Source organism: Hyaena hyaena, unplaced genomic scaffold, assembly GCF_003009895.1.
Source record: "Hyaena hyaena isolate Hyena2069 unplaced genomic scaffold, ASM300989v1 scaffold_1095, whole genome shotgun sequence".
Classification (NCBI taxonomy): domain Eukaryota; kingdom Metazoa; phylum Chordata; class Mammalia; order Carnivora; family Hyaenidae; genus Hyaena; species Hyaena hyaena.
The window spans coordinates 503,640-575,728 of NW_024081729.1; positions in this window are offsets into that span (position 1 = coordinate 503,640).

Sequence of the window (72,089 nt, forward strand, 5' to 3'; positions counted from 1 at the left end):
GGGTTTTATGTTCTCATTATTATCCTTGCAGGAAACAAGTAAGCAGGAAACAAGTATGTTGAAGTTACTCTTTCATGTGCCAACAAAACTACTTCTGTTGAAGGCGATTTCAATTACAAGAGTTTGGACTTTTCCATCTTAGATACCTTTTATCATGAGGCATTAACACAGTTTTGGTAGCAATGAATCTAAATGCAATGTAATGTGGGCTGCAAAATCTTGATTTGTGTTATGGGTTGAATTGTGACTCCCCAAATTCTTATGTTGAGGTCCCACTCTCTAGTACCTCAGAATACGACCTTACTGGTTGAAATAAGGTTGTGGCAGATATAATTAGGTAAGGTGAATTCGTACTGGAATAGAGTGAGCCTTGAATCCAGTGTGACTGGTGTCCTTAGAGAATGAATGCCATGTGAAGAGACAGGGACATGCATAGAGGAAACCTGATGTGAAGGCACAGGTAGAAAACTATTTACAAGCCAGGGAACACTAGAGATGAGCAGAAACTGAAGACAGGCATGGGGCAAATTCTCACTCACAGCCCTCAGAGGAAACCAACGAAACATGGCTGACGGCCTTATCTTAGATTGCCAGCCTCCAGCACTGTGAGACAATTGTCCTGTGCTGTTTAACTTACCTAGTTTGTGGGATTTTGTTATGTCAGTCCTAGTGAACAAATACAGTCGAGAAGCCCAGTGGAAAAGAGATACATGCTTTAAAAACTGGGAGTGGGCAAGAGAGAATAGTTGTGGCCAAATGATGCCAGATAGACCTCAAAATCTTGAAATAAAAAAGATGAATTTTCACGGAGCCTGGGTGGCTCATTGGTTAAGCGCCCAGCTCATGATTTTGGCTCAGATCATGATCTCACAGTTTCATGAGTTAGAGCCCCTCCCCACCCCTACTATTAGCACAGAGCATGCTTGAGATTCTCTCTCTTTCTCTGCCCCTCCCCTGCTTGCACGCTCTCTGTCAAGAGAGAGATAAATTTTTATTAAGGATTTAGTCAGAGACCTGCTTGAATCTCCAGGTCTTTTTCCCCTTCATTTCTTCCTAGTGTTCTTCCTAGCCTCCTTCCTTCCTCTTTTTCTGGGAGGCCCACTACACTGCATTCAGTAAAGCACACAGAGTTTCTGCCATGCGAGGCCTGGAGCTGGGCAGTGAGGCAGGTGCAGCCCAGCCCTCATGGAGGGTGCAGTGCAGAGGGGGTAGCAGTCATGTGACCCAGCTCTCAGGCACAGTCTGCTAAGTGCTATGGTGGAATAACTACTTAGGGAACTTTGGCTGCTCTGAGGAAGGACACCTAATCTGAGTGTTGTTAATCATGGAGAGTTTCCTGGAGGAATTGGCTCCTAGGGTTATTGAGGCCTAAAGAAGGAAGGCAAAAATGGGTGGGGAAAAGTGTTCCAAATAGGGGGAACAGCGTGTGAAGAAGTCTGGAGGTGAAGTTCATGGCTGTGTCTCAGAGTGTGAATCAGGAAACATTGAGAGATGTGCCTGAAGAGGTTGGCAGCAGTCGGTCTGGAAAATTTTTGAAGCCATAGTAAGTATTTTGATTTATCCAGAAGAAATGTGTGGGAGGGGACTTATGTTGAAGAGTGAAGTTGTATTTGTGCTTTAACTCATGTCTCCCATCTGCTTGGGGATGGCAACTTGAACACAGGCAGAAACACTCCCTTTGACTCTGAACATAGACAAATGATACCAACATATTAAAACTGTATTATTAAATGGACTTTCACATTTGAAAATGAGAAAGGGAAATCTCCATAAGTCAGAAAATCAGAAGTTTGCCAAAAAAAAATTAGGGAAGAGGCAAAGACAGAAACCCACAGTAGTTAGAAGGGGCTGAAGCCCTCAGGCTTTTAGGGGACCAAGACTGTGGGCCCTGAGCCTCCCAGCATCTAGGAGCAGGGCTAATTTAGCCCCTCTGCCCATGGACACCTGCAAAGTATTTGAGGAAGAGCCAAACCACGAAAGAGACAAAAAGCAGAATAATTGGGATAACTGGTATACTTGAGCAGCTAGAGATAACACAGGAACAAAGAAAGGATTTCAAAATAAATATTTATATTGTTATCCAAGAACCAAAGTAAGAAATACCAAATATAAAATAGGCTGAAGTACAAATTAGTAAACAAAGACTAACCTAAAGAAATCTCTTTAGAAAAATGTACCATGAAAAATATACAGAAGAGAAACATCAAGGAAAAGAATAGATTCAGAAGCTGTGATATACAGTAATTAAAATACATAGGGCAGAATTTTGAATAGTAGTATATGAACATACATTTTCCAGGGGAAAAGGCAGATAAGAATCCTTGGGTTGGAAAATCTCAAGAAGTACTAACAAGACTAAAAAATATCTGTATGTAGATGCTGTGTTTAAAACTTGGGAAAATTAGGTATGATGAGAATACTATAAGATCAGCCAGATATATAATACAAGCTAAAAAATGAACATTATAACAATATTAGACTTCTCATCAATATTAGATGACATAAATCTAAAAAAACTCTGATAAACTTTTTAGAACAGTACTATTTCTTATTCCAAAGTATGCATCAGGAATTTGGGTTAAAGATATTTTCATGCTGGAATTTGTCTTTTGGTGAGAGAACTGAAGTACATATACTCCTGTAAGAAGGAATGGTTTCCATGGAGGGCAAAGAAAGCTGGTAAAATACACTGGTGAATTAAAATGTGTACTGACTTTAAAAACATGAGGGAAGACATGAGTTTTGAAACAAGCTGGGACTAAGATTCCATTGAACTATTACATGGTCAATATGAAAAGGAAATACTGAGGGGATCAGAATCATGCCAGTTTTCTTGTTCAGGAAGAGGATAGAGACAGTGAATAAATGTAAACTTTATTAGAAAATTATTATTTTAGAAAATGTAAAAATGAAAGGTGATTAGTAAAAGATAGAAATTGAATATATAACTGTCCTAAGACATTCAAGGAAAATAATATAAGAAAATAAAATAGGTTAATAGATTGCAGGAAAGGAGAAAGAACAACAAAAAAGTGAAGGCATAGTAAGGAGAAAATACAAAACAATGTGTTGGAAACATGCATACATACAACAGTAACCACGATAATGTGGACACGTTAACTGGCCCTGGGAATACAAGATCCTTGTCTTTCCTGTTTATCCCTAAATCCTTGCCATCAAGTCTTGCACGTGCAGGCAGGCATTTGTTTTATGAATAGAAGACAGGTCTCTCAGATTGGATTTTTAAAAATCAAGCTGTTTGCTGGTAAAAAAGACTCCTTTAAAAAAATTCCTGAAAGTTTGGAAATTGAGGGATGAAAAAAGATTGGCCTTTTGTTCAATTTTGCTGTGAAACTAAAAGTGCTCTAAAAAAAATAAAGCTTATTAAAGTGATATTTAAAAAGAAGGTAGGTCTCATGTTAAGTGTTTCCTCTTCCCCCCACTTCCCCAAAATCCCATGAAGAGTCAAGAGGAAACTACCAGAGAAGATAGATATGGTGGTAGTTTCATGTGTGTATGTATCTATTCAAACTCATCAGATTGTATACATTAAATATGTGCTGTGTTTCATATGTCATTTATACCTCAGTGATGCTGTTACAAGAATATACCAGGATCAGCAATAGTAAAAATCTAGTACAGGAATGTTAGAATTCAAGATAATAAAATTCAGGGCAAAATATCTTAAAGAAGACCAGTTGGCATCTCATATTGCTAAAAGGAACAATCCACTAAAAAGATAGGGCAGTCTTCAATGTTGTGTACCTTAAACATGGTCTTAAATTATAAATAAATAGAATCTGATAGAACTATAGTTGGAAATTTAAAATTATAGTGGGAGATAAAAATGAGACTATATTTCAACAACAACAAAAACAAGCGTCTCAATTAGAATAATGGGTATTAAATAGACATTTCTCTAAAAAAGATATGCAAACTTCCAATAAACACATGAAAAGATGCTCAATATCACTAATCACTAGAGAAACGCAAATAAAAATCTTGGTGAGATCCCACTCTTTAGGATGGCTACTATCAAAACCCCAGAAAATTACAAGTGTTGGTGAGACCATGGAGAAATTGGAATACCTGTGCACTGTTAATGGGAATATAAAATAGTGCAGTAGCTATGGAAACAGTATGGCAATGCCTCAAAAAATGAAAATTGATCTACCATATGATCCAGCTGTTCCACTTTTGGGAACATATCAAAAGAATTGAAAGCAGGGACTTGAGAGAGTTGTACACTCATATTATTCACGTAGTCAAATGGTGGAAGCAACTCAAATGTCTATCTACAGGTAAATAAATAAAGTGTAATATATACACACAATGGAATATTACTTAGCCCTGAAAAAGAAAAAATTCTCAATCTACTACAACATGGATAAAACTTGAATGCATTACGTGAAGTAAACCAGTTACAAAAAGGCAAATACTAGATGACTGCACTTATTTCGGATACCTAGAGTAGTCAAACTCTTAGAGACAGGAAATGGAATGATGGCTGCCTAGTGCTAGGGGAGGAGGGAATAGGGAATTATGTTTAATAGGTAAGGATTTCAGTTTTGCAAGTTGAAAATGGTTCTGTGGATGGTTGGTAGTAATGAAGGAGAACAATGTGAACATATTTAATATCACTGAACACTTAAAATGGTTAAAATGATATATTTTTGTGTATTTGGCCACAATTAAAATTTAAAAAATGAGACTACCTTTGATGTCCTTGGAGTATGGTTTAATGGGGCCAAACGTAGGATAAAAAAAGACTAGTTGGAAAAATTTTTCTGCAAATCAGGGAAGAGATAATGGTGACTTTAATTCAGGTAGTTATAAGTGAGGTTGAAGTCAAAAGGAGATATTGAAAAAGAATTAGAAGATAGGAACCAAAAATTCCGTGATTGAATAGATATTATTGGAAAGGGTTAGACAAACCATTTTTGATCACTGGTTTCAGGCTTTCACAAGTGGGTTGATTTTGGAGACATTTACTGATATCAGACACCCAGGAAGAAGGACAAGACTAGGGGCCAAGGTGGTGAGATTAATTTTGACTAAGATGAGTTTGAGATCTCTGTGAGACACCTCAGGGAGCAACATTTTCTTCAATTGCTTCACACTCTGCTTACTTCTACAATTGGCACACATACTTGGCTTCCTGTCTATGTACACTTGACAGAAAGAAACACAGTTCTGTTCACTTCAGGAGTGCTGCCCTATCACTGCAGCAGAGACTTTAGAGGTAGATCCTGGGATAACTCAAATATGTGCTTCTGTCAAATAGGTTGTTTTTCTAAGGTCAAAGAATGCTTAAAGCAATCAAACATATTGTGTTCCCAATGGACATTGCATCCCAGAGGCAGCACACTCACCCGAAGTTTGCATGGGCACAAGGCCCGTTCATTTCATTCTCACTCACTGTAATGCAAACCTAGAATTTCACTGATGGTATAGATAAGAGGATTCACAGTTGTCACCGGGACCTGCCAACAATTCTCTTTTGCTCTGTGTTCCTTCCTGCACAGAAAATGTTTTTGCTAAAGTAACATAATGGTTGTCTAAATTTGGGCTGTTTATATTTAGTGATGAATTGTGATCCTAACAGCCTTTTCAGGACACAGTACTTAAAGTAGAATGCTAGCAAATCAATCATGTTTTGATGTTATCCATTTGGTAGCAGGTAGCTGTGGAAGATCTTTTTCTTACACAAATACAAATCTAATGGTAAAAGCAAGGGCCCTGCGTTCAGGTGATTTGGGTGCAATGCTGGCCAGCTATGTGATTGTGGATGGGCAATTTAGTAGCCTGTGAACCTCAATTTCTTACCCTTTAATTAAAAGGTGGCTAAAAACACCTGAGTTGAGGAGTTGTAAAGACTAAACAAGCTATATACGAATGTACTTATTAAAGTACTTAACATATAGTAGGCATTTAACAAATACTGGTGAATTGTTTTATGTTTAAATACCACATTTCCCCAGGCCATCCCAGCCTGAAGGCAAATAGAGGGGACTACAGCATTAGCATAAAGGTTCCTACTATCGTAGGTGGAGCCTTACAAACTCCCTTCAAAAAAATCTCCCCAAATTTGTAGGGCCCTCAAGACTGTCTTATGCATGTAATGACCAGAGTTCTCAGCTCAAGCCCAGTTTGCTGTGTTCTTCTCTGCTTTGGCTGTGGATGATCATTTGCTCCTGGGACTGATGATTCTTAAGAAGTAAATGCAAAAGGTGCCAAGAACCTTCTGGTGACTTTGGGAAGATGTTGGGAAAACCCCTCCTATCACTGACAGCTTCCAGCTCTGGCCATTGAGGCTCCCCAGTGTAGAGTGCCAATGCCACTCACAGGGCCCGCATTACCATGACTGCTTCCTCAGCACACCAAAACATCTTCATTTTCTTCCCTGATGTGGTGGGTGAGAATCTCTTTTCTGTCTTTATATTGAGCTTAGTTCTTTTCTTTGTGTGTTTAACCCCTTTTTCCTTGGAGACGCCATCATGAGTCTGTGAGGCTGTGCCAGAGGAAAATTTGGCTAATTGAGATCATACTGAAAAACCACCCTCTTGTCTAACACTGCAGCTTTATTATCCAGCCAAGCTTTTATGTGAGGGCTTCTGTGAAGATAAGTTATGTTACAAGAATTATTTTTAATCTTTCATGCAAGTCAACCACTATTTTCCCACACCCCTTTGGACCACCTCAGCAGTCTTTCAGATATTCTAAAGTGAGAATGTTCTAGTGAGAATCTTGCTATGTTTTTACATGCAGGTAGGAGGATTTTCAGAGAATCTTGAAAAGGAGAAGGGAGACTAGAAGGAAGAAGGAAGAGCATTATGAAATGATAGTGTTAAGTTAGGATGCGATGGGAGGTGCTGAATTTGGGTGGTGGTCATGGAAAGGAAGGTCTGGTGGAAGAGGCTTGATGAAAGACAGATACAACTAGTGGCTGGACTGGAGAAAGATGCCTTGATGGTTGTCATGAATAATTCTGAGTTTTCTGGAAATTTCTGGGAAATTTGATTTGCTTACATAGTAAAAATTAAGATTCTAGATCATTAACAGAAGTTTTCATAATCCTGTACTCCCAGCCCCTTATCCTGCCCTAAAACCACGGACTCCCTTAAATTCCTCAGTGTCTACATTGGAGCCCTCCTTCCTTTGCTGTTCTCTAAGCACTAGGCTAGTGAGTCAGTTGCTATAACGTGCCTGCTTGCCGCATCTGTGATGGTGACATGGACATGGTAGTCCTCATGAACCCATTGGTGAGTTGGACTCCCAGGGCAATCTGTCTGTCAGTTTTGGCAGTATTGCCTGTTCCCAGCAAGAGATAGAAGGAAGATTCCTGGGATTCCTGTGGGACTGAAGATAGATATTGTTCTTAGCATTCAAATTTGCTTTGAATGAGCATTCTTCACTCGCCTTGGTCAGGAACAGTTATTTAAGGAGTACTGAGAACCACAAAGTTGGTTGGATTTTCCTCTAATCTGTTATTAGGCTCCAGCATATTAAAAATATTTTAAGGGGAGTATTTGGCACGTTTCTGAAATAATACTCTGAACTTTTAAGCAAATGAACAAGAGCAGGGATAGCTTTGAGCAGTTTTCTGAGTGGGTCTTCAACTCCCCTGTAGTTGGCCTCCTCTTCTTTTTTTTTAATATTCATTTTTAGGTGATTACAAGTGGGGGAGGGGAGGCAGAAAGAGGAGGACAGAGGATCTGAAGTGGGCTCTGGGCTGACAGGCTGAAAGTAGTGAGCTCCATGTGGGGCTGAAACTCATGAACTGCGAGATCATGATCTGGCCCTAAGTTGGGTGCTAAACCAACTGAGCCATTCAGGTGCCCCCTCTTCCTCTTCATCAGTGCTGACATGCTGGCCCCTGACTGCTTGGAGCTCTTTATAGGAGATTTCACTGGACTGGACTGGCCTTCAAAGCCCATGTGGCTAAGCTTTCGTTCCTTAGATCCAGTATTAGAGTGTAATGTTCCTAGAGGTCTGAAGATAATATGTGGTTTACTAAGTAATAATGATATATAGATAGGTATGGTTTATTAAGTGCCTGGCATTGTGCTTTTCACATGTTATATCATTTAATCCTTATACCAATCTTAGGAGACCAATGTTATTATCCCTATTTACAAATGAGGAGAGATTCATAATATACATGCAAAGTAACAATGCATTCAAGCTCTTAATTCCCACGAGTGATTTCTCATGGGGATTTTGAGAATTGAGGTAAGCTCTTAGAGGTTCTATCCCTGATAAGATCTTTATTCCAGTGGGGCTCTGTTCTCTTAAACTTGATTTTAAATGAAGTAGGCTGTTTACAAAGGTCTCTTTAGCAGAGAAAAACCACGTCCTAGTTAAAATTGTTCTTCGAAATCTCATAATCCGTATTTTTTTTTCAGAATATGGGGGTATGTGAGCTCTTTATCTTAAAAAAGTTTGAAACTTTTTTTTCAAACCCAAATCCTTACCACCTCTCAGTAAGTTATTTAATCACATGGGTTAAGAACGAAGCAGAAGTGTGGTCTGTAAAAATATTTGCCATCTTTGTCTTTCTGGTTTCCTGATTCTGAGTAACTCTGAGTGGTTGTTTGTCAGACTTCTCTGTACCTGCATGTGTACAAAGCCCCTCATACTGCCTGGGCCCCAGCAAAATGGTGAAGTGGCTGAAGTTTGAAAACAAGCACATTTGCAGTGCTGCCTGCTGCTTTTTCTCTGCCTTTTAAAAACAATACAATAAAGTGCAAATAACATGAACTTTCACTTTCCCCTCAATCAAGAAGGGATCTTCAGACACATTTTTGTATGATTTAAAGTAAATGTGATTTTTAATCTCCTCGTATTGACGTTTTCTATTATATCTTTAATCATAGAACAAAGACTTTGGGGAGGGGGTTTCTGGTTAATGCAATTTCAAGTTAAGGAGCCTTGAGGGCAAAGTGATGGGAGCACAGAAGGAAGAAATTTGGATATGATGAACACGATATTCCCCCTCTTCTCCCCAAAGCAGACAGGCCTTATGAGAAAAGACTTGAAGGTAGCCATTTCTTTACTTACTTTTTTTCTTTTGGTGGATTTTAGCAGCTCTGCTTTGTCAGATAATACTAAGCCCCTTGTGCCCCCCCCCCTTTTTTCCCCCACTCTGTGTGAAAGGCATAGAATGAGGTTTAAAGGAAACAGAGCTGTCCTCTGCTCCTGGCTTGTTGATCTGGGCAAGGTCCTTACCATTTAGTGCCCTTAAGGGATGGAGAGACTAGTTCTTGCCACAGGTCTGATGAGAGTTTGGAGAATGAATCAAAGTTTACAAAGTATATTGATTGAATAGTCAAGTCAGAAAGACGAAACATTATTAAACCTCAGTACAAAAAATAAGATAAAAAGAGAGAGAGAGACAAACCATAAGAGCTTCTGAAATACAGAGAACAAACTGAGGTTTTCTAGAGGCTTTTGGGTAGGGGAATGGGCTAAATGGGTGAGGGCATTAAGGAGGGCACTTGTTGGGATGAGCACTGGGTATTAAATGTAAGTGATGAATCATTCAATTCTACTCCTGAAATCATTATTACACTATACGTTAACTTGGATTTAAATAAAATTAAAAATAAAGAAAAACTCAGTGCAGGTTATGTGGACTAGCCTAGAAAAATTGAGTTTTTCCTTGTGATTATAAAAACACTTAGGTGCAATGCAGAACAAACTCTTCTCTCCATCTCACCCTACCTCCACTGCACAAAAGTAGCAAAGACTAGTACCAAAATGGCAATGATAAGCATGATGACTTGTTTGGGGGTACCCCAGGAAGGTTGCAGTATTATGCTGTCCACTCTATGATTACTCCATCAGGAAGCTCATTTTTATGTTGTTGGTTTTTTTTGTTTTTTTTGTTTTCCCACTCAGGCCTCCCTACCTCCCATCCTCTGGCTGGACTTTGAGTTTTATGCTAGCTTTAAGTTTTGCTTCTCTTTGGACCATGTGAAAAAGCAATCCAATGTAATTGCCATTGAGCCTTCTTCATGTTCATTAAATTTATTGAGACCTGAGGGCTCCCTCATACAGGGGACTATCACAGGCAAATCTATTATGATCTCACCCTTGTGTTAATGGTCACAGCTCACTGCTCATCACTCATTGCCTAATGTGCACCTTTCCCTTTACCCTATACAATAAATTGGCTTACCACCTGATCATCCTACAGCAAAGTCCATTGTCAAGTCTTTCATATTTTCAGAGTTTCTAATCAGCTTTTCAGTGTCTTAAATAAATCCCTCTTAAATGTGAGTGGACAGTCAGAGGTCCTCAGATATTTGAGGAAAAACTAACATGAAATGAACTGTGAGGAAGCAAGGACAATGTAGGAAATAAAAAAGAAAGGAAAGGCCAGATTCTTAGATAATACATCCATGACAAGAGCAATGTACAATAAAAGTGATTTTAAGAAAATAAGAGCTATAGAGGGGTGCCTGGGTGGCTTAGTCGGTTAAGCGTCTGACTTTCGCTTAGGTCATGATCTCGCGGTTCGTGGGTTCGAGCCCCGCGTCGGGCTCTGTGCTGACTGCCAGATCAGAGCCTGGAGCCTGTTTCAGAGTCTGTGACTCCCTCTCTCTGACCCTCTCCTGCTCACGCTCGCTCTCTCTCTCTCTCTCTCTCCCTCCCTCTCCTAGAAATAAATAAAAACATTAAAAAAAAAAAGAAAGAAAATAAGAGCTCTAGATATGAAAATTATGATAGCAAAAATTAAACTAAAGGTTTGGTAGAAAAGTTGAGTAAATGGCACAAACTGAATTGTATCTTCCCACCAAATTTATATGTTAAGCCCTAATCTGTAGTGCCTCAGAACATGACTATATTTGGAAATATGACTTCAAAGAGGTAATCAAGTTAAATGAGGCTCTTAGGATGTGCCCTAATTCAATATGATCCAGGTGCATATGACACAAGGAGATTAGAACACACAGACACCAGGTGTGTGTGTGTGTGTGTGTGTGTGTGTGTGTGTGTGTTTGTGTATAGAATGGCATCAGTGTGAAGAGACAGCAAGAGGGATGCTATCTGCAAGCCAAGGAGAGAGGTCCCAGAGGAAACCAACCCCACCAGCAACTAGACCTTGAACTTTGAGCTTCCAGAATTTTGAGGAAATAACTTTCCTTTGTTTAAACCACCCATTAGGTGGCATTTTGTTATGGTAATCCTAGCAAGCTAATCTAGTAAATTTCCCAGAAAAGAGAATTACAACAAGAAAATCCAAATGAACAAACCACAACAATAAGTTGGAAAGCATAGGACAACAGAATAAATTAGTCCAAGTGGTTCAAGATCTTTAATCTTTTTTTTTTAATGTTTATGTTTGAGACAGAGAGAGACAGAGCATGAGAGGGGGAGAGGCAGAGAAACAGGGAGATGCCAAACTGAAGCAGGCTCCAGGCTCTGATCTGTCAGCACAGACCACGGATGTGGGGCTCGAACCCAGGAACGTGAGATCATGACATGAGCTGAAGTCGGACGCTCAACCGACTGAGCCACCCAGGAGCCCCAAGTGGGACAAGATCTTAAAACAAGCAACAAACACATGGAAGGAAGAAAAATATGGAAGAAATAATATAAGAAAATAAGATGTAAAAGTTTTGCCAAGGGGTGTCTGGGTGGTTCAGTCAGTTGAGCCTCTGACTCTTGATTTTGGCTCAGGTCATGATCCCAGGATCATGGGATCGAGCTCTACATTGGGCTCCTTGCTGAGCATGGAGCCTGCTTAAGATTGTCTCTCTCCCTCTGCCCCTCTCCCCAACCTGTGCTCTCTCTTCTTAAAAAACAAACAAACAAAAATGGGGCATCTGGGTGGCTCAGTCAGTTAAGCATCCTACTTTAGCTCAGGACATGATATTACAGTTCATGAGTTTAAGCCCCACATTGGGCTCTGTGCTGACAGCTCAAAGCCCGGAGCCTGCTTCAGATTCTGTGTCTCCCTCTCCCCTGTTCACACTCTGTCTCTTTCTCTCTCTCAAAAATAAATAAACATTAAAAAAAAATTAAAACAAAAAACAAGTTTTGCCAAGTGCCTGAATTAACAATGAAAAGAAACTGCGTACCAAATCACGTCATTGTGAAATTTCAGAATCCTGGGAATAAAAAACAGATCTTAAATTCTTCCAGAGAATATGAGAAAACAGAGAAAGGTCAAAAGTTAATGACACACACAGTGAAACAGAAACCAGAATGATGTTGGATTTCTCAAGAAGAGAATGTGTACGTGAATAATTACAGGTATCTTAGGAAATTTTAAGAAACTTTTTTATAAATGTAAGAACAATTTATTTTGTGTCTCACTCAACTTATCAAACACCATTATACTTAGTAAGTTGTGGTGTGTTCTGTATCAATGCTCAATAAAAGTTAAAGGAAAATAAGAGGATGGACAAAATATGATGTGTGCCAGCAGGCTTTGCTGCCACCAAAGAATTATATCATTGTGTTGGTCAGAAGATATATGGATAACAGGACTGTGTTCTTTTTTTAAAAAACATTGAAGTGTAATTAACATACATATACATAACATAACATATAGTTAAGACTATGAAAACACAGGAGTACAGGCCAATATTTCTGATGAACATAGCACCAAAAATCCCCAATAAAATATTAACAAATTGAATCCAACAGTGCATTAAAGATATTCTCCATGATTATGTGGAATTTATTCTAGGGATTCAAGCATGGTTTAATATCCACAAGTCAATGTGATACATCATATCAATAGCAAAAGAATAAAAACCGTATGATCATTTCAACAGATGCAGAAAAAAATCATTTGACAAAGTACAACATCTATTCTTGATAAAAATTCTCAACAAAATAGGTTTGGAGGTAACAGACTTCCACATAACAAAGGCCATGTATGAAAAATCCACAGCTAACATCATACTCAATGGTGAAAATCTGAGAGTTTTCCCCTTAAAATCAGGAATAAGACAAGGATGTCCACTCTTACCACTTTTATTCAAAATGTTACCGGAAGTCCTAGCCAAAGCAGCCAGACAAGGAAAAGCATCCAAATTGTCAAGGAACAAGTAAAACTTGCACTATTTGCAGATGTCATAATCCTATATCTAGAAAACCCTAAAGACTCCACCAAAAACTGCCAGAAATGATAAATGAATTCAGTAAGGTCACAGGATACATAATCAATGTACAGAAATCTGTTACTTTTCTATACACTAACAATGAAACAGGAGAAAGAGAAATTATTAAAGCAATCCGATTGGGGCGTCTGGGTGGCTCAGTCAGTTAAACATCTGACTTCGGCTCAGGTCATGATCTTGCAGTCTGTGAGTTCAAATCCCATGTGGGGCTCTGTGCTGACAGATCAGAGCCTGGAGCCTGCTTTGGATTCTGTGTCTCTGTCTCTCTCTGCTCCTCCCCTACTCAAACTCTCTCTCAAAAAACAACAAACATTAAAACAAATTTAAAAAATAAAGCAATTCTATTTACAATTGCACCAAAAATAAGATACTTAGGAATAAACTTAAACAAGGATGTAAAAGACCTGTACCCTGAAAACTTTAAGATACTGATGAAAGAAATTGAAGATGACACAAAGAAATGGAAAGTTATTCCATGCTCATGGAGAGAAAAAATACTGTTAAAATGTCCATACTACCCAAAGCAACCTACACATTTAATGCAATTTGTATCAAAATACCAACAATGTTTTTTTTCACAGAACTGGAATAAAGAATCCTAAAATATGTGTGGAACCAAACAGCCAAGGCCATCTTGAAAAAGAAAGCTGGAGGCATCACAATTTTAAATTCCAAGTCTACTAAACTGCTGTAGCAATTAAAATGTATGGTACAAAAATGGACATATCAATAGGACAGAATAGAAAGCCCAGAAATAAACCCACAATTATATGGTCAATTAATCTTTGACAAAAGAGGCAAGAATATTCGACAGGAAAAAGATAGTCTCTTAAACAAATGGTGTTGGGAAAAGTGGTCAACTACACGCTGAAATGAAATTGGACCACTTTTTTTCACACCATACACAAAAATAAACCTGAAATGAATTAAAGACCTAAATGTGAGACCTGAATCCATAAAAATCCTAGAAAAGAGCACAGATAGTAATTTCTGTGACATTGTCCATAGCAACGTTTTTCTAGATATGTCTCCTGAGGCAAGGGCAATAAGGCAAAAGAAAAACCCAAACACATTAATTCAAAGGGTTACATCAATCCCTATTTTTACTGCAACATTGTTTATAATAGTCAGATTATGGAAGCAACTCAACTGTTCATTGATAAATGATGGATAAAGAAAATGTTATAAACATATACACACACATACATATACACATACATACATAATGGAATAATATTCAGCCATTATAAGGAATAAAATCTTGATATTTGCAATAACACAGGTGGATCTAGAGAGTATAATACAATAAGTCAGAGACAAATACCATATGATTTGACTTAAACATGGGAATTTAAGAAACAAAATGAAAAAAAAAAGATAAACCAACAGACTCTTAAGAACAAACTGATGGTTACTAGAGGGAAGGTGGGTGAGGGGGATGGGTGAGATATGTGAGGAGGGTTAAGAGTATTCTTATCATGGGTGTCTGGAAGGCTCAGTCGGTGAAATGTCCAACTTCGGCTGAGGTCATGATCTCATGGTTTGTGGGTTCGAGCTCCGCATTGGGCTCTGTGCTGACAGCTAGCTCAGAGCCTGGAGCTTGCTTTGGACTCTGTGTCTCCCTTTCTCTCTGACCCTCCCCTGCTCACTCTGTCTCTCTCTGTCAGAAATAAATAAAACATTAAAAAAATAAAAAATAAAAGAATATGCTTATCATGATGAGCACTGAGTAATGTATAGAATTGTTGAATCACTATATTGTACACCTGAAACTAACCTAACACTGTACTTTACCTATACTGGAATTAAAATAAAAATTTACAAATGAAATTTAAAAAATATATAAAGTGGTCTGTCATATTCTCCACGTCTAATCTTTAGTCTGATCATATTTTACTTCTTTGAATAGGCTATAGTACATTTGTATTTACTTTATAATAAATTATGGACTTTATGTGCCATTTCAATTTAATCTCATTTGTTAAATCAGCTGATTAAATTGGTTAAATTTAATCTCTTTGGTCCATTGTTCTGGTCAACAATATATTCATCAGGGTTTTTTGTTTGTTTGTTTGTTTGTTTTGAGATCCCATGAACAGAAGATTATTTTCATGATAACTTGTCAAGTGGGGATCTCTATTTGTTGAGATTCATTCTTGCATTGGGTAGAGAGTTTAGCTAAATGATGAGATAACCTGTTTAGCAAACCTCACTGAGCATTGCTAGGGTAAAGGACTTTGGAGAATAAAAAGAAGCAGCCTTTATTTTCAAAGAACATCTCTAATATTCTGTGTTAGTGTGTGTTGCCAATTTGATGGGTTGATCATGGATCCAAACTAATTTGTTATCAGTAATATACACAAGAAACTGTTCTTCACTGATGAAACCCAAAAGAACTGAATTTTTATTGGTTAGTTTGTTCCTATATTACTCAAACTGGGAAGTGATAGAAGGCAATTTTGTTCATTCTAGAGAATTTTGATTCTTCACTCAAATATTTCCTCTCTTATTATCTCTGAAACTCAAGAGATGCCCAAAGGATCAAGGTTACACAAAGTCATGAAGAGACTAGGCAGTCGTCAGTGTGGCATGTACTCAGATATGTTTCTCATATTGGCCTGATCCTAGTATTCGATATTCTCTTCTTTATGATTCATGCCTTTCTATTCAGCATTGCTGGTGCCCAGTAATCTCCTTTGGAATTCATCCCTCTCCCCACCCCCAGAAAATCTCTCAGTGTGAATTAGTTTTAATAAGGCAGATTTATGCTCTAAGTTTTAGAATTAAGCTTCATGAAATGATTAAGAAAAGTCTTCAAAACTCTCAAGGAGAGAGTTTAGATGGAGATTTCCTCCATCAACCTATTTCACATGCTCATCCTGTCTAGGATGGTTTGGACTCTGAACTCCCTGCCCCAAGAGGCATTTAAACTTGGCAGCTAGACATAATTGCTAAGTGAAGTTGTGATAGTCCAGGAATAGGAAATGAATTTGGCATTTTGAATACAAACAATATTTACACATAAAAAGTCTAAAAGTTAGTTGGCATTTGGGTGGGTTTTAAAACATACTCATACATAACATCTTGAAGAAATACATAATATATTGCAATTGAGTCACATCAGTAAAACAAGGTATTTTAGACATCTAATATTTACCTTTCTTCAATTTTCTGCTCAGTTTAGGTTAAATATGAGCACATCACCTACATTACTTAGATAATCCCACTTCTGTTATTTTGGCATTTTTTTAAGAGACAGAAATAACATCTGGTATATTTTAGAAATGATAATTTTATAAAGCTATTATGTTTTTAAATGTATCCAATTCACCAGACTCCACAAGAAACGTAATAAATACATATTAGAGGATTTTTTGGGTAGACTGTATATTTTTTATAGACTATATTTGGGGGGGTCCTAAAGTAGGGTCACATCCTGCATGGAAATCCATCATCTTGTTTGACCTCTTACCCTCCTCACATTAGTCTCCACCTCAACTTCCTGAATTTCCCTTGGAGTTCCCAGTTCTTTCCTTTCAGTTATACAGAGTGATTGCTCTCTTCCAAGTTTTGTCAGCACCCAGTGCCCAGGCCCATGAGCTTTAGCTCATGCTCCATATGGGTCTGTTAAACAATTTTCCCAGCAAAAGCAACTCTTCCTGTAAGAGGAATTCTTACACTAACTGCTATGGAAATTAGAAACAAACCAAAACCAAAATATACCTTATTGTTGATATGACAAAATTTTGGCATTAGCAAGAAATAACAAATAATATCACATTTATTTCCTGACCTTCTCCATTTACTAAAGAACTTTTTTTAGCTTTAAGTCAGTGAATTTATTATGTATATTTTTAAAAGTATGTATGTATATGTGCATGTATGTATGTATGTATGTATCTATGACAGAGAGCATAAGAGTGGGGGAGCAGCAGGGAGGGAGAGAGAGAATCCCAAATAGTGTAGAACCTGACGTGGGGCTTGATCTCATGAACTGTGAGATTATGACCTGAGCCGAAATCAAGAGTGGGAGGCTTAATCATCTTGAGCCACCCAGGTGCCCCATTATGCATATTTTAAAGTTGATTTTTAAAAGTTTTTATTTGAATTCCAATGAGTTAACATATAGAGTAATATGAGTTTCAGGTGTACAATTTAGTGATTCAACACTTCCATACAACACCTGGTGCTCTTCACAAGTGCACCCCTTAATTCCCATCATCGACTTAATGAACAACCCCCCCCCCCCCCCCGTCCCCCACCCCCCCCCCCCCCCTGGTAGCTGTCAGTTTGTTCTCTATATTTAAAAGTCTGNGCCACCCAGGTGCCCCATTATGCATATTTTAAAGTTGATTTTTAAAAGTTTTTATTTGAATTCCAATGAGTTAACATATAGAGTAATATGAGTTTCAGGTGTACAAATAGGTGATTCAACACTTCCATACCACATAACACTCAGTGCTCATCCCCACACCTTACTTCCCCTCATCGACTTAATGAACACCCCCCCCCCCCCCCGTCCCCCACCACTACCTCCCTTCTGGTAGCTGTCAGTTTGTTCTCTATATTTAAAAGTCTGTTTCTTGGTTTTCCTGTCTCTTTTTTTTCCCTTATGATCTTTTGTTTCTTAAATTACACATATGAGTGAAATCATATGGTATTTATCTTTCTCTGACTGACCTATTTTGCTTAGTATATTACTCCCTAGCTCCATCCTTGTCAGTGCAAATGGTAAGATTTCATTATTTTTGATGGCTGAGTAATATTCCATTGTATATATGAGCCACATCTTCTTATCCATTCATCAGTCAATGGACATCTGGGCTCTTTCCATAATTTGGCTATTGTTGATCTTTTAATCCAAGTTTTTATTCAATTCTATTACAAAGATTTGAGCAACATACCAATTTGAATATTTGTTTGCCAATGGCATTGAACAAGTGCCATGAGGAAAAGGCCACAGATTAAATTGTGAAAAATCCAATATATTCTTTTTTTTTATTGTGGTAAAAAAGCATACAATGTGAGATCTACCCTCTTAACAAATTTCCAAGTTTAAGTGCGGAACTGTTAACTCTAAGCACAGTGTTGTTATAGCAGATCTCAAGAACATTTCATATTGTATAACTGAAACCTTATATCTATTGCACAACCACCCCCTATTTCCCGTGTCCCCATACCCTGGCATATATTATTCTATTTTCCGCTGCTCTGAGTTTAACTACTTTAGATATATCATATAAATGGAATTATGCAGTATTGATCCTTTTGTGATTGGCATATTTCATCCCGCATAATGTCTTCAAGGTGCACCCATGTTGACTCATGTGACAGGATTTCCTTTTCTAATGGCTGAATAATATTTCATTGTATGTATACAACACATTTTCTTTATCCATTCATTTGTCAACAGACATATAGTTTTCTTCCATATCATCGTTATTGTGAATAATGCTGCAGTGAACATGGAAGTGCAGAAGTCTCTTTGAGATCCTTATTTCAATTCTTTTTTCAATTCTGGATATATACATATAAGAGGGAGCTGGATTATATTGTATTTCTGTTTTTAATTTTTTGAGAAATTGCCATGCCATTTTCCATAGTAGCTGTGCCACTTCATGGTCCTACAATAGTGAACAGAGTTCTAATTATTCCACATCCTCGTAACCCTTGCTTATGCTTTGTCCTGTTTTCTAATAATAGTCATCCTAACAGGTGTGAGGCGATATCTAATTATGGTGGTTTTCTATTCTTTTTTTTTAAATTGTGGTTTTTAATTTGAATTTCCTGATTATTAGTAATGCTGAGCATCTTTTCTTTTTTAATTTTTAATTTTTATTTAAATTCAAGTTAGTTAACATATAGTGTAATAATACTGATTTCAGGAGTAGAATTTAGTGATTTGTCACGTACATATAAAACCCAGTACTCATCCCAACAAATGCCCTCCTTAATGCCCATCAACCATTTAGCCCATACCCCCCACACTTCCCCTCCAGCAACCCTGTTTGTTTTGTGTATTTAAGAGATTCTTGTGGTTTGCCTCCCTCTCTGTTTTTATCTTATTTTCCTTCCCTTCCCCTATGTTCATCTGTTATGTGTCTAAAATTCCACATATGTGTGAAATCATATGCCATTTACCTTTCTCTGACCAACTTATTTCACTTCACATAATACACTGTATTTCAATCCACGTTGTTGCAAATGGCAAGATTTCATTCTTTTTGATCACCAAGTAATACTCCATTGCATATATATATATATATATATATATATATATATATACCACATCTTTTTTTTTAATGTTTATTTTTGAGAGAAGAGACAGTGTGCACACGGGGAAGGGGCAGAGAAAGAGAGAGAGAGGAAGACACAGAAAACTTAAGCAGGCTCCAGGCTCTGAGCTGTCAACACAGAGCCTGACACAGGGGCTTGAACTCATGAGCTGTGAGATCATAACCTGAGCTGAAGTTTGATGCTTAACGACTGAGCCACCCAGGTGCCCCTATACCACATCTTCTTTATCTGTTTGTCAATTGATGGACATTTTGGCTCTTTTCATAATTTGGCTATTTTTTTTTTAGAGAGTTATACTGTAAGCTTTTATTTTGTTTGAAGGTTAATACGAGGTCAACAAGATAAGTAAATCTCAGTTGCTAATGTATCACTGACAAAGCTCTTCTAATAAAGGCGGCCCCTTCTTTCTATCATTCATTGCATAGTTCTCTTTATTTAATATTATCTTAGTAAATACCCTTTCTTAATTTCTTTTTCTCTTTATTTAATATTATCTTAGTAAATACCCTTTCTTAATTATTTTTAAAATATAATTTATTGTTAAATTGGTTTCCGTACAACACCCAGTGCTCATCCCAAAAAATGCCCTCCTGAATACCTATTGCACACTTTCCCCTCTCCCCTACTCCCCATAAACCCTCAGCTTGTTCTTAGTATTTTGGAGTCTCTTATGGTTTGCCTCCCTCCCTCTCTGTAACTCCCCTACCCCCATGGTCTTCTGTTAATTTTCTCAAGATCCACGTATGAGTGAGTATATATGGTATCTGTCTTTCTCTGACTGACTTAACTTCACTTAGCATAATACCCTCCAGTTACATCCATGTTGCTGAAAATGGCTGGATTTCATTCTTTCTCATTGTCAAGTAGTATTCCATTAGATATATAAACCACATCTTTATCCATTCATCAGTTGATGGACATTTAGGCTATTTCCATAATTTTGCTATTGTTGAGAGTGCTGTTATTAACATTGGGGTACATGTGCCTCTGTGCATCAGCACTCCTGTATCCCTTGGGTAAATTCCTAGCAGTGCTGTTGCTGGGTCATAGGGTAATTCTATTTTTTAGTTTTTGAGGAACCTCCGCACTATTTTCCTGAGCTGCTGCACCAGTTTGCATTCCCACCAACAGTGTAGGAGGGTGCCTGTTTCTTTCTCCACATCCTCGCCAGCATCTATAGTCTCCCGATTTGTTTTTTTAGCCACTCTGACTGGCATGAGGTGGTATCTGAGTGTGGTTTTGATTTGTATTTCCCTGTTGATGAGTAACATTGAGCATCATTTCAAGTGTCTGTTGACCACCTGGGTTTCTTCTTTGGAAAAGTTTCTTCATGTCTTCTGCCAATTTCTTCACTGAATTATTTGTTTTTCGGGTGTGGGGTTTGGTGAGTTCTTTATAGATTTTGGATACTAGCCTTTATCCGATATATAATTTGCAACTATCTTTTCCCATTCCGTTGGTTGCCTATTGGTTTTGTTGATTGTTTCCTTTGCAGTGCAGAAGCTTTTTATCTTGATGAGGTCCCAATAGTTTATTTTTGCTCTTGATTCCCTTGCCTTTGGGGATGTGTCAAGTAAGAAATTGCTGCAGCTGAGGTAAAAGAGGTTGTTTCCTGCTTTCTTCTCTAGGGTTTTGATGGTTTCCTGTCTCACATTCAGGTTTTGAGTTTATTGTTGTTTATGGTGTAAGAAAGTGGTATAGTTTCATTCTTCTGCATGTTGCTGTCCAGTTCTCCCAGCACCATTTGTTAAAGAAGCTGTCTTTTTTCTATTGGATACTCTTTCCTGCCTTGTCAAAGATTAGTTGGTCATACATTTGTGACTCCAATTCTGGGTTCTCTATTCTATTCCATATGTGTCTGTTTTTGTGCCAATACAATACTGTCTTTGATGATTACAGCTTTGTAGTAGAGGCTAAGTCTGGGATTGTGATGCCTCCCGTTTTGGTTTTCTTCTTCAATATTACTTTGGCTATTCGGGGTCTTTTGTGGTTCCATACAAATTTTAGGATTGTTTGTTCTAGCTTTGAGAAGAATGTCAGTGCAATTTTGATTCGGATTGCATTGAATGTGTATATTGCTTTGGGTAGTATTTACATTTTAACAGTACTTAATTCTTCCAATCCATGAGCGTGGAATGATTTTCCATTTCTTTGTGTCTTCCTCAATTTCCTTCATAAGTTTCCTATACTTTTCATCATACAGATCTTTTACATCTTTGGTTAGGTTTATTCCTATGTATTTTATGATTCTTGATGCAGTTGTGAATGGGATCAGTTTCTTTATTTCTCTTTCTGTTGCTTCACTATTGGTGTATAAAAATGCAGCCGATTTCTGTACATTGATTTTGTACCCTGCTACTTTGCGGAATTCATGTATCAGTTCTAGCTGACTTTTGGTGGAGTCTGTCGGATTTTCCATGTAGAGTATCATGTCGTCTGCAAAAAGTGAAAGTTTGACTTCATCTTTGCCAATTCTGATGCCTTGTATTTGATTTTGTTGTCTGATTGCTGATATTAGGTCTCCAACACTATGGTAAACAACAATGGTAAGAGTGGACATACTGTCGTGTTCCTGATCTCAGGGGAAAAGCTCTCAGTTTTTCCCCATTGAGGATGATAGTAGCTGTGGGCTTTTTATAAATGGCTTTTATGATGTTTAAGTATATTCTTTCTATCCCAACTTTCTTGAGGGTTTTTATTAAGAAAGGATGCTGTATTTTGTCAAATGCTTTTTCTGTATCTACTGACAGGATCATATGGTTCTTTTCTTTTCATTTGTTAATGTGATGTATCACGTTGATGGATTTGTGAATGTAGAACCAGGCCTGCAACCCAAGAATGAATCTCACTTGATCATGGTGAATAATTCTTTTTATATGCTTTTGAATTCAATTTGCTAGTATCTTGTTAAGAATTTTTGCATCCATATTCATCAGGGATATTGGCTTGTAGTTCTCTTCTTCTGCTGGGTCTCTGGTTTGGGAATCAAAGTGATGCTGGCTTCATAAAATGAGTCCAGAAGTTTTCCTTCCATTTCTATTTTTTGGAACAGCTTGAGAAGGATAGGTATTGACTCTGTTTTAAATGTCTGTAGAATTCCCCAGGGATGCCATCTGTTCCAGCACTCTTATTTGTTGGGAGATTTTTGATAACTGATTAAATTTCTTCACTCGTTATAGGTCTATTCAAATTTTCCATTTCTTCCCGTTTGAACTTTGGTAGTCTGTGGGTGTTTAGGAATTTGTCCATTTCTTTCAGGTTGCCCAGTTTGTTGGCATATAATTTTTCATTGTATTTCCTGATAATTGCTTGTATTTCTGAAGGATGTAATAAATCCATTTTCATTCATGATTTTGTATATTTGGGTCCTCTCTTTTCTTCTTGGGAAGCCTGGCTAGAGGTGTATCAATTTTGTTTATTTATTTATTTTTATAAACGCTTCGTTTCATTGATCTGTTCTACTGTTTTTTTTTTTGTTGTTGTTGATTGTTTGTTTTTTGGATTCTATATTGTTTAATTCTGCCCTGTTCTTTATCATTTCTCTTATTCTGCTGGGTTTGGGGTGTCTTTGCTGATCTGCTTCTAGTTCCTTTAGGTGTGCTGTTAGATTTTGTATTTGGGATTTTTTTGTTACTTGAGATAGGCCTGGAGTGCAGTGTACTTTCCTCTGAGGACTGCCTTTGCTGCATCCCAAAGAGTTTGGATTGTTGTATTTTCATTTTCATTTGTTTCCATATATTTTTAAATTTCTTCTCTAATTGCCTGGTTGATCCATTCATTATTTAGTAGGATGTTCTTTAAACTCCATGTTTTTGGAGGTTTTCTAGACTTTTTCCTGTGATTGATTTCAAGTTTCAAAGTATTGTGATCTGAAAGTGTGCATGGTAGTTCTTTTATATTTATGGAGGGTTGCTTTATGACTCAGTATGTGATCTGTCTTGGAGAATGTACCATTTGCACTTGAGAAGAAAGTGTATTCCACTGCTTCGGGATATGGATTTCAAAATATTTCTGTCAAGTCCATCTGGTCCAATGTGTTGTTCAGGGCCATTGTTTCTTTAGTGATTCTCTGTTTAGCTGATCTATCCATTGCCGTAAGTGGACTATTAAAGTCCCCTGCAATTAGCACATTCTTATCAATAAGATTGCTTATGTTTGTGATTATTTTATATATTTGGGTGCTCTTGAATTTGGTACATAGAAATTTATAATAGCTCTTCTTGATGGATAGGCCCTGTAATTATTATATAATGCCCTTCTTCATCTCTTGTTACAGCCTTTAATTTAAAGTCTAGTTTGTCTGATATAAGTTTGGCTACTCCAGCTTTCTTTTGACTTCCAGTAGCATGATAAATATTTTTCCATCCCCTCACTTTCAATCTGAGGATGCCCTCAGGTCTAAAATGCATGTCTTGTAGACAGAAAATAAATGGATCTTGTTTTTTTATCCATTCTGATACCCTGTGTCTTTTGATTGGGGCATTTAGTCCATTCATATTCAATGTTATTGAAAAATATGAGTTTAGAGTCATTGTGTTGTCTGTAGGTTTCATGCTGATAGTGATGCCTCTGGTACTTTGTGTTCCTTGCAGTATTTCCCTCACAGAGTCCCCCTTAGGATCTCTTGTAGGGCTGGTTTAGTGGTGATGAATTCCTTCAGTTTTCATTTATTTGGGAAAACCTTCATCTCTCCTTCTATTCTGAATGACAGACTTGCTGGATAAAGGATTCTTGGCTGCATATTTTTACTGTTCATCACATTGAAGATTTCCTGCCATTCCTTTCTGTCCTGCTAAGTTCTTACATGTCTACCTTTGTATGTTAAGGCCTGTTTATACCTAGCTGCTTTCAGAATTCTCTCTTTATCCTTGTATTTCACCAGTTTCACTATGCTTTGTTGTGCAGAAGATAGATTCAAGTTACATCTGAGGGGAGTTTTCTGTGCCTCAGATTTCAGTGTCTGTTTCCTTCCCCAGGTTGGGTAAGTTCTCAGCTATGATTTGTTCAAGTACCCTTTCAACCCCTTTTTCTCTCTTTTCTTCTAGAATTCCTATGATACAGATATTGTTCTATTTGATTGCATCACTCAATTCTCGAATTCTCCTTTCATGTTCCTGGATCATTTAACTCTTTTTCTTGGCTTCCTCTTTTTTTCATAATTCTGTCTTCTAATTCACCTATTCTCCCCTCTGCCTCTTTGATCCACTCTGTAGCCACCTCCATTTTATTTTGCACCTCATTTATAGCATTTAAAAATTCATCATGACTATTTTACAGATCTTTGATGTCTGCAGCAGAGGAGTCTTCTATGCTTTTTTCAAGCCAAGCGATTAATTTTATGACTGTTATCCTAAATTCAGTTCAGTTCAGTTATGTTGCTTATATCTGTTTTGATCAATAATTTAGCTGTCACTTCTTCCTGGAATTTCTTCTGAGGAGAATTCTTCTGTTTCATCATTTTGGCTAGTTTGGCCTGTCCCTTGAAAGTTTTAAAAGCTTGTTATGTGCTCTGCACCTGCGAGTGCTGCTATATTAAAGGGGGCTCATACACTGTCCAGAGCCTGGCCATTCAGGAGGTGTTTTTTGGAGAGCACTACTTGCTCTCTGTTGTTATGACTTTGGTTATTTTATTTCCCTACTCATAGTGATGTTTTGGATCCTCCACCAGGTGTGCTTTGTTTTGTTCCTTGAAGTAGCCCTGGAAAGGAAAACAAAAAGACAAAGAAACAGGAAAAAGAAACCCCACCCAAACACACAAACAAATAAAACAAACAAGCAAACAGACAAAAACAAAAAAAACGAAAACCAAGAAGCAATCTAAAAGCAAAAAACCAGGAACACCAGCTACAAGAAAAGAACAGGGTGGAGGCAGTGCTGATGGAAGAGCATATACAAAGAGAGAGATGGCAGGGGCGGGGAAGAAGAGAGAATGAACACTGACCAGGCAGAGGGACTAAAAGGCTTAAACCAGAGAGAGAGAAAGGAGAATAAGGAAGGAGTCGAGGTAAAAGAAATAAAAACAAAGTTACCCAGAGAACCTATGTGGCCTGATTATTCCAGAGAGAGAGAGAGAAAGAAAAGTAAAAAATGAGGTGTAGAACATGCATCAAGAGAACAGATTAAATATGTCTGTTTAAGCAAATCAATAACCAGAATAACCAGCCTAGAGGAGGGAAGAGATAAGAAGGAGAAAAGCGAGAATATATCTAAATAACAAGAATAGACGTAGAATTAACCCAGGCAGTGCTGCAGTGCTGGTCCAGAGGAAGCCGTCTGGTTCCACAGTGCCAGCTCCAGTAGATAAGTGGATATCGGCATGGAGGGACCTGGTCTGGTGTAGGCAGTCCTGCCTCCGTTGTGGGCCCTGCAGAGGCCCCACCTTGGTGGCTTGTGTGGCAAAAAATGGTGATGTCCCCAGTCCCTTCTTCATGGACCAGGTATCCCAAATCAGACCTTTGGATCCGTTCTTACTGTGCCGTGGGCACAGAAGACGTGTGCTGTCGGGCTCCGCTGTCTGCTGTGTCCCAGGCTTAGCTGGGTTTTAAACTCCTGCTCCGTGCATGTTAATGATGCCGCCCAACGATACGTGGTCCTGTGGCTGTCCAGCAGCCCTTCAGGGGAGCAGGCCAGGTCCCTCCTGCTTCAGACTGCACCCCTGACCAACCACCCAACCCGGAGGTGACTCCCCTCCTCCCCAGGTGTGTGAATAGAGCCACTGGCCCCAGTCTGAAGAAAGCCCTGAAGTTAGAAATGCGATCCCTCTCCAAAAGCCCTGTAGTTAGATATGGGATGATGGGATCCCTTTCTGTCCTGGTCCGAGGTTTTTCTCTTGTCCAGTTACAGAGCTATGTTTCCCCAGCTGCTCTTTCTCTTTTGTTTGTCTCTCCTCAGAAGGGGATTCCTCCCCTCTGTGCCTCCTGGCCCGTTTTATTACCTCCAGTTTGCAATCAAGCTCTTAGGGAGTTTTCCCATTTTCTTCCTGGTAGACTCCGTCTCATTTCCTCCCAGACTCTTGGGGTTCAAAGTTCTTTGGCTTCAGCCCTTCTTTGAGAGATGTGGGAGTACGGATCCCCCTGTTGACCCCTCCTTTACAGCAGTTAATAATGCTGCTGTAAACATTGGGGTGCATATGCCCCTTTAAATCAACATTTTTGCCTCCTTTGGATAAAAACCTAGTGTAATTGGTGGGTTATAGGGTAGTTCTATTTTTAATTTTTTGAGGAACATGCATACCATTTTCCAGAATAGCTGCACCATTTTGAATTCCCACCAGCAGTGCAAAAGTGTTCTCCTTCTTCCGCATCCTTGCCAACATCTGTTGTTTCCTGAGTTGTTCATTTTAACCATTCTGAGAGGTATGAGGTGGGATCTCATTGTGGTTTTGATTTGTATTTCCCTGATGATGGGTGATGTTGAGCATCTTTATGTGTCTTTAGCCATCTGGATACCTTCTTGTGAAAAGCGTCTGTTCATACCTTTTGCCTATTTCTTCACTAGACTATTTGTTTTTTTGGGTGTTCAGTTTGATAAGTTCTTTATAGATTTTATATACTAACCCTTTATCTGATGTGTCATTTGCAAATATCTTCTTCCATTCTATAAGTTGCTTTTAGTTTTATTGATTGTTTCCTTCACTGTGCAGAAGTTTTTATCTTGATGAGGTCTCAATAGTTCATTTTTGCTTCTGTTTTCCCTTGCCTCCAGAGACATGTCTAGTAAGAAGTTGCTACAGCCCAGGTCAAAGAAGTTGTTGCCTGTTTTCTCCTCTAGGATTTTGATGGTTTCCTCCATTTTGAGTTTATTTTTGTGTATGGTGTAAGGAAGTGGCCCAGGTTCCTTCTTTTGCATGTCACTGTCCAATTTCCACAGCAGAATTTGCTGAAGAGATTGTCTTTTTTCCACTGGATATTCTTTCCTGCTCTGTCAATGATTGCTTGGCTTCTTCCTTGCCAGTTTGAATGTCTTTTATTTCTTTCTGTTGTCTGATGGCTGAAGTTAGGACTTCCAACAATATATTGAACAATAATGGTGAGAGTGAACACATCTGTCGTGTTCCTGACCTTGGGGGGAAAGCTCTGAGCTTTTCCCCATTGAGGAAGATATTAGCTGTGGGTCTTTCATATATGCCCTTTATGATCTTGAGGTATGTTTCTTCTATCCCTACTTTCTTGAGGGCTTTTATCATGAAAGGATTTTGTATTTTGTCAAATGCTTTTTCTGCATCTATTGAGAGGACAATGTCATTCTTATCCTTTCTTTTATTAATGTGGTGTATCACGTTGATTGATTTCTGGACATTGAACCAGCCCTGCAGTCCAGAAATAAATCCCACTTGATGATGGTGAGTAATTAATTTAATGTGTTGTTCGAGTCGGTTTGCTAGTATCTTGTTAAGAATTTTTGTATCCATGTTCATCAGGGAAATTGATCTATAGTTCTTTGTAGTGGGGTCTTTGGTTTTGGAATCAAGGTAGTGCTGGCTGCTGAGAATCTTTTCATATACTTGTTGAACACTTGAATATCTTTTGAGAAATGTGTATTCAAGTCCTTTGCCCATTAATTTTTTTTCTGTTGAGCAGTAGGATTCCTTATGTATTTTGGATATTAATCCTTTATCAGAAATGTGGATTACAGATATTTTCTCCCACTTAGTTGTTTGCCCTTTGGATTGTTTCCTTTGCTGTGCAGAAACCTTTTGGTTTGACAGGATCCCACTTAACCATTTTTGCTTTTGTTTCCTGTACTTTTGGTGTTATTTCTAAGAAATCATTGTCAAGACCAAGGTTCTGAACTTTTTGTCTTATCTTAGATTTTTTTGAATTATCAATTAGTGAGGACAAAAGACATTGTGACACTATTATTCCTATTCCTATTATTCCCTATTTTTGAATCTTATTTCTTCCTCAACCTCTACCCATTACTGGCATCCACCAGTTTGAATCGGGGCTGCCTGTGTGCATGGTGTCCCCTGGGCTGAGCACTGCAACACCTGTATTGCTTTGAAAGATGGCCTCAAATGGAAAAAGGATAAAGGTATTTGGTATTTTTCAACTTTAGATAATCTGTTAATTTCTGGTGTTGTTAACTGACTGATTAAAAGCCCATTAAAAGGGTGATGCCTGCATGGCTTAATTAGTTGGGAGTCCAACTCCTGATTTCAACTCGGGTCATGATCTCACAGTTGGTGAGGTTAAATCACATCTTGGGCTCTGCACTGACAGTGAGGAGCTTATTTGGGATTCTCTCTCTCTCTCTCTCTCTCTCTCTGCCCCTTCACTGCTTGTGAAAGCATGCAACCCCCCTCAAAATAAATAAATATTAAAAAACACTAAAAGGGAAAAAAAAGAGGGACATGAAGTGATTGTAGTGATGGAGTGAGGTTCAGGAATTGCATCTCTTTTTATAAAATGTATACATGAGTCTTTTTATTTTAAACTTTCTCTGGTTTACCAAAGCTACTATCTTTGTATCCCTCCTAACAAAGGAATTTAAGTTTACAACCTCTACCTAATCACCACCCACTCCTTTATTAACCTCATATATTCTGAATTGATCTTACACACCTTGAAGAATATGTTGCTTTCAAGAACACTAATGACTTCTTAATCACCAAATCCTTTGTAGTATTTCCTTCTGATGACAGCTCTTTTCTGAAAAGCTTGTCCTCCTAGGTTCCAAAGCCTTATTCAACTCAACAGCAGCATGTCTTTATTGAATGTTTCTCATGTCAATTACTTCCTGGAGTCTAGAAACCAATATAATAGTTGAGAGGTGATTGCAGAATCTTCTGGTGTAACTCTTAAAGTAAAGATTGAATCATTGACTTAAAGAAAAAGTAATGTTCTTCTAGGGTGGCACTGTTCAATGGTGCTACAAACCACATACACAATTTAAAACTTTCTAGTATTCACATTAAAAAATTAAGGGGAAATTAATGTTTATTTATTTTTGAGGTAGGAAGGGAAAGAGAAAGAGAGGGAGAGAGAATGAGCAGGGGAGGGACAGAGAGAGAAGGAAATGCAGAATCTGAGCTGTCAGGACAGAGCCCAACGTGGAGCTTGAATTCACGAACTGGGAGATCATGACCTGAGCCAAAGTTGGTACTTAACTGACTGAGCCATCCAGGTGCTCTGAATTTTAGTATATTTTATTTAACTCAATGTATCAAAAATACTCTTTAAATGCTTGTTTATTCTGAGAAAGAGTAGGGGCAGAGAGAAAGGAGAGATTATCTCAAGCAGGCTCTGAACTGCATAGAGTCCGATGTGTGGCTTGATCCCAGGAACTCTGAGATCGTGACCTGAGCTGAAATCAAGAGTTGGATGCTTAACTGACTAAGCCACCTAGATGTATGCCACTCAATATATCTAAAATATTATTTAAACATATAATCAATAAAAGTTTATTAGTGAGACATCTACTTTTTTGTACTAAGTCTCTGAAACCTGGTATATATTTTACACTTAAAACCCATCTCTGTTTGGACTAGCCCATTTCGAATACTTAATAGTACATGTGTCTGGTGGCTGCTATATTGAACAGTACTAATCTAGAGAGTAGAAATAGAATAAAGGAAAGAAAGTAGAAGTATAATGGCTTAAAAGTAGAGTGATTTTTGGGGCGCCTGGGTGGCTTAGTCGGTTAAGCGTCCGACTTTCGCTTAGGTCATAATCTCGCGGTTCGTGGGTTAGAGCCCCGCGTCGGGCTCTGTGCTGACTGCCAGCTCAGAGCCTGGAGCCTGTTTCAGTCTGTGACTCCCTCTCTCCCTGACCCTCCCCTGCTCACGCTGTGTGTGTCTCTCTCTCCTAGAAATAAAATTAAAAAAAAAAAGTAGAGTGATTTTTACTAGCAGTTAAGAATTATGACTATCCAGCAAAACAATAGACTTCCTCCCAAAGGAAGCTGGAAGGAATAAAGTGGCAAAAAAGCTCAAACTAGGATTGTATTAGTTGACTTTTAATGTCCCTTTATTATCATTTTTTAAAATATAAGTCATGTATTTTGAGGCCACAATTTAGACAATGTGGTTTAAAGATATGCTTAATAATTCCCTCTCTTCCACTCCCAGTCTCTGAGTTAACAAATAATACTTTGGTGTGCATTCTTCTAGACTTTACTTTATATTCATACAAGAATATATAATGTACTTGCACACACGCATGCACACCTAATATTTAAAAAAAATTTTAACGTTTATTTTTGAGAGACAGAGCCAGACAGACCATGAGTGGGGGAGGGGCAGAGAGAGACGGAGGAAGAGAGAGGGGGAGGGAGACACAGAATTTGAAGCAGGTTCCACGGGGCACAAACTCATGAACTGTGAGATCATGAGCTGAGCTGAAGTCAGACGCTTAAGGAACTGAGCCACCCAGGTGTCCCACCCTTTTAATATTTTAAATTTTGAAGGTGAGATAATGAAAATACAAGTTGTTCCACAGTTTATTTACTACCATATCACTGACATCTTTCTAGGTCAATATCTATGTATCTCACTCTTCTTTAAACGGTTGCATCATCCTCCATATAATTTATAGAAATAACTTATTTAGGCATTTACTTACTGATAGGTATTGTATCAAGAGTCTCATACCACATCCCCTCAGACCACTTCTGATTTCAGCCACACTTGAGGTGGATGATTCCATGCAAATGCAGAATCAGCTTAAGCTGACAGCATGTTGCTTCAAGCATGTGCCTTGAGTCTCTTTGCCTTTTTCTTTTTTTTCTTCTAGAGCTTCTCTAATGGCCATGCTTTCATCCAACTTCAATGGAAAATTTTGTAAGTTATTTAGGGGGCAAAATCAAGGGTTTATTGCTTTCAGAGATGATCAAATTCTACTCTTATTTTGGCTTTTCAGTTTTTTTTTTTTCTCTCTCCCTATTCCTTCATTTCTGTCTCTGGAATCACCTTCCACATAAATTGGGGGCACACAAGTCCTTCTCTCAGATGACAAACACACAGATGTTTTTGCTGTTATGAAACAGTTTTCCTTGACTAGTGAGCATTTACCCAAAGAATATGAAATCAATAATTTGAAGGGATATATGCATGCCTATATTTATTACAGTATTATTTACAATAGCCAACTTATGGAAACAGCCTAAGTGTCCATTGATAGATGAATAGATAAAGAAGATGTGGTATATATATGGTATGTGTTATATATATGCATATATATAATATTATATATAATGGAATATTATTTAACCATAAAAGAGAATGAAATTTTTCCATATGCAATAATACAGATGAATCTAGAAAGTATAATGCTAAGCAAAATAAGTCAGAAAAGACAAACACCATATGATTTCATTCATATGTGAAATTTAAGAAACAAAAGAAATAAGCATAGGAAAATAAAAAGTGACAAACCAAAAAACAGACTCTTAACTGCAGAGAACAGTGTTTACAGTGGGGAGATGGGTGGAGGGATGAGTGAAACAGTTGAATGGGATTAAAAGTACTCTTATCTTGATAAACATTGAATAATATATAGAATTGTTGAATCACTATATCACATACCTGAAACTAATACTATACTATGTTAACTTCACTGGAATTAAAATTTAAAAAATTAGTAAACTTAAAAAAAATAACCAGTACCGAGCCCCCCAAAACAAAGCAAAAACAAAAGAATATGAAAACCAGTGCTGCTTGAAACTTTGTTTCCTTTAAAAATGTTATGTATCAATGTTTTTTCAAATTTTGAAGTGTCAGATTCCCAAAACAAAACATGTTGTCAGATTATATTTCCAAAGGCTATAGCAGATCACAGGCCTATTAGCCATACTTACATATATGCTAACCATGTTACCCTATAATTTTTGCCACTCTCATTTGAACAAAATGGTGTGTCACATTGCTATAATTTTCCTTCTGGTGACATTAGGGTGGTGAGCATTTTTCATGTTCCCAGAGATTTTTTTTTTTTTACTTCAATCCATGCAACAAATTCCAGATAAATTAAAGCTGTAAATGAAGAAACATAGTAAAAATATTAAAAAATAATTTAGGATAGTGTAATGTATTTAACCATGTGTGAGGGAAGACATAAATAAAAATGGACAGGTTTAACTACATTAAAATTGTGCTTTTAAATTTTTGGCTGAGCAAATAATACTGAGAGAGTTTTAATAAAAAGCCCCACAATTGTTAAAAGACAAACTATGGACTGGCAAAAGTATCTACAAAACGTTTAACAGATACTATGAATTAATAGGAGAAAGCCAAAGTATCTTAGAGGAAAATAGTCAAAGAATAAAAACAGAGGGGAGGGGTGCCTGAGTGGCTCAGTCAGTTAAGCTTCCAACTTCAGTTCAGGTTATGATCTCACGGTTTGTGAGTTCGAGCCCCACATAGGGCTCTATGCTGAGTGCTCAGAGAATCTGGAGCCTGCTTCCTATCTCTATCTCCCTCTCTCTGCCCCTCCCCTGCTCATGCTCTTTCTCTTTCTCTCAAAAATAAACATGAAAAAAAAAAAAAAAAAAAACCAGAGGGGAAAAGGCATGCTATCTTCCCTGCTATTAACAGTGTAATTTTCTAAGGTTTTTTTGGTTGTTGTTTCAAGATTTTATTTAAATTTCACTTAGTAAACATTATAGTAATATTAGTTTTAGGAGTAGAATTTAGTGATTCATCACTTACACATAACACCCAGTGCTCAACACAGGTGTCCTCCCTAATGCCCATCACCCATTTAGCTCGTCCCCTGTCTACCTCTTTTCTGCCAACCCTCAGTTTGTTCTGTATCTTATGGTTTGCTTCCCTCTGGTTTTTTCTCCTTCCCTTAAGTTCATTTGTATGTTTCTTAAATTCTACATGAGTGAAATCATATGGTATTTTTGTCTCTGATTGACTTATTTCACTTAGCATAATGGCCTCCAGTTCCATCCACATCATTGTAAATGGCAAGATTCCATTCTTTTTGATGGCTGAGTATGTTCCATCTTGTTTATCCATTCAGCAGTCAATGGACATTTGGGCTCTTTCCATAATTTGGCTATTGTAAGTAATGCTGCTATAAACATTGGGTGCATGTGCCCCTTTGAATCAGTGTTTTTGTACCCTTTGGGTAAATACTTAGTAGTGAAATTTATGGATTGTAGAATATTTCTATTTTTAACTTTTTGAGGAAACTCCATACTGTTTTCCACAGTGGCTATACCAGTTTGAATTCCTACCAACAGTGTAAGAGGGTTCCCCTTTCTCTGAATCCTTGCCAACATCTGTTGTTTCTTATGTTGTTAATTTTAGCCATTCTGACAGGTGTGAGGTAGTATCTCATTGTGGTTTTGATCAGGTACCTCCCTGATGATGAGTAATGATGAGCATCTTTTCAATTGTCTGTTAGCCATGTGGATGTCTTCTTTGGAAAAATGTCTGTTTATGTTTTCTCCCCCTTTTTTAACTGGATTATTTGTGGGATATTTTGGGGGGTGTTTAGTTTGATAAATTATTTATATGTTTTGGCTACTAACCCTTTATCAGATACGTCATTTGCAAATATCTTCTCCCATTCCATAGATTGCCTGTTAGTTTTGTTGATTTTTTCCCCCTCACAGTAAGGAAGCTTTTTATCTTGATGAAGTCCCAATAGCTCATTTTTGCTTCTTGTAAACAACATTATACTATATGCAGAAAACCTGAAAGACTCCACCAAAACATTGCTAGTACTGATACATGAATTCAGTAAAGTTGCAAGATGTAAAATCGATGTATAGAAATCTGTTACATTTCTATACACCAATAATGAAAGAGTAGAAAGAGAAATCAAGGCATCGATCCTATTTACAACTGCACCAAAAACCCTAAGATACCTAACTCTAAGATAAATCTAATCAAAGAGATAAAAAGGTCTGTACTTTTAAAACTGTGGAACATTTATGAAAGAAATTGAAGAAGACACACAGAAATGGAAAAACATTCTATGCTCATGGATTGGAAGAACAAATATTGCTTAAATGTCATACTACCCAAAGCAATCTATACATTAAATGCAATCCCTATCAAGATATCACCAGCATTTTTCACAGAGGTAGAGCAAACAATCCTAAAATTTGTGTGGAATTGCAAAAGACCCTGAGTAACCAAAGCAATCTTGAAGAAGAAAAGCAAATGTGGAGGCATCACAATTCTGGATTGTATATTACAAAACTGTAGTGATAAAGGCAGTATGGTGCTGGTACAAAAACAGATATATAGATCAATTTGGAACAGAATAGAAAACCCAGTTGTGAACCCACAACTATATGGTCAACCAGTCTTCAACAAAGCAGGAAAGAATATCTAATGCAAAAAAGATGGTATTTTTAACAAATGATGTTAGGAAAACTGGACCACTTTATTACACCATAAACAAAAATTCATTCAAAATAGATTAGAGACCTTAAATGTGAGACGGGAAACCTTCAAAATCATAAAAGACAACACAGGCAGCAACCTCTTTGACATCAGCCAAGAAAACTTCTTATTAGATATGTCTCTGGAAGCAAGAGATCCAAGTTATTTTTGGATGTAAACACACACACACGTGCATGCGCGCGCGCGCGCACACACACACACACACACACACACACACACAAACTGAGATTTGTGAGCTCAGAACCAATTTTTTCAGAGGAATTTTCCCAGAGCTTACTTTTACTTGGGAAATAGAAGCCAACTGTTCTGAAATTTGAAGTCCATGCCTATGTAATACATTGGAAGTTAGAAATGATCTAACATTTTCCTACTTACTCCTGAGAATAATGTCCTTGTAATAATGGGACTGCTATTCATATGCCTAAATTCACTCAGCCTATATCATTCGGCTGATTGCTCCCAACTTATTGGATTAGGCAATTTCTAGACCTTATAAATTCACTTTATTGTGTGTATAATTCCCTCCCCCCTATAATACCAGCCACCAGGTAGAACCCACAAGATACCACCTGTCTGCACAATTTATTTTGACGTCTTAAAAGCATTAACATTTTTCATTTTACACAGAACAGAAACTAGATGTATTGCAGTACAGAGATGCCAGGCTGGTTAACATTTATTTCTATTTCTTTTCTAACTAGTGTTCCATGGTGAAATAATAATGTTTCTTTATCCTTGTTTGTGCTGACTGAAATACCATGAATTATGGCTCTGCTCCAAAGCTGGTGACTTATAGAGCCATAATTCTGTTCCCACACAAATGAAGTGTGTATCTATATTTGGCCTTTGGACATGACTTCAGTGGGGGAAGGTGTCATGAGACCTCATATCCATGAGCTATATCAGGTGTTAACAAAGATTCTGTTAACATGGGATTTCTAGATTGATTCTAACTTTAAGATTTAAATGGGTCCGGTTTGTATAAAAGTTGGGGCCAGTTTTTTCCTCTTTATTGATTATGACTTTTTGCTTGTGAGTGTATTTCAGGGTAACTAGGGAGAGGAAAAAGCCCTCAAAGTATGAGCTACTGTGATTGCTGTTAAATTCCAAATGAAAAGATGATTAGTGACATTATATGGTGAAAAGTGACTTCAGACAATGTTTTTAGAGTCCAAGGTAAACAGAAGTCTGATATAGTTAACTAGACATTCAAATGATTGAATTGATTTTATTGAATTTTTAACCAAATTTCATAAACTCTTAGTTTGGAGGATATTTTCTTGGTAGTTTAGGTTTAAAATTAAATTCTTTAATAATAGCTAATGTTTTAAAAGAGAAATGACAATTTTCTCTAGGTCTCTCCACAAAATTTATTTTATGTTCGGAACATGAGGTTTTATATATATTGCCCATGACTGGTCAGATGAGTCATAGTTTACAAGGACTTGGTGTATGTGTAGTTAACGGGTGACTGCCTGTGAAGCCCAGAGGGATGTTTTTATGGTCCAGAGGTGAAAAACCACAGCACAGGTTTATCTGTGAGGCAGTTAGTGTAAGGCTATAAACTGATCGCAGTTGACTACTGTGACATCAAGAGCATTTTGTAGTTTGGCATTTTGTGTATTTTTAAATTCTAAAGGTACAGTTGGTGTGTTTGGGCTCTTTCCATAATCTCTGACTCACAAATTTATTGTTAACCCTTATCATTTGTTTTTATTTTAAAATTTTTTTTAAAGTTTTATTTACTTCTGAGCGAGAGAGAGACAGCGTGAGCAGGGGAGGGTCAGAGAGAGAGGGAGGCGCAGAATCTGAAGCAGGCTCCAGGCTCTGAGCTGTCAGCAAAGAGCCCGATGCAGGACTCGAAACCACAAACCTTGAGATCATGACCTGAGCCCAAGTCAGACGCTTAACCGACTGAGTCACTCAGGCGCCCTTCAACTGTTTTTAACAGAGAAGCAGCTATGGGGTGACAAAACTCTCCACTGTTCCAAGTGATCTTTTTACTTTGAAAAAAAGATCGTTAAACATTTCACTCATGTGCTATGAAATTGGGGGACTTTAGTAAGTGATTTAGAAAGAAAATGTGATTGGGGACAAGAGCAGGGGATGTGGAGTCCTATAGTACAAGTGTAATTTACTATATTTATATATGTTCTTCAATTCTTTGTGTATCTGTATATTTCCATATATATAAAGTTAACATCTGGGTATATATATAAACCATATGAGAGTTATCTTTCAAAGTTATCATTTTAAGAAGGTATGTACTTACTCCAATGGTGGAAACGTTGCTTGACAAATATTTAGATTACAATTTTAAATTGCGAAAGAATTTGTATGGCTAATCTCTTATGAAATAAATAGGTAGATGGTTATCAGCTAAAAATGATCTCTCTGCAGTATTTACCCTTTGTTCACTTTGAAGTTTAACAGCCATTTCTAAGACACAAGATAATAAATATTTAACACTATTACCACTGAGAAAAGCTCTAGGATTGAATGAGGAAGGGAACCATATAATGGGCTGGGTACCTTATTTTGCAGGTTTAAAGACAAGAAAACGTACTTTGGTTTATAATAACTTTTCTATTTACTTTAGGAGAGTATAGATCTTAGTGTGTCATACCAGTTACCAGTACACATAGGTTAATTGATGATTAACCCAGTAATGACTTCTGATAACAAATAATGCTGACCACACAACATGGAAGGTTAGATGATTAGACTTATGTAATAACTTTTCCAAAAACTCTGTCAGATTATATATCACTCAAAGTTGACTGGTTTTATTTTAGTAAATGGCTATTCCAACATTATATATCCTAGGTTGCTAACTTAATGTATCTCAACTTGAGTCTTCCTATCAGAGAAATGGTTTATACATTATTTCCATATCCTTCCTCCCCATATCTAATAACTTTTTAAAGAAAGAAAAAATAGATATGAGAAAGAAACAGAAATTCTATATGATAAAAATACTGCCACTATTATTTATTGAGTCCTTATTTTGTGATAGTCTCTGTGTTAAACATTTTACCTGCATATTTCATTTAAGCCACTCAGTAAATATATGAGGTATCATTGCTGTTATCATCCTGGTTTGCAGGTGAAGTAATTGGGTTGGGGAAGTTAATTAGTTTACACAAGATTACATAGCTGGTAAGTGGCAGAACAAGGTTGAAACCTAGCATAGGTAGAAACTGAGTATGGTTATAGATCAATCCTTTATGAAGTGAACACATACTAAGAACTATACTATACAAAGTAGTAGCTTATAAATAATGATTAAGGACCAGGCCTATCATTTCATTCCTACTAAGCCAATTTCCTCAAGGCCTTAATTCCCAATGGCCAGTAAGCAAGGCTGGCAGCCAAGGCCAAACCTGCCAGTGCCCTGGCCTGAGGTGGGCTGAACAAGCCGGCATAAGGTAGGCATTAGATCACAGCTATCCCTTCTCACCTCTTGGCCAGAGAAGTGCAGAAGCAATTGGGTCTGACCAGCCATGGCCTGGAACCCTCAGGGGATGTGTGACCAGGAGTACCGGATAGCTGTTGTCTGTTCAATCTGATGGTTGCTTCTCCCCTGGACATAAGGCTGCCCATTGCTTCTGAGATGACTTCCTGGGAAAGTCTTCTGCCGTTAGCATTGACTATGATGGCTGCTGAAAGCTTAAAGGGAAGTCACCCATTTATAATCCTAAACCTGGGTATTGAAGTTGAATAGGAAAGAGTGTGCATTGTTTGGTATAAATGATTCTAAATTATGCTCCCTAGAGCTCCTGTGAGTGCAGACTGAACCTTTCTTTCTTGTTTTAGCCTGCAACAACTCTTCCTGCTACCTAATATCCGCTTTGGGATTGTGTATGAGATTTCATATGCATAACCTATTTTCTGGCAAAAATACATTTGTAGCCACTAGTGTGATGTTGAGATTCATTATTCCATGAGGGAGAAGATACATTCTTGGACCCAAGGAAAGTGTTTATTATTGTATCCTTTCAAGCGTCCTTAAAAGATTCACACGAAGGATACAATTAATAACATATTAACATTTGGCACTTTGGTACTTGACTGATTGGAATCAATATCCTTGTTAGTCTAAATCTAAGAAGGATTTGAAGACAAGAAATTTAGAATGATTTAAAAAAAAAATCCTTTGGAAGAAAGGAAACCCTTTCATAAGGGTGTAAATGGAAAAACTCTGGCTGTTATTCCGGAAAAAGAATCATACATGGAAAGCCCCCAATTAAAAGGTCACGTTTAACTGAAACTGAAAGAAATAAGTTCAGAGTCTAAAACCATAAAAAGAGCTTTAAGCTAATATTCTTTAAGCTGAAAAAAATGTGATACCTTTCTAAGCATTTCCTTTGGGAAAATTATGAAGTAATTTGTCATTTTTTTCTTGATCTAAATTATTTGATAATCCAGAAAACAAAACTAAATATCTCTTAAGAACTTTGAGGAGAATGAATCTAGCCTTACACAAAGGGAATCCTCTCTTCTTCTTGGTGTTCCTTTAAGGGAAATTTTTGTTTTTGAAGGAAATGTCCCATTAACATTTTACATAAAGCTCCCTTAGGAGTGGGTTTTAGTGGCAGGGGATTATGTAATGTTAATGTTGGCTGTGAGCATTTTTTTTTTTTTCTGTAATTTATCTGTAGGGATTACATTATCCTCTGGAGTTACGGAATGCCTGGGCAGATGATTTGTAATATGTAATTGAAAGGCAGTTGTGTTCTTAGAGTTGTCTCAGTGACAAATGGTGCATTCCTGGGTTCTGGTCTAAGGAGAATGGAGTTTGTTGGTTTGCTTAGCTGATGGAGTCATCCTAGAATTAGAATGGTCTGCTGACATTGCTATTCTTATGTCCCTTGTACATTCTCCCCTACAATGCTGCAGCCAGAAGCTTGGGAACTGTTTCTTGGGCTATTTTGGTAGCAAGGTTCCAAGATGGCAGGGCTCTGCTAATGGGATGCTTGCACATGGGATTGCCAGTGTGGAAGAGGGACAGGCATTCCCCCGTCCCCTGTCTATTGGCAGTGATGGTGAGCTGATGAGTAGACTTTGTCAGATGTTCCGATGTGAGTGGTTGCCATTTCACCTACTTTGGAGCTGTGAGAAGCTTAGAAGTTACTTCCATGGTTAGGATTTTCGGGCACCACAGACTCTGTTTTTGTGGCCACAAATCTGGAACTTATGGCACCTCCTCCTGTCTTTTTCTTGTCCAATCTTTCCAATAGTTTTATAAGCACCTAATTTCTTATATTGAATCCATGCCAGTTTAAAATATGTGGCACAGTTTCTGATTTCCTGGCTGAATCCTGACACAAGGGAGTTTCTTAACATTTATGTTTTTCCAGTAAAGAAAACTTTGTTTCTCATTGCTGGAGGCCAGTAAACTTTGGAAGAGAAATTTGTATATAGGTCCCATCTTTAGCAATGCCATGAGATTTGGTTTCATTTTATTTTTTAAAGTCAATTCAGTGGATAACACAATTTTTAATAAAAATGACATATGGCTAATGAAATCTCTTTCTAGCTGAATTTATAATCCAGTTTGTGCATGTCAGTCATTTTAAAAAGTTAATTAGGAGATAAAAACTAATGGAGCCTAAAAGCATATATTGAATAACCAAGAAAGGAAGTTTGTTATGTTGTCTGTGTAGTTTCCTTTTCAATTGTGTGGTTATTATAAAAATAAATAGAAAAAATCAAACATATCATCTGGGACCATCAACAATTAGTAATCAATGGCTTTCTGAACCTGCCCCAATGATAAATCATCCATTCTTATTTGCAGTCTGTGGTTTCAGGGTAGAGGGTACAAAGTTGACAGAGATGAAAGAATCCCATGACTTTGTCATGGTTGGCAAGGGGGCTTTGTCCAGAGGGGTCCTGGAATGGAACAGTTTCTCTCTCCCGTGGCTCCAGCCTCCACAGAGGATTCCAGGGAGGTAGCTTCCAATGAGTTGTTCAACTCAGCCTCTTAGGTTCGGCTCATGGAGGGTCTCTTTTAAACTGTTGATAATTTCTGTTACTGCAGACAAAGAATGAGGGCCAGCCTGGTCTTGTTGCAGTTTGGAAAAGTGTGCCTTTTTTCTTCCTCCCAATATAGAGAGGGTCATAGCGTATGGTCTCTAGAGTGTAGTTGAGCAATTTTTAGCCACTGTGTCATAACTTCCAGGCAATTTCCCAGGTGGTAGGAGAGAGAGGTGGCAGTAAGGTAGCAGTGAGTATCTGTTATTGATGGACATGTCATTTATATAAATTAGATATCGCCAGAGGAACACTTAGGTAGATGATCTTACTTGTTTCTTTCAACCCTGAAAAGCTATGAATCCATAAGGAATGGTTGGATGTGGAGGGAGGACCACTGCACTAAGAGGTCAAAGTCTTGGCTCCTACTTCATGTCAGAGGGGCCTGAGGAAGTTACATAGTTCTTCTGGCTCTGGTGGCTCCATGCGTAAAGTGCTTTGGCTGGCAGGGAACTAAACAGATGATCTCCAAAGTTTATTCTGGTTTAGGATCTATAGTTCTGTGGTATCACAAATGTTTGGGTATACATCCAAGGTCTTGTATTTCATTGCTAACTTTGTTACCTTACACTACATGTATTAATATGTATACAGTGCTTAAAAGAAGGCCTACACATAAGAAGTGTCATATAAATGTTTGCTAAACAAATCATCTCTTTGATGATTTAGGCAAGTCAAGTGATGAACTCTGCTTCATTTCCACATCACCCAAATGATATTCTGGCAATGTTCATCTATAATAGAGTGGATTCTGAGCTTCACTTTCAGAAAGGAATACATTGTTATCTGTCATTGGTCAGGTATCAGTGGCCTTGAGTGCCATCATGTGCCAGGGAAACACTTTTTTAGTCTTGACTTTCAAACTCAGCAAATGTTGAGAGGGAGAGATGAAGAAGTTTCCTGTTAGATTAGCAGTTCTGTTCCTACCAAGCCTACTGATTCCTTTTCTTTTTTCTTTTTCTGTCAGTGCAGGGAAATTTGTCTAATAATTGTCAGGAAACCAGAAAGGATGCAATGAGATCCTGAGTAACTCAAATAGATGTTGCAAAGCCCTCCCATTAAGTCTGTATTCTTTCCTCTCTCTAGCTTTATTGGTATATAACTGAGAAATAAAATTTTATATATTCAAGGTGTACAATGTGATGTTTTGATATATGTATAGATCTATTTTGAAGTGGTATATATTGTGAAATCACATATATTCAGAAATACATATATTGTGAAATGATTACACAATCAATCTAGTCAACATATTCATCACTTCTCATAGTTACCTGTGTGTGTATGTGATAAAAACAATTAAGATTTGCTATCTTATAGCATTTCAAGTACAAAACACAGTTTATTAACTATAGTCACCATGCTGTAGTTTAGAACTTATTCATCCTGCATAACTGAAATGTTGTACCATTTGACCAACATCTCCCTGTTTCCCTTCGTTCCCCCCTCTCTTCCCCTCCAAGTCTACTCAGCTTTCGTGGGTTTAACTTTTTTAGATCCCACATATAAGTGAGATAATTTATTATTTATTTTTGTGTGTCTGGCTTATTTAATTTAGCATAATGTCCTCCAGGTTCATTGCTGTTGTTAAACATAGCAGGCTTTCCTTCATTTTTATGGTTGAATAATATTTCATGGTGTGTATGTATTCCATACATTATTCACATTTTATTTATCCATTCATTTGTTGGTGGACACTTATTTCCATACTTTTGCTGTAGTTAATAATGCTGCGGTAGACATGGGAGAGGAGACATCATTCTAAGAAACTGATTTCATTTCCTTTCAGTACATCCCCAGACTGGGATTGTTGGATCATATGATAGTTATATTTTTAATTTTTTGAGGAATCTTTTTACTGCTTTCCATAACAATGTTCCAATTTACTTTCCTACCAACAGTGTATAGGGGTTCCTTTTCTTCACATTTCACCAACAGTTGTTATCTTTACCTTTTTGATAATGCCATTCTAGCTGATGTGGTATGTCATTGTGATTTTGATTTACATTTCCTCAGATCTGCAATTCTGAGGCCTTTGTTCACATACCTGTTGGCCATTTGTATGTCTTCTTTGGGGAAACTTCTACTTAGGTCCTTTGCCCATTTTTTTTTATTGGGTGATTTATTTATTTGTTATTGAGTTGTAGGAGTCCTTATATATTGTAGATATTAATCTCTTATTAGATGTATGGTTTGAAAATATTTTCTTGCATATGTTGTCTGTTCACTCTGTTTATTGCTTCCTTTGCTATATAGAATCTTTTTAGTTTGATGCAAACCCATTTATATATTTTGGCTTTTGTTACCTGTGTTTTGGAGTCATATCCAAAAAAATCATTGCCTTGACTAATGTCAAGAAGATTTCCCCTTATATTTTCTTCTAGTAGTTTTAGAGTTTCAGATCCTATGTTTAACTGTTTATTTCATTTTTGAATTGGTTTTTGTATATGGTATAAGTACAGTATCATTTTTCTTTATGTGGGTATCTAATTTTCCCAACACCATTCACTGAAAAGACTGTCCTTTCCCCATTGTGTGCTCTTGGCATTCTTACTGAAGGACACTACAAGAAAAGAAAGTTATTGGCCAATATCCCTGAATAATATAAGTTCAAAAATCCTCAGCAAAATTCTAGCAAACTGAATTCAACAGACATATTAAAAGGATTATACAGCATGATTAAGTGGGAATTGTCCCGGGATGCAAGCATATACAAGTCAATAAATGTGATACATAACCTTAATAAAATAAAAGATAAAAATAATGATCAATTCAATAAGTGCAGACATAGTATTTGAGAAAATTAAACACCTTTTCATGATAAAAACTCTTAACAAATTAGGTATAGAAGGAATGTACCTCAATATAATGAAGGGTGTATCTGAAAAAACCCACAGATTATATGATACTTAGTGGTGAAAAGCTGAAGTTCTTTGTTTAAGATCAGAAAAAATATAAGGATGTCCACTCTCAGCACTTCTGCTCAAGATAGTACTACAAGTCCTAGCCAGAGCAATTAAGCAAGAAAAAGAAATCCAAATTAGAAAGAAAGAAGAAGACTTTCTTTGCAGATGACATATTTTTATATACAGAAAACTCTAAAGACTCAATGAACAAACTGTTAGAACTAATACACAAATAAAGTGAAGTTGCAGGATACAAAATAAACACACAAAAATTATTTGGATTTTTATACACTAATAATAAACTATGAAAGAAATGAAGAAAACAGTTCCATTTATAAGAGCACCCAAACCATAAAATACTTGGGAATACATTTAACCAAGGAAATGAAAGATCTCTACACTGAAAATTTTGAGACTTGATGAAGGAAATTAAAGAAGACACAAATAAAAGGCTATTTTGTATTAATGGTTGGAAGAATTAGCATTGTTTAAGTGTCCATCTACCCAAAGTGATCTACAGTTTCATTCCAGTCCCTGTCCAAATTTCAGTGGCATTTTTTCATAGAAATAGAACATATGGAACCACAAAAGACCCTGAATAGCCAAGAAATCTTAAGAGAGAAGAATAAAGCTGGAGGTATTATGCTTCCTCATTTCAAAATATATTATAAGCAGTATGGTACTGACATAAAAATAGACACACAATGGAACAGAGTAGAGAGACCAGTAATAAATCCATGTATTTATAGTTAATTCATCTTCTACAAGGCCTATATTCTTTTCAAACTTTATTATTATTATTATTATTTTATTTCTAGGAGAGAGAGAGAGAGAGAGAGAGAGAGAGACAGCGTGAGCAGGGGAGGGTCAGAGAGAGAGGGAGACACAGACTCTGAAATAGGCTCCAGGCTCTGAGCTGGCAGTCAGCACAGAGCCCAACGCGGGGCTCGAACCCACGAACCGCGAGATCATGACCTAAGTGAAAGTTGGACGCTTAACTGACTAAGCCACCCAGGCGCCCCTTATATTCTTTTCAAATGGGAGTTTGTAGATATTTTCTGAGCACATTTATTTTTATTTTACTTACAAATTAAATAAATGAGTATTATTGCTTTTACAATCTTTAGTAGATTAAAAGTAGCAAACTGGATGGGGCACCTGGGTGGCTCAGTTGGTTAAGCATCCGACTTCAGCCCAGGTCATGATCTCACAGTTCATGGGTTCGAGCCCCATGTCGGGCTCTGTGCTGACAGCTAGCTCAGAGCCTGGAGCCTGTTTCAGACTCTGTGTCTCCCTCTCTCTCTGACCCTCCCCTGCTCATGCTGTCTCTCTCTCAGAAATAAATAAATAAAACATTAAAAAAAAGTAGCAAACTGGAAAAGTATTGCTAAAGATTAAGCATAGTAAAAACAAGAGGAACAAATGACCACAAGCCCATGGAAAAGATAAATTGATCAAAGTAGATGAAATAAAACTTTAACAGTATGGGGTTATTTAGTGTGAAGGACACCGATCTTATACCTTAAAAGTCACAAAGAACATCATTGTATCACAATAGGTGATGTTCACAGTGGGAATTCTAAATCATCAAAAAAAAAAGTTTAAAAATTCTTCTCATTGGAGAAAGCAGGAAACAACCTCCTTGACCTCCACCGCAGCAACTTCTTACTTGACACATCCCCAAAAGCAAGGGAATCAAGAGCAAAAATAAATGATTGGGACCTCATCAAGATTAAAAGCTTCTGCACAGCCAGGGAAACAACTCAGAAAATTAATAGGGAACCAACGGAATGGGAAAAGATAGTTGCAAATGACATATCAGATAAAGGGTTAATATCCAGAATCTATAAGGAACTCACCAAACTACATGCCCGAAAAACAAACAACCCAGTGAAGAAATGGGCAGAAGATATGAACAGACACTTCTCCAAAGAGGACATCCAGAGGGCCAACAGACACATGAAACGATGCTCAGCATCCCTCCTCATCAGGGAAATACAAATCAAAACCACACTGAGATACCACCTCACGCCAGTCAGAGTGGCTAAAATGAGCAAATCAGAGACCTCTAGATGCTGGCGTGGATGTGGAGACACGGGCACCCTCCTACACTGTTGGTGGGAATGTAAACTGGTACAGCCCCTCTGGAAAACAGTGTGGAGGGTCCTCAGGAAACTAACAATAGAACTCCCCTATGACCCAGCAATAGCAGTGCTAGGAATTTACCCAAGGGATACAGAAATGCTGAGGCATAGGAGCACATGTACCCCAATGTTCATAGCAGCACTCTCCACAATAGCTAAAACATGGAAAGAGCCTAAGTGTCCATCAACAGATGAATGGATCAAGAAGATGTGGTTTATCTATACCATGGAATACTACCTGGCAATGAGAAAGAATGAAATCTGGCCATGTGTAGCAACATGGATGGACCTTGAGGGTGTTATGCTGAGCGAAATAAGTCAGGCAGAGAAGGACAAATAACATATGTTTGCACGTATAGGAGGATTAGGAGGAACTTGAAGGAGGAACAAGGGGGAGAAGAAGGGCGGAAATGGTGGGGGAAAGGGAGAGAGGCAAACCATGAGAGACTCTTGAATGCTGACAAAAACTGAGGACTGATGGATGTGGGGGGGAGAAGGGATGGGCATGGAGGAGGGCACTTGTGGGGATGAGCACTGAGTGTTATGTGGAAACTAATTTGATAATAAACTATTTGTAAAAAAAAAATTAAAAAAAATTCTTCTCATTGTTCTATAGAAGCAGTCAGAAAAGTATGTCATACATTTTTGAAAATTTTCAGTGCAAAGAACTGTACAAATTAAAATTTGATGGATAACAATACACTTCAAATTTTATAAAACAAATGTACAAGTCAAAGATTTTATTTTTTTTAAGGATGCCAACGGGCTAGCTACTGCTGTGGCTCACATTCTCAGAATGAATATTAGGATTTTAGATTTTTAGTTAAAAGGTATGTTAGGCAACATTTTGTTAAGCTTTTTCTAGCAAGTGAACAGTTACAGCAAAACAGGAGTATGTCATAATTTTAGAAGTGAAACAGAGGTCATGTGGCTAGTTGTGAAGAATAGAGTCCCTGAAGTCATATTTAGAGGGGAAGCCATTTCTGCCAGGTATTATGTGAGGGATCTTTTTTTTTAATGTTTATTTATTTTTGAGAGAGAGACAGAGTGTGAGTGGGGAAGGAGCAGAGAGAGAGTGGGAGACATAGAATCTGAAGCAGGCTCCAGACTCTGAGCTGTCAGCACAGAGCCCTACACGGGGCTCGAACCACGAACCCTTAGATCATGACCTGAGCCAAAGTTAGCCACTTAACTGACTGAGCCAACCAGGCGCCCTAGGTGAGGAATCTTGAGGGCTTTCTTGGATTCCCCCAAAGCTCAGTTTCCTCAGTTATATGCTGGGGTAATAAAACTTAAGATTTAAGTAGTTAATATATATAAAATAGCATAATGCTATTATTGACTATATACTAATAAGTACCCATATATAATCATCTATCTCATAGATATTTATTATCATTATCATTATTTTATTACACCTGTTGAAAATTTGTAATATGTTTTTCGTGTTGAAAACCCATTTTTAAAATTAAGGCCAGTAAGACACTCATGATAGAGATTGGTGAGTGTTTTCTGTGTTTTAGTTTCTTTACTTGTGTTTCTATCTGTGGACTGAGCATTCAGAACCAGGAATAGTGGGCCATAAAAAATATAGGCTAGAAGTAATAAAGAAGAAACCTGAGGTACATCAAGAAAAGATTAAATTATAGATAGTGAGCAAAGGGAAATAGTTCTGTATGGTTCTGTAAACACAGAGCAGTAAGTAGATCCAGCCCAGCAGAGACATCAGCAGAAATGCAGGTGGCAGCTGAGTATTGATGTCAGATGAACATCACCCCCGAGGTTCCAGAAAATGTGACCATTCTTTAGCAGCCGAGAGTGAAGGAACCTGCAAGAGCTAGGCGATGTATTGGGTTTTAGCAATTGGAGAAGACGAAACTCTTGTCCTATTAGTCAACGAATGCAATGAAATGCAAGGGAGTGAAGGTAGAAATTGAATCAAATGGAGAAAGAAATCCAATCAGATGAGATGAACCACCATTTCCAGAGTGATGCAGGCCCAGTGGCCTTGGAAGTACTTGGGGTCTAAGGTAAATACATTGAGCACCACATGTCCTGAGCTGCTCAGCCTCCTGTAACAAAAATGCCATAGACTGGGTGACTTAAATAACAGACATTTAATTCTCATCGTTCTGGAGCCTGGGAAGTTTTATATCAAGGTGTTAGTATGGTCACATTTTGGTGAGGGCCTTTTTCTTGACTTGCAGAGGGCTGCCTTTCCCGCTATAACCTCACATGGCAGAGAGAGAGAGAGAGAGAGAGCGAGAGAGCGAGAGCGAGCGAGCGAGCGAGCTCTGGTGGTTTTTTTTTTCTTATAAGGGCATTGATCCCATCATAGGCTCTACCCTCATGACCTCATCTAAACCTAGATATCTTCCAAAGGCCCCATGTTCTAGTACATTACACTGGGAGCAAAGGCTTCAACGTAAGAATTTTGGGGAGACATAGACATTCAGTTCATAACACGAGGTCTAAGTCAGTAAGACTAATTCCAGGCCTTGTAAGTCAGGTGATTTGGGCTGCTAAGTGATCTGCTCTCAGGCGTATTTCAGGCATTTGGGCTGGACCCAAAAGTAGATGGTGTCAGTGACTCTCAGGAAAAAAGGTCAAGGCAGGCAGGACTTGTTAGTAGAACACTCTTAAATTTCTAATCATTGCAAATTTGAATATTCTAGGAGTCATGATATGTTGCAGACATGTTCTTTTTTGTTTATTAATTACAGCATCATTATGTTGTGGCTCTTTGTAATGGCTGTAGCTCAAGGAGGGTTGAATATAATGGAAAACTGCATTTGATTAAAAAATAGATCATAAATGTGACAGTAATTGAATGAGAAAATTATGTTATTTGTTTTTAACTGCAGTGTGAGAAGGACATCCACACTGGACCCTGGGAGATGAAATCCATAATGTTTGTAATAATTGTGAGAGGCTCAAGGGAAAGACAATGGAAGTATAGAATGCTATACAACTTATGTTAAGATTTTTTTTTAAAGCAGATTTTTCTGGAGAGAGTTTTAGGGAGTTGATGCATTTTATATATTTTTAGAGCAGGTTAAAGTCTAAAAATTTACACACTTAAGGGCCTCAGTGAAATCACCACAAAGTTTCTAGATTGTATTTCTAAGTCATGTACTCCAACAACATTAAACCTGTGCTAGAAGACCTCTCCCTAATTTCCTTTCTCTGTACTTAAAATTTCACTTTATAAACATTTACATTTTAGAAAGTAAAAAAAAATTACTTCCATATATACCTTTTGGTGAAAAGCACCATTTTTTTTTAAAGAAGTGATGCACTTTACTATGTAGTTTATTTTTGGTAAAAATTTTTAAGATTCTTACACCCTTTCCATGCCATTGACTTTTTTATTTTTTAAAGAGAAGAAGATAGTAACAATAAATTCTTTATTTCTAAGCTTGCTGGTCTAATTAAGCTCAGAATATTATACTGCCATGAGAATTCAGCTTCCTTATTAATTACTCAAATTGAAAAGGAATCCACAATTGAACTAAGCCTGGGAGAAACACTGTGGTCTGAGAAGAAAGTGGAATTCCATTGAAAAGAAAGACTGAGAGGATCTTAGAGATTACAAAGACTTTAATGGTGTGAGGATGTAGCTCTGTAGTTGATGGTATTTGGGCTGCAGTAAGACTTAGAGACCATTTATGTAAATGTCAGTCAAGGGTGTCTAATGATCTGAGAACCATAACAGTCTTTGACTATCACAATGAACCAAGTCAAATTATTGTTTATCATTAGGCCATAGGTGAAAAACAGCCAGCCTGGCGAATTTTCTCCGGGCATTACTCTTGAAAAGACACGAAGGAATAGATAAATATCCGAGTGCTTTCTTGTTCAAATACAGAAGTGAGGAGGCGATTAGGAAAAGTGAAATGAAAACAAGAATAGTGGATTTCCTGATCCAGATGGCAGGAAATGCAACTTCTGTTGTAAATAAGGAGAGGTGCTAGATACGGCAAGCAGAATGTCAGTGGGGATTCCTGTTAGGTGGACTAACCAGGATGGTAGGTGTGAGAGACAACATATTTTTATATTGATCACTGCCTGTCTTGTGAAACCCAGTGGTATTGCTCTCATTATTTAAGCCAAGTGATGTAAAACCTCTGGGAGAAGGAGGAATATTTGTGGCAAGTGTTTGGAATAAGCGATTTACAGAATCAGCAACATCATGTAATCTTCAGGGCCTGTGTGAGTGAAGTCCAGTCAGCTGAAAGGCCATGTAGCCAACATATTTACCCCATCCTGATGTTATACTAGCTTAAAACAGAAACAAAATGATTAAATCATACAATTTCCCAGTGCTACTTGGAATTTTTCCAGAATTTCCATTCCAGTATAGCAGTAACCTAACACAGGGAATCATGACATGGAGGCTTTTCTTTCCGGGAAGCAACTTTATTCATGCCAGAACAGCTCAGTTGGGTTCATATCCCCCAAGAACTGAGCCCTGAATGCCACGTGGTATAGTTTTTTTTCTTTTTTTACATTTTCTACTTCTTTGTCTCCTATGTACAGTAACACACAAAGATGGAGTCTGATTAAGTGGTCTCATGTTGTAAGGCAATGAGAGATGTTACCTATGCATATAGCCAGGTTGCCTTGAGTGGTTTTTTTTTTTTTTTTGTTCATTTCTTAGGGAGGGGACCCTACCACACCAGACACCAGTACCAAGTTATATTAATTAACATAGGATTAAGTAAACAAAGTTCTGAAGATTTTAAAGTGGAAGAATGGTAAACTGCTTGAAAACATTTTATTTACAAGAATAGTCTAGTAAAAATCTTTTTCCGTAGGATTTCTCTCTCTCTCTCTCTTTTTTAACAAAAAAGAAAAGGAATATATTATAAATAAATACTTTTAAGTACTACAAATAAGCGTTTTCTTTCATACAGTATAATCAGCTATATTTCATATTAAATTCTTTTAAAAAATTTATGCACATTGAAATACCAGTATTTTCTGGAACTTACATATGGGATCCTCTTTTGGACACTAGGAATTTTATTGACACTTTTCACTTTCTAGAGGAGCATATATTACATAGAAGGCCTGATATTTAGCCTCCTGTATGTAATAATAATTTTGGATGTGATGTCCTTCACCTATGAAACAAATATTTATTGGACACTCAGTATGTATCATGGATTGTGTTAAATTTTGAGTCTGCAAAAGTGATTAGATATGAAATCCTTTATAAAGTTGTCAGATAATCTCCAGACTTGAGATCAGCAGGCATGTAAGGTCACTGAGAGCCATCACATTCAGAAAGAGTTAAGAAAAGCTAAAAAGAAATACTAATATTGGGTACATCTTCTATATCAGGCAAGAAGCCCAGAGTTTTAAATTTTATTTAATTTATGTGTTTTATAATCATGGTGATATCCTAGATTAAGCTTCTAGTATATTAATTTATCTGTGAATAAATAGTAATTATTATGTATTTCTTTCATCTGTTGGTTCCTTTTCTACTGTGTATTATTGATTCATCCATACATACAATTTCACCTTTTACCTGGTCCTCTGGATTCTCTTCCTTTAATACTGCAATACTTTAACACTTCCTTTAATACTGCAATATACTGCTAATGACTGTTGGTGGGAGAATCTGCTTAGAGCAGTCTAGTGGAAAGGTGATATGGATCATATGTCTAATTAAAAATTTTTAGTAACCTTCTTAAAAGAGTACAAAGAAATAGGCGAAATTAATTTTAACAATGTAATTTATTTAATCCATCATATCCCAAATATTATTTCAACATGTAATCAGTAATAAATATGTTCATGGGATATTTTACATTCCCATTTTTTTTGATATGAAGTTTTTGAAATCTGGTGTGTATTTTACACTCATACTACATCTCAGTTTGGACCAGCCACATTTCAGGTGCTCAGTAGCCACGGGTGGCTTGTTAGCTTCCATAGTGGATAGTGTAGATAGAAGGACATCTTTTTTACTCTTCTTATTCCTGGTGACAAATTGGTGAAAAAAAATAGTGATAAATTGTCAAGTATTAACATTCCCCCATTAACAATCTCCAGTCACCCATTTGCCTCATTAGTTTTCAGATATTGTTTCTAGTAAAGTGAATCTGCTTGCTTTATCATGAAAATCTGCTTTCTCTTTTCTGCTTTACCCCTTTTCACCCCCCACCCCCATCCACCAACCCATCAGCCTTACCTGGTTCAAGATTTCAACTCACTACCTCCATCAGGAAGCTTTTACCAGATTTTGCTCTCTGTCTTGCTTTGTGCAAAGATTGACCAGTTGATACCATTTGATACCTACTTTGGATTAGTACCTAGTTCATATCATTTCATATGTGAACTTTCAACAAGAATCTTTTGATTCTTTCATAGCCCCTTTTCACAAGGGGTCAAAATGAGTGCTCATTAAATGACTGACCAAGATTTGGTATGCTAAATTTTATAGAAGCATAAATAAATTAAACTTCTAAACCCATTTCTTATTCTGTGTAGTTTCGCTGGTTCATTCATCTATCTACCAAATATAATTAGCACTTGTTAGGAGTCAAAGATTGTGTTGGGCAATGACAATACAGTATTCTCTCTATATCATGTGCATCTTTCTGTGAAAACACATAGTCTCCTGGGAGTTTGACATTTATTTTATTCTGTATTTTCTGCTTTTTAGAATTTTAGATCTGGAAAGAACACTAGAGACAGTTTTATCTGTTCTGGGACTAGAACTCAGGTTGTATTTTTCTTCCAGTACATTATGCTTCTTCTGCATTATGATCACTAGAGAAAGCACACAAGTTTACAAATCCTCTGTAACAAACCTAGATTTCATAGTAAATAACACAGCTAACACTGTTGCATACTGGAATCAATTTTCCACTTCTTTTGTGGTAAGCAATTTTCCATTTCTTGGCAGATTTTCAAAAGTGCTGCAATTTTCATGAGCAAGTCTTAACTTGTGGATTAGGGGAAGACAAGATGTTCCCAGAGGTTAATTATACATATTTCATTTTTCCATAACTTTCTGCTTCCAGGATTCTGACTCATCAGTCAGTAAAACTGTAGGTGTACCCATCACCAACTTGAATGTCTGCAAGGAAATCTGATGAATATCACTTTCCAAGGATAAATTTCAGTTTAGTATAGAGCTAGGCCTCAGATGGTAAAAATCCAATTTCACAATATTGTCTTTTACTTTGACCAGGGACAGAGTAAACAGAGTTTTTAATGTTGACAGATGCAAGTAGTGTATATGATACTCTTTAATTAATATCTGAGTCTACATATACAGAGATGGCATTGCTTAAACTGAAAATATATGTAACTTTTTTCTGTTTTGAGTATTTTAATCTGTTTCGCTTGATTAGAGTACTATTATAAAAACTATCATTGTGGTAGAATATTACTGCACAAAATATGTTTATTGAATTATTTAAAATGATATATTTTAAAGTATAGTCTTTGTATTATGGCTTCTGAATAATTTCAGGTGCTTATTCCTGGTACTCACCCTAGACCTACTAGACTTGCTTTTTTCAAAGTGCTAATAGCCAATCTATTTGCATTTTTAATCTTACAAATAATTTTTATGTACATAAAATTTTGGGAACCTCTGATTTCAGTGCCATGAAGAGTATAAGTTTAAAAATATCCCTGTCCCTCAAGACACTGACATTTTCCTTGCCAGCTGTTTTTGTCATATTTTGTTACTAGAGGTAAAATCAACTGCTATCCATTAAGTTAATTGACATGACCGGCTATTTGGAAGATTCTAGCTGAGTCATCTGTTCAGTTATATAGATGCATTTATTTAGTTTATTTTAATTTCAATCAGTTAAGTTATCAATATCTTTGGAATAGCTACTGGAGCAAGGCTCTGTAGAGTATCACCAAATGTAAAACAGGAGGAAGCTTGCTAATGCCTCCATCACGCACACAGTGGTCCCATTTGTATTTACTATGTTGCTCTGTTGCTTTGTCTGTCCCTCTGTCTGGATGTAAATGCTATGATGGTTAGGCACCAAATCATACTCATTGTTGTGTTCCCAGATCCCAGGACCATGCTTGATATGTAATAGTCACTTATTATATGTGTGTAGTTGAATTTTGAATGAACAGAGAAGCCACTAAGATATAATCCTAATATTTTCTTTCATTTTTGTTCTTATAAAGAATGTTGCACTTTACACAAAGTACTTTTCTACCTTTGAATTATATAGGGTCAAATAATTTTCACATATTTTTGAGGCTACTTAAATATATCAAATTACTTAAAAATTTCTTTTAAATTTCTACGTATGAATCAAATATGAATATGAATAAGTGAATGTGGCATTTCTTAAAGATATTTCTTAAAGGAATGACATTTAGCAATTTCTCATAGAAGTGATGTTCTACACTGCAGTTTGGTTCCTAGGTTGCTTTCTGAATCTTATTGTTTTCTATACAGCTGGCTAAAATATCACTTATAACCCCAAATCATAACTTATTTTAAGATGCAAATATTGAAGCTTGAATTTGATTGCAGAATACAAGTTAAGTTTAGAGACCTCACATTCTGCATCCTTTGAGACGTAAAACATGTCTAAATCTTAACTTCCTCTGAGCCTCAAGGGAGGAAAGGGAGAGAAGGTGTGGTTGGTGAGTGGAATCTTCAAGGCTGGGTGGTCCTAGGCCCACAGCGGCTTTTGAGGAGGGCTTGGTAGTGGAGTGTGTGTGTAAGGATATCTAGTGGCAGATGGGTAGAGAGGTAGTGTCTACAAAGGAGTCCCTCACGTTGGTAACTACAAATCCCAAAAAGTAAGTTGGATTATATTAGACATTGATTATTGTACTGACAAATCTGGATTTACCTTGTAGCAGTGGGTGCTGCTGGAAGTGTTTTCTTTTTGTATTTATGTATGGTTCAAACATATAATTGAAACAAAATTGAAAAGGATAAAAGCATTCAATACATGGATTCTGTTAATTATCTACCCAGAGTCCCTTTGGTCCCTTTTATGACTGTTCACTACTCTTCTAGCTTTTCTGAGCTTTTTCTTAAATATTTTTCTTTTAGCAGTTTTATTGAGACATCTTTGACATATAAAAATTGTATATATTTAAAGTGTATACCTTGGTGTTTTGATGTATGTATACATTGTAAAAAGATTACTACAGGAGAGTTAATTAATATATCCATCACTTCTACATAGTTAGCACTGTGTGTGTGTGTGTGTGTGTGTGTGTGTGTGTTGTATGCACCTGCATTCACCTGCCATTCTCTTCACAGGACTACCTTGGAGCCTTGGGAGGAACTTTCCCACAATTGCTGGGTGTCTGGAATGCCTGGGAGTTCTCTCTCACACTCTCCACTCCTTAGGTAGCTATTAGCTAATGACTGATGCCAGAATATGAAATCTCAGCACTCTTGAGTCGGAAAAACTGAAGTGTAATTTGTGTTGTTTCATAAATTAGCTTTTGTACACAAGGGACAAGGAGGGACCAAAGAAAGGCATGCCATTCCATTTTGGTAGGTGGCAGGTTTAGTAAGCAAGGGAACTTAGGAAGTTTGTCTTGGACTGCTGCAAGACGAGTAGATCTCTGCATCTGCACTCTAGAATCTTCAAAGTTTATAGAGTGGCCTTACCTGAATTCAGTCAAATGTATAGTCCAGGCAGTTTCCACAACACATTGCTCTCTCAAGGCTGTGTTCTTGAAACAGCCCTGCGCTGTGGGGACAGTAGGAAGAATATAGCGGATGAGGAGCCTGGTCTAGCTTGTGGATCAACCAGCAGTCATTCCTCTCAGTGACCTCCAACAACTTGAGCTTCTGAATTCCCCTCACAGGATCAGGCTGATCCTGCTTGTGAGAGACTTCACTTGAAAGCTACACCTGGTTTGGCCCCTTCCCTACACTTAGCTATTTCCCCAACTCCTTTACCAATGTCTACTGGGACCATCCCTTTCTCTTAATAGCTAAGGACATTTTTACATAGTTGAAATCGTACCACATACACAACCATTTACTTTTATCCCATTCAGCATTTTTTCAACCATGTCGTAAGTTGCTACATAATCTTCCACTGGTGTCTGAGTGTGTAATACACATTTTAAATATGTCAAATATTTATGCTGTTGGTTTAACTTTATAAAAAATGTCCTGATGAATAATTCAACCTTTTCCTCATTGTAGTATCCTGGGATACATTCGTAGAGTACATATGAACATTTTTATAATTTGTACTTGGCAAAAGTTTGACTGATTTAAAAAGACACTATTAATGAATGGGTACACTTGTTCACCACTTCCTTGGCAACACTGAACAAGATCATTTTAAGCATTGTTTGCATCTTACTTATTTTGTAGTAGTAACTATGGTAGCAATAGTCATACTGACAAACATCTATCAAGTACTTACTTTGTGCTAGGTATTTTATTAGGTCTTTGCCGAGATTATTTTATTTAATCCTTTAAGCAACCATGTGAGGTGATTACGCGATATGATGAAGGAACTGAAATTAAGAAATGTAAACACTTTGCAAGGGATTTTATGGCTGGTAGGTGACCAATATATGAGTTGAGGTAGGAATTTGCAAACCTGTACCCCATCAATTTTCTACCAGCTTCTTTGCTTAATTTTTATTACTAGCTGCTTTAAAAATTTATTATTTATAAATAATTTTTCTTCTCATATGAATTATCTTGACAATTCATCAACTGAAATATTGAAGTCTTCTCTCATCACTTTGTGTGATCTTTATATATGCTATATATGGGAACCCTCTGTTAATAATATTTGTTGAAAATGTTGGAGTCTATTTTTATTTTTAGATTATTTTATTATACATATCAACCATTTTATTTTTTCTCTATGTAACTTTTTCAAATTAATTGAAGCAGCAAACATTATTCTTCCAAAGAGCTGATATGCTTTTCAATTTTTAAAATTTCAGTTTTTAGATTTTTAAAATATTTATTTAATATAAATTGGTTATATGTACATATATAAAAGTACATAAAATATACTTTTGGTATAGTGACTATTTTGAAGGTAAGGAGAGTGAACTGATAGCAAAATATAGTGTTTCAGCAAATGAATATGCAAATTGATGGTGTTGTGTGAGGGAAGGAATTAACATGAATGGAATATGTGTTTTGTGATAGCATTTTACGTATAGACATGAAATCTGGTTAGACTTTTCTATTAACCCACTCTTGTTGTGACAGAAGCCTAAACTAGGGTATTTGCAATAAAAGAAAAAAGAGAGCAGCCACACAGGCTCAGATACTATGTCTCTCCTTTTCTCTCTATGCCACTCATTGAGTATCTACCACTATATCAGATGGAGCATACTGAAGGATTTCTAATAATTTTGGGCTTTACATAGAAAAACACTATTTTTGATAAAAAAATTTATGTGAGCAATTCAGGTAAAAGCAGGTTTATTTTTATTTTGCACCCCATTGTGGGTTTTTAGAATTGATTGTGGCTGAACAAGCTGCTACTCAGGAGATTATTGTCTGCTGAACCAGAGGAGTCATGTTGGCATCTGTCTGTCATGGACTTAAATATTCTTATGGATGTAGTATGACTGGAAGTAAATTCTGCTCTTTTGCTCTTTAGCTGTCATTGATAGCTGTTTGCTCATCTTCTAGTTTCTATGACTTGTTCCAAAGGCAGTTCTTGTGATGTTGGAAAGAGGAGAACAGAGTACAACCCACAATTGGCCTCATTTAAAACATGTTAAACTAGTTAACCCAGATACTTTTATAGTTTGGGTGACAATGTTTTATAATATTTGAGGAATACAAGGAAGCAATAAATATAATAATGGCTGACATTTGAATAGAAGCTTACTGTTTACACATACTTTCGTAATATATTATTTAATTTTCATAATAGCATGAGGTAGAATTATCTTGAACCTAGAACCTGAGTTGAGTTTTCAAGCCTTATACAATGCTGGAATTAGTAGAAAAGAGGCTTAGAGTTGTTCAATGACAAATTTCAGACATAAAGGGCTGGTGGCATGAAAGAGATTCTCCATCTTAATTTCAGAAGGGAAACACAAACAAATGGATAAACAGAAGGAGAGGGGCAAAAACTGAAAAAGCGTATCTGAGGAAGAAATTCCTCATAGTGAAGACGGAGTGTCTAGGGAAATTTTAGCTTTTCTTCTTTAGAATGATTCACACAGAGGCACTTGGGTGGTTCAGTCGGTTAAACATCCACCTCTTGACTTTGGCTCAAGTCATGATCTCACAGTTTGTGAAGTGGAGCCCCACAGTGGGCTCTGCATTGACAGTGTGAAGCCTACTTGGGGGATTCTCTCTCTCCCTCTCTCTTGCCCCTCCCCCGCTCTCTCTCTCTAAATAAATAAACATTTAAACAAAATATTCCTACATGTTTAAGTCTGATAGCTAGAAGTTAAATAATGGGCATCTTCAAATCACATGAGAGGTTTTTAAGAAGTGACTTTACACTCTTCAAGGTTGATGATAATGATGAAGGTTAATGTTTACTGAGACTTACCATGGATCACATATTGTGTTGAGAGATTTACCTAAAATGTGTCATAATAACCTGATGAAACAAGTCTTATTAAACTCCTTTTCAAACAAGGGAAAAAGAAGCATAGAGAGATTGAATAACAGCTAGTAACTGGATGAGCTGTGGTTGGATATCAGGCTACCTGATGCCCAAGTTTGCACATTTAATGTTTATGCTACAGGACAGATATCAGAGACATCCTAGCAGACTTAGCTGAACAAAAACACCGCTGTGTAGCTGTATAATCTAATCAGGTGAAATCTTAAGTTTCTCACAATAGTCACTGATTATTTATGTCAGTGGCCTTCATGAAGCAGCCTGGAAAACCTCTTGTTGTGCAGGCCATTGGGTCAAATTCCGTTCTCCCCTGGACTGCTGAGAAAATGCCTGGTACCTTCATGAGGTAGCCAACATGACCAGAAGTGGGAAGGAGGGCAGCCTACACAGCAGCAGCTCTATCATCTCAGAGTTTGGCTTTGCTCTATTGCTAATCATGCCTATTTTATAGATGAGGAGCCTGAGGCTTGAGGACATTCTTTCATTATTTATTTTTTATGTTTATTGATTAATTTATTGTTTAGTATTATTGGAAAGCAGGGAACAATGTTTTGAATTTGAAGAGGTTCTCCTTAAATACACATGGTGGGTGTGAAAGATAAAGACCTGAAGACTCCTTTGGAAAGCTACCCTAGAAACTGAAAACTCCAGAATATCAATCAATCTAGATAATCTCCTTTTATCTTTTAAGTTTTTATTTTAATTCCAGTTACCATACAGTGTAATATTAGTTTCAGGTGTACAATATAGTGGTTCAACAATTGCGTATATCACCCGGTGCTCCTCATGACAAGTGTGCTCCTTAATCCCCATCACCTATTTCATTCTTCCCCCCACTCTCCTCCCCTCTGGTAACCATCAGTTTGTTCTCTATAATTAAAAGTCTCTATCTTAATTTCTCTCTCTCTCTCTCTTTCCTACCCTCGCTTTGCTCATTTGTTTTGTTTCTTAAATTCCACACATGAGTGAAATCATGTGGAATTTATCTTTCTTTGACTTCCTTTAGCGCTATACTCTCTAACTCCCTCCATGTCATTGCAAATGGCAAGATTTTATTCCTTTTATGGATAAATAATATTCCATTGTATATATCTACCACATCTTCTTTATCCATTCATCAATCAATGGACAATTAGGGTGCATCCATATTTGGCTATTGTAAATGCTTCTATAAACATTGGGGTGCATATATCCTGTTCAATAAGTGCTTTTGTATATTTTGGATAAATATTCAGTAGTGTGATTGCTGAATTATAGGGTAGATCTATTTTTAAGTGTTTGAGGAACCTCATACGATTTTCCACAGAGGCTGCACCAGTGTTCATTCCCAGCAATAGTGCAAGAGTGTTCCCCTTTCTCCAGATCCTTGACAACACCTGCTGTTTCTTGTGTTTTTGTTTCAGCCATTCTGATAGGTGTGAGGTGGTATCTCATTGCAGTTTTGATTTGCATTTCTCTGATGATGAGTGATGTTGATCTGATCTGCTCATGTGTCCGTTGGCTATATGGATGTCTTCTTTGAAGAAATATCTGTTCAGGTCTTCTGTCCATTTTAATTGGGTTATTTGTTTTTTTGGGTGTTGAGTTGTATAAGTTCCCTATATATTTTGGATACTAACCCTTTATTGGATATGTCATTTGCAAATATCTTCTCCCATTCAGTAGGTTGCCTTTTAGTTTAGTTGATTGTTTTCTTTGCTGTGCAGAAGCTTTTTATTTGATATAGTCCCAGTGGCTTATTTTTGCTTTTGTTTCCATTGCCTCAGGAGGCATATCTAGAAAAAAGTTGCTATTGCAGATGTCAGGTTACTGCCTCTGTTCTCTTCTAGGATTTTTATGTCTTAGGTCTCACATTTAGGGCTTTAATGAATTTTGAATTTATATTTGTGTGTGGTATAATAAAGTGGTCTGGCTCCTTCCTTCCTTCCTTCCTTCCTTCCTTCCTTCCTTCCTTCCTTCCTTCCTCTCTCTTTCTCTCTCTCTCTCTCTTTCTTTCTATGTTGCTGTCCAACATTCTCAACACTACTGTTGAAGAGACTGTCCTTTTCCCATTGCATGTTCTTTCCTTCTTTGTGAAAGATTAATTGACCATATAGCTGTGAGTTTTTATGGGTTTTCTATTTTGTTCTATTGATCTTTGTGTCTATTTTTGTGCCAGGAGCATACTGTTTTGATTACTGTAGCTTTATAATATAACTTGAAGTCTGGAATTGTGATGCCTTCAGCTTTGCTTTTCTTTTTCAAGATTGCTTTGGATATTCAGGGTTTTTTATGGTTCCATACAAATTTTAGGATTGTTTGTTCTAGTTCTATGAAAAATGCTGTTGGTATTTTGATAGGGATTGCATTAAATATGTAGATTTCTTTGTGTAGTACAGATATTTTAACAATATTTGGTCTTCCAGTCCATGAGCATAGATGTCTTTGCATTTCTTTGTGTCATCTTCAGTTCTTTTCTCAATGTTTTATAGTTTTTAGAGTACAGGTTTGGTTAGGTTATTCCTAGGTATCTTATATTTTTAGTGAAATTATGAATGAGATTGATTTCTTATTTTCTCTTTCTGCTGCTTCATTGTTAGTGTATAGAAATGCAACAGATTTCTGTACATTGATTTTGTATCCTGGAACTTTACTGAATTTGTTTATCAGTTCTAGCAGTTTTTGGGTGGAGTCTTCTGGGTTTTCTATATGTAGTGTCATGCCATATACAAATAGTGAACATTTTACTTTTTCATTTCCAATTTGGATGCCCTTAACTCCTTTTTGTTGTCTCATAGATGTGGCGAGAGCTTTTACTATTATGTTAAATAGAAGTGGTGACAGTGGACATCATTGTCTTGTTCCTGACCTTAGGGGAAAGGCCATCATTTTAAAACTCTGTAAGAGATGATGTTATCTGTGGGTTTTCATCTAATGTTTTTATTGTGTTAAGTTATAGTGCCTCTAAACCTATTTTGTTTAGAGTCTTTTATCATAAATGGATTTTGTACTTTGTCAAATGTATTTTCTGCATCTATTGAAATGGTGATATGGTCCTTATCCCTTCTCTTATTGATGTGATGTATCATGTTGATTTACTTGTGAATATTAAATTACCCTTGCCAATACAGATATAAATCCCAGTTAATTATGGTGAATGATTTTTCAAATGTATTTTGGGATTAGGTTTGCTATTATTTTGTTGAGGATTTTTACATATATACATATATGTTCATTAGAGATATTGACCTGCAATTCTCTTTTTTTTTTTATGGTATCTTTATGTGGTTTTGGTATCAGGGTAATGCTAACCTTGTAGAATGAATTTGTAAGATTTCCTTCTTCTTATTTTTTTGAATAGTTTGAGAAGGATAGGTATCAACTCCTCTTTAAATGTTTGGTAGAATTCTACTATGAACCCAACTGGTCCTGGACTTTTGTTTGTTGGGAGTTATTTCTTCATGTTTCAGTTTTCGTAGTTTATGTTTTTAGGAATTTATCCATTTCTTCTAGGTTGTCCAATTTGTTGGTACATAGTCTTTCATAATGTTCTTTTATAATTGTTTGTATTTCTGTGGTTTTGGTTGTTATTTCTCCTCTCTTATTTGTGATTTTATGTATCTGACTTCTCTGCTTTTCTTCATAAGTCTGTCTAGAGGTTTATCAATTATATTGACTTTTTTCCAAAGAACTAGGTTATGGTTTCATTGATTTGTTCTATGTTTGATTTTTTTAGTTTCCACATCATTTATTTCTGCTCTAATCTTTATTATTTCTTTCCTTCTGGGGCTTTAGACTTCATTAGTTATTCATTTTTAGCTTCTTTAGGTGAAAGGTTAGGTTATTTATTTGAGATTTTTCTTTTGAGGTAAGCCTGTATTTCTATAAACTTACATCTTAGAAGCACTTTTGCTGCAACCCAAAAGTTTTGGACCATTGTTTTCATTTTCATTTGTTTCCATGTACTTTTTTATTTCCTTGTTGACCCATTTATTGTTTAGTAGCATGTTTTTTTTTTTTTTTAATTTAATGTTTTTTATTTATTTTTGAGAGAGAGAGAGACAGAGAGAGAGTGCATGAGCAGGGGAGGGTCAGAGAGAGAGGGAGACACAGAATCTGAAGCAGGCTACAGGCTCTGAGCTAGCTGTCAGCACAGAGCCCAAGGTGTGGCTTGAACCCATGAACCATGAGATCATGACCTGAGCTGAAGCTGGACGCTTAACCGACTGAGCCTCCCAGGTGCCCCGAGTAGCATGTTGTTTAACCTGCATGTATTTGTGGTCTTTCCAGCTTTTTTCTTGTGGTTGATGTCTAGTTTCATACCAATGTGTCAGAAAAAATGCATAATATGGCTTCAATATTCTTAAATATGTTGAGATTTGTTTTGTGGGATAATTTGTGATCTATTCTGGAGAATGTTCCATATGTACTTGAAAAGAATGTATATTCTGCCATTTTAGGATAAAATGTTCTGAATATCTGTTAAATCCATCTGTTCTAGTGCATCATTTGAAGTCATTGTTTCATTGTTGATGATCTTTCCATTGATGTAAATGGGGTATTCTAATCTTCTATTATAGTGTTATTATCAATTAGTTCTTTTATGTTTGTTTTTAACTGTTTAATGTATTTGGATGCTTCTATGTTGGGTGCATAAAAATTTACAGTTGGTATATCTTTTTGGATTGTCCTCTTTATTATTATATAGTGTCCTTTATCTCTTGTTACAGTCTTTGTTTTAAAGTTATTTTGTCTGATATAAGTGTTGCTACCTGGTTTTCTTTTGACATCCTTTTGCATGATAGATACTTCTCCATTCCCTGCAGGCATCGTTATGCCAAAAATGAATCTCTTGTAGGCAGCATATACATGGATCTTATATTTTTATCCATTCTTTCAACCTATGTTTTTTGATTGGAATGTTTAGTTCACTTACATTGAAATTAATTATTGGTAGACATGTATTTGTTGTCATTTTATTGTCTGTTTTGTGGTTATTTCTGAAGATTTTCTCTGATCCTTTCTTGTTTTCTCTGATCATTTTTCATGTTTTTCTGATTTTATTTAGAGATATATTTGGATTTCTTTTTCTTTATTCTTTACATATTTATTACAGGTTTTTGTTACATGGTTACCATTAGGTTTGTATATAATCTCTTCTGCATATAGCAGCCTATAATAAGTTGATGGTCATTTAAGTTTGAACCCATTCTTTACTCTTTTCCTTCCTACATTTTAGGTATATGGAGTTATATTTTATATCCTTTTATTTTGTGAGTTCTCTTACTATTTTTTTTGCAGAAATACTCATTTTTTACTGCTGTTGTTGTTTCCTACTTTTATGCTGTCACTTTTTATCTGTCTTTTCCACTCAAAGAATCCCTTTTCATATTTCTTCCAGGGCTGGTTTAGTGATCATAAACTCATTTAGTTTTTGTCTGGGGAGCTCTGTATCTCTTTTCTGAATGATAACCTTGCTGGATAAAATAGTTTTGGCTGCAGATTTTTTTTTGCCACTCAGTACTTTGAATATATCATACCATTCCCCTTTGGCTTGCAAAGTTTCTGTTGAAAAATCCCCTGCTAAACTTATGCGGTTTCTCTTGTAAGCTACTTTTGTCTTGCTGCTTTAAATGTTTTTTTCTTTATCACTGTATTTTGCCATTTTAAATACAGTATGTCTTTGTGTGGATTTGCTTTTGTTAATTTTGATGGCGTTCTCCATGCCTCCTGGATCTGGATGTCTGTTTCCTTTCCCAGATTGGGGAAATTTTCAGCTTTTACTTCTTGAAATAAATCTCTCCCCCCCCGCTTTTCTCTCTCTCTTTCTTCTGGAACTCCTATAATATGCATGTTGTTACATTTGATGGAGTCCTTGAGTTCCCTAAGTCTATTCTCATTTTGCATAATTCTTTTTTATATCTTTTGTTCAGATTGATTACTTTCCATTACTCTATCTTCTAGGTCACTAGAATTCGTTCCTCTGCTTCTTCCATCCTGCTGTTCCTTCCATCAACTGTGTTTCTCATTTCATTTATTGAGCCATTTATCTCTGCTATATAATTCCTTATCTCTTTGTTAAGGGTCTCACTGATGTCCTCCATGCTCTTCTCAAGTCCAGTGAGTATTCTCCTGATCATTGCTTTAGATTTTCTATCGGGAATGTTACTTATATCTGTTTCACTTAGATCTTTGGCTGTGACCTCGTCCTCTTCTTTCATTTGGGACAAATTCCTCTGTCTTCTCATTTTGTCTAAGTCTTGTGCTTGCTCTTCTGTGTGTTAGGAAAGGCAGCTATACCTCCTTTTCTTGAGGATAAAGACTGTATGAAGAAGAGATTTTGCAGTTTTGTACTGTGTGGTATTCCCTGTTTCCCAGGGCCTGGTGCTTCCATAAGTGTCTCCAGTGTGTGCTGTGTGTGCTCTGCTGTTTTATCCTGTTCACTTTGTCCTTCAGGCCAGCTGTCTGCCAAGCTTCTCTTTGCCTGATATGGACAGTGTTTGGCCCCAGACCTGAATGTGGTGCTCTTTATATAGGTGTGCTCTATTTGGTTTGTGAAATGAAACCTATTGCCACCTTTGCTGGAACCGAGGCTCTGCAAATCTCCTGCATTGTGAGGCATGTGTGAGTGGATGTTTGGGCTGATTTTCTTGGGGAGATGACTTGCCACACTGGGACTGGGGCAAGTGAGACTGGGAATGGCAGTTCCACCAGAGCATGGTAACAGAGTTTGGTGTAAACAAGTTAGGTAGCAAAAGTCCATGTTATGCTGGTTCCTGCAGATGTCCTCTGCTTATGCTGAGGTGCTGGGGAGAGAAAAGGCATGGGTCAATTACTTTGTTCCTGGAGGTGTCTCTCTGTGAATGCTGTCTGTCTGGGACATTCTCTGAGAGAAGAAAATATCCTCTCCACCATGTGCTCTAGGCACCCTTCAGATTGCTGTTTCCATGCTGTATGTTCCTGAGTTGTTTGCCTACTTTCTCTTCAAGAGCAATCCCATTGTCCTAAGGGCTTTCCCAGAGTCAAGCATGCTGACATTTAGAACTCCAGGTTTTGAGCCCTACTCTTTGCAAGAACTCATGAGATTTAGCCACTCTTGCTTTCTAAGCCAATTGTTATGGGGATCCATTTTCTCCATTTGGGCTCCCCTGTGTGCTAGTCTGCCTCTCACACTTCTCTGTGAGCTCTGCTCCCTCCACAATGTGCTGCCCAAGATCTGTTTTTGTCTCAAGAGGCGTCTCTGCCCTTCTTCCCTTCTTCCATGTGTCCTCTTCTTTACTTTTAGTAGTGGAGTTAGTTCTGCCAGTCTTGAGGTTAGTTTCTGGGATATTTAGGATGATTTGATAGTTATAGTTGTATTCATGGGATGATGCAAGCCTAGGTCCTCCTCTTCTGCCACTGTCTTCCAATCCATTCTATCTAGATATTTTCTTTAGAGAGTAAAAACGTTCTATGTTTTGTTTGGTTCTAAAGATATTAGATTCTAATAGCGACTGAGCTATTTTCTCTGACAAGAAAATAAAGTGGTTTTTTTTTTTTCTTATAATGGTAACTTCCTTGTTTCTTTCCTTTTCAGAGAATGTGTGTTCTGTCAGCAGCTAAAAGTACAGATCTGGGTGTTGATCAAGAATGTGAAGTGAGGCCTGAGAAAATGCAGAACTGAGGTAAAAATTTCCAGGAAACACTGTAAAACCTATCATGATATTCTGTGGTATTTCAAGTGCTTATAGAAAGGTGAACCTGAGGTGAATATGAAAAAGGTAAAGGCCCAGCTTAGTTTGAGAAACAGAGAAGTCTGAAAAGCAAAATGTGAATTTTTATTTTCAGTGTGGTATAAGGGTGGCTTTCCACTTTTGTTGAAAAGAGAACGGATTAGTGTACCTCAGTTGGATGAAACAAATCTTTTATCATGATCCTTAAGGCTTTGCCATTTCCTCTGTCTGAAATGCCTCTCCTGATGTTATTTATTTGGTGGCTTCATTCTCATCATTCAGGTCTCAGCTCAAATATCATCCCCTTAGAAAGTCTTTACTAGACCACCCTAATTGATCTTTGTACCCCGAACCATCTTGTGTGCTCATCCATGGCTCTCCTTTCTGGTGGGATGCATGGGAAGATGATGCTTCCCTGACACCCTTGCAATTGGGCAGGACTCTGGCAAAGTTTTGGCCATTAGGGCATAGATGAAAGTGATGTGATTATGCAGTCTCATCAGCCTTGGTGCTCTCCAGATATGAGAATGACATGGAGGAGAACTCCACTGATGTGTTGTGTAGAGGGACATACATAAGGAATAGACTCCAACTTGTCCCCTTATGACACTGAGATATTTGGGATTGTTTGTTATTGCAATTTAGACCCCATCTGGCCTAAAACAGCATCCTCTTTATTTTCTTTATAGCACCCTTAAAATAATCTCATGTACTTATTACTAGTCTGTCCCCCCCCCCCCCTTCAAACATTGACAGATGCAGGTAGTACACAATAGCTAAAGGATTAACTATCTATATTGTCTGTGGATCCCCATCTTTCTTAAACAAGTCTTTCAGAACAGCCCTTAGACACTCTGATAATTGCTTTGGCACAAATCTGGTAAATAGGAGTTATCCATGAATGGCCCTTGTTGAATTAGGCTAAGTTCCCACTACCTCAATTTCTCCCTGTCCTGGTTCATTTCTTCTGATGGAGGGAAGTATATAACTTATTCCAGAAGGGCTATCGACTGAACAGTATCTGAGAGAATGGATATTGCTTCACATCCCTAGCAAGGTTCTCCTCCAAACATGTATATAGAAAAGAAGAAGGTGGTGAAATTTCCAGAGGCTACACAGAATCTATTGTCCCTATTCCTCACTCTGTTCAGCTACTAGAACTGATATCATAGGCAAAAGGAATATGGTGACCCTTGCTTTGCCGCTCACCAGCCCTACTTTGGACATGTTGATTTAATGTAAAAAAAAAACAAAAACCTTTTTTAAAAAAAAAGAAAACCTCAGAATTCACTGTTAAACTCTTGGATTTATGCCCTCTACATCCTGATGTAGATTCCTCTCTTAACTTTGTTGGCTTTAAAGTGTCTCAATGCAGTTTTGATTTGCACTTCTCTTTTTATGATTCCGGTTAATCATCTTTAAATTGTCCAAGAACCATTTATGTTTTAAGATTCTGTCCTTTTTTTAAAAAAATAGTTTATTGTCAAGTTGGTTTCCATATAACACTCAGTGCTCATCCCCACAAGGGCCCTCCTCCATGCCCATTACCCCCCTACCCCTCTCCCCCACCCCCATCAGTCCTCAGTTTGTTCTCAGCATTCAAGAGAGTCTCATGATTTGCCTCCCTCCCTTTCCCAACTATTTTTCCCCTTCTTCTCCCCCATGGTCCTCTGTTAAGTTGAGATTTGTCATAGGCTTATGACAAAACAACTCTTTCTACTTTAGTTTTCCACAGCTTCCTCAAGCCATGTCCCCAAACTATGGGTGCTCAGTGTTTTCTCCAGGTTTCTCATTGATTTTATGCTTGGAGACAGTGTTCTTCATCTTTCCATGTTTATCTCATTTTAATTCAACATTATGCATTTTTTTGTCTTTGTATGGAATTACTTTCCAGTAGTAATTTGACTAGCCAATATCTCCTAGCTGATACATTCACTAAGATTATTTTATTACTGTGCAGTTCCTTATAGTCTTATCAACTGTAAAACAAACAAAAACAAAAACAAGAACAAACAAAAAAATGAAGACCTTTCCCTCTTTTTGTTAAAATCCAAGAAGACTGGATATTCTTTCACTGAAGAGAGAGTGATCAACACCATCAATGTGAGAAATTATCCTACAGCTTTTGGGCTGATAAGACTATTTGCACGTAGGTAGAGTGTAAAGCATTTCTTGCATCTGGATACAAATGCACAGTAAGGTTGTAGAGTGACTTTGCAAAGAGGATTGATATGTAAGATATGTAAGAGTCCTTGGCAAAAATGCGGGCATGGAGAAAGATTGTGGGGTGTGGTGGCATCTTCCCTCTATGTTCTGATGTAGATCCCTCTCTTAACTTTGTTGGCTTTAAAGTGTCTGGATTTTGATATTGGACATGACACAATATCCATATCCTCTGGCTAAGGGCTTTCAAAGTTTAAGCACAGCACCCTAGCTTTCCTATATAGTAAGCACACAGTCACATTATCTGGATAGTTAGTAGCATAACACAGATAATTTTGACAAGATAAATGTGGCCCAGGCCTCGCTTGATGGGCATGTGAACTGAGCAATAACATAGGCCTGGGCTCAGTAGGGCTTCATGCTTGTTGATGCTCTGCTGTCTCCATGATGAAGTTTCTTAGTAATTTTTGAAAAAGGGGCCTGGTCCCTCATTTTCATTTTGCCTAAGCCCCACAAATTATGTAGTTAGTCCTTCCTCATGTGAGGTTAGATTGCCTGGAGAATCAAGTCTGTTTATAGAGCAGGGGCCATTGTGAAGCACCTGTGAATATATTTCCTTCCATTAAGGTGACTGACACTTCTGTTTATATTTTGATTGGAAGTGACAACAGAAAAGGATGTATATTTATTTTAATCTTTTATACCTTACTTTAGAAAGCAGACCAGATATAGGCATGAAGAGCAAATGGATGAGTGCAATATTTTCCTTGCGCTCCTATGCTCCCGAGAATACCATTAAGATCTGTTTCAAAACTGTAGTAAGCATAGTCATTTCTTTCCCACAGAGATCTGGTAGGTATTATTCCTGCATACAAATTTCTTTTTAAAATCTTAATTCAAGTTACTTGCAAAGAAGACATCCACAAAGACTTGAAAATTTAAATTTTCCTCTTTGAGCCTAGAGATTTTACTTTTCTTAATTTTAAGGCTTACTTTATTTTTATTTTTCAAATTTTTATTTAAATTCTAGTTAGTTAACATGTAGTGTGATTTCAGGAATAGTATTTAGTGATACATCACTTACAGGCAACACCCAGTGCTCATCCCAACAAGTGCCCTCTTTAATGCCCATCACCCATTGAGCCTAATCCCCACCCACCTCCCTACATCAACCCTCAGTTTGTTCTCTATAGTTAACTCTTTTATGGTTTGCTTCCCTCTTCCCCCCCACCCCATGTTCATCTGCTTTGTTTTTTTTTAGTTTCACATATGAGTGAAGTCATACAGTGTGTTTCTCTGACTTATTTTGCTTAGCATAATTCACTCTAGCTCCACCCCTATTGTTGATTTGATGGTTGAGTAATATTCCATGATATAATATATGTTATTATACATATTCTATATATGTATTATATTTATATAGTATTTAAATATTATATATACATATATGCATACACACACACACAATACATCATCTTTATCCATTCATTAGTTGGTGGACATTTAGGCTAATTCCATAATTTGTCTATTTTTGATAATGCTGTTACAAACATCAGGAGAGCCTACATTTTTTTTGCCATTTTTGGTAAGTGGTTACAAAACCATTCAATACTAAAGTAACCTTCCAAATTAAGATACTCAAAGGTTTAACCTGAAAGTATTCTAAATAATAAGTCCATTTCCCTTCTTTGAATCTACAAATTTAAGAAAAGTGGATAATCTGTACTCAAAGGGTAAAACTCAAAGCAAGCATGTGTTGTCCTATGTTAGGATGAAACAACAAACATGCCCTTTAGAAGCAAAAACAAAGTTAGGCTGACTTCAATGTCAGGGATGCCATTACACAACCAGTGCCCTGTGTCATAATTGGAAATGTGAGAACCTATTTACTAAAGAGAATTCTCATCTCTCTTAGAGCCCTAAGGCAGGGAGGAGTACATGCAAAGCCATTTTTGTTTCTACCAACCAGGACCTCTTGGTTTGGGTACGACCATTGTGCTACTGCCTATGACAGATGCCAGTGATTTATGATACATTCCTTTATTTTGTGTACTTTTTTGCTCCATGAGATTAAAACCCATAACACCTTAAACACAGGGAGAGAGTTCAATTTTATAATCAGTGCTTCTAGCTCAGGTATACTATTACTTTTGAAAACTCCCCAAATAAATATTGCTGGAAATCCTAGATAGCCCCATTTATGCCAGTGAACTGAAGACATAGGTCACTTGTCTTCATCTACAAAGGCAACATGGAAACTGTGGTTGAGGTATTGTCTTTAGAATCTGATCTTTTTTATCTGTCTAAATTACTTTGAATTGAATCCATTTTTCAATTTGGTTAACTCACCTTATTAAACTTTAATATATTTTTAATTGATAATGTTTTGGTTGCCTTTTGTTATCTCAATAAGAGGTATTGCTTTTCAATTTCCTGTAACTTTTAGACACATCTAAATAAGCAGAGAGTGAATTTTTTCATTCAATCTGATTCTACAATGCTCTGTTTATAATAATAATTAAGAATTTATTGCCTTAGCCTTGCAGCTGGCTCAGTCCAGCAGGAGCAGTTAATTTAATTTCAAGTGCCCGGAGTCTTTTTGTTATTGAGAATCTGTTCTTGAATGAGGTTACATTTGCTGGGTTATTCCATTGAGGCTCCTCTTGGGGAACTTGACCAAATTGTCACTGTCTTTCACCAATCTGAGTTAAAGCTGGAATAGCAGGTGGTCAGAAACCCTATAAGTATCATGAATTTAACAAGTTATTCAAAATTTAATGCATAATATTCATGCCACTTTGGGTTTTTTGTGCATATTAAGCCTTTTATATGCATGTGTTCATTTAATCCTCCAAAAAACCTCATATAACATTATTACCAGAGAGGTGAGAATTTGTCTGAGCTCATAAAATACAACAGTGTTGAAGTTGTGCTTCAAACTGAGGTCTGACTCCAAAACTCCAGGCTTTTAGCTACTTGTCACTTAAAATTTCTAATATGAAAACCAAATAATTTTTGTTGAGTCCTATTAAGGTAGAATTATTCCCTTCAAGGATTTTGGTAAATAAATAATATCTTTATATCATTGTCCATTTAGATTCCATTTAGTGCTCTCTTTAGTCTTGTTTTACTCCTTAGTTTGCTCTTTGTCTTTTCTAAAAGACAGATACTTCACATATGTACATTATTGCTTTCAGGGGGAGAAGTACAATTCTTGGTAATGCTAATTTTCACCTATTACAAACTGTAAAATATGAACACCACTAATTGTACCAGAATATCATTTCCATTGCTAGATATAATAAGTTTAGGGGCAGTTATACAATTCAGAGCATATCATCATCATCATCATCATCATCATCATCATAATTATCATCATGATGAATAATAAGAGCAGCTTTTATTGAGCATTTACTCTTTACCCAGGCTTACTCTAAGTGATTATGAATATTGCATTTAATCCTCACAATGCCTATACAAAATAGGTAGTACTAATATTCTAGAGGGTTTCATAGAGGGTGAATCTGAGATTCAGAGTCAAATAAATTTGTTCAAGATAATGGAGAAAACTCATGATTTAAGACTTGGACATCCTGGACTCCTATCTAACTCTGCCTCCTACTAACTACTAACTCTGTAGCATCAGTTATTTCATTTACTGTCTCTAGGCTTATACTTTTGAATTATGAAATTAGTAATATTTCATGAAAGAAAATTTGGAAAATATATAAAAATTGCTGGAGACAGGAAAATAGTCACCTA